The following is a 61945-nucleotide window of genomic DNA, read 5'->3' on the forward strand; positions in this document are numbered from 1 at the left end:
TCAGCGTTTAAAGTCTTTAATGCCTGTATCTCCTCTGTTGTTATATTAGGATGTACTTTAAGTTCACTAGCTGGGAGTGCATTTACTTCATGGGATACAGTCTGTAAGAACACTTTAATATTTACATTATTTGAAGCCGTATATATATATAGAAACGAGTTGCTGGAAAGCTGCACACCATAAGAACAAGATCATACCTGGGTGCTCGTGCAGGAGGTGTAAATACTCAGGGTAGGATTGACAGCACATGCAGGGTTTATATGAAAACCCTGCCTGTGCTGTCAATCCTACCCTGAGTATATATATATATATATATATATATATATATATTTTTTTTTTTTTTTTTGTGCCACAAACAAAAAAAACAGCATCTATAAACTGATACATAGACAGTCCCTGGATAAAAGTTTTATGTTAGCTATGTCTCATAATCCTTGTATTACATATTTTTTTAAATTAAAAAACTGCCATTAAAGGTTTCTAAAGTATCATCCAGTATGACTTATTCAGGAAGGAAAGTACACAATTTCACATACCTCATAAATTATATTTCAAAAGCCTGGCATTGCTTGTACAGCCAAGTTTATTATCTACACGGACTACAACATTCTTCCCTATTACTGATTTTTGTGCCATCAGCAAACATGGATACATTAGTTATAAGTAGTTAAATGTCTTGTCCACCTTTTATTTAACTTTAAAGCACATGTAAACCCCACACACAAAAAATGTAATGATAGAAAAGACTCTTTGAAATCTTTCAATACCTGCCACACCGTTTGAAAAGAGGTTTATAGTAAGGCTGCAACACTTAATCACTTATATTTCCCTCTCCTCCTGTAACCCACTTGGCCCCCTCTCTCAGGAATTTGCTTAGAATTCTTGATTGTGGGCATGCTCAGTTGTTCTAAGATCAGATTACTAAACACGCCCTCCAGTCTAGCAGCCAGTGAAGAGATGGCATTGCTGGTTCCCATAGAAACTCAAATCTAGCTGTCTGCTTTAATTTAAATAATTTCCTTTTTCTCTACAACTATTACATCCTAAAAAGATGTCATAATGTTTAATAAATTTTTTTATAGACTTTATGTAGGAGATCACAATTACAGAAATACCTCCTATCTTGAAAACCACAGGTCCTGAGCATTCTGGATATTGTGTCTTATACCTGTAGTCTAAATATCTTGTTATTTACAACTTTTTCATTATTTTTATTAGCGTTTGTCATCTCTTCATTTTGTATTTTCAACAAATTTTTTGTTTGCTAGTATACAACTGACCTTAGCAACCATATTACATGTTAAATTAAAGACTACTATATAGATATGAGATGAAGATAATATAAAAAAGGACAATTGTTCTAATCTACTGTAACTACACTGCTAAAAAAAATAAAGGGAACACCTAAACAACACACTTCTGTGAAATCAAACTGTCCACTTAGGTAGCAACACTGATCGACAATCAATTTCACATGCTGATGTGCAAATGGAATAGACAACAGGTGGAAATTATAGGGAATTAGCAAGACATCCCCAATAAAGGAGTGGTTTTGCAGACCACTTCTCAGTTCCTGTGCTTTCTGGCTCAGGTAGTGCAGCTCATCCAGGATGGAGCATCAATGTAAGCTGTGGCAAGAAGGTTTGCTGTGTCTGTCAGCGTAGTGTCCAGAGCATGGAGGCGCTACCACAGCTGTATAGAGCGGTGAGGGAAAGGAAGTGGGCATCCCTTTTCCAAGAAGGCGTCGCCTTCTGATGAGAAAGTATGCTGTAAGTAAAACTCTGTTATTTTTGCATTAGTCAAGTAAAAAAATAAAGTGTTTTTACTTAACAATAGTAGAACTATTGAAGGGTGTGCTTTATAGAATTTGACTTTCCTTCTCCTTTAAAGTGTACCCATACCTCCCAACATTTTGAAAATGGAAAGAGGGACAAAAATAAATGGTGCGAATTTTTTAGACCATGCCCATTTTTGCAACCATACCCCCTAAATACCACTCCCATTTGACTAAATTTGACAGGTTATTTAAAGTTTGAACACATTTCTAGGGGTTTTGGGGTCCTGTTTTATGTGTTATTACAGTTTTGTTGAAATTGCCCTTTAAAGGAGACATATACAATAATTTTTCACTTTATCTTAAAAAGCAGCTAACACAGTAAAATTGAATACAATAAAGTTTATTTTCTACCAACTCTTCAAGAAGGCTGTTAAATCCTTGCTGAACCGCTGAAGCCCCTCCCATCCACAGGGCTTCCGGCCAGAAGAAAGTGTCTGTCTTCAGCTAGGGCCGCCGGCCCTAGCTTCTTTCCCATTGAAACGCTGCAGCCACTGAGAGAGGAGTGGGCGTGAGACGTGGGCGGGGACTTTGGTGACGTCATTTCCCCGCCCACGTCAGTCACGCTGGGGTCCTGCTCTCTTGTGCTGCTCCCGGCCCGCCCAGCCCTCCTGACTAGAGCCGTTCAGTTAGCTGGCAGCGTCTGTGACTCATCCTGCTAAGTAAGCATCTTCAATCGCTTTATTGAAAAATAATATTTTGCCAAATAAAGAAAAAACGTTTTTCATACTAAAGGAGTCAAATCTGTTTATTCTATAGACTGTACCTAATGAAAAGAAATTTGGTTTTTTTTACATGCAACTCCCTGCAACTTGTACTTTGACACCTAAACTGGGTTTTTTTGGTATTTTCTCCTGCAACAACTCCCTGCAACTTGTACTTTGATACCTAATGTGAGGCGCTCTGCCGGACCGGCGCGTCCTCCTACCTTAGGTCGCGCCGGCCGGCAGACGCGCTCTATTAGGGGCCCGCACTTCCGGGTTCCGCAGGGACGGCACAGCGTTACTGCGCATGCGCGATGACGCGCGGACATGCGCAGTTGCGCGCCTTGAAGCATTAGGCGCCATCTTTGTGTAGGTTTTCTAGGTTTCCGGTTCCTTTGGTTTTTGGCGCCAAATTCGGCTATTTTAACCCCTTCCTTCACTGTTTTCATTGCCCAAGCTGGCTTCTGTTATCTACAGTACCTGCTCTTGCATTTTGTTTGTTGTTTCCGGATTTGACCTTTGCCTGTACCCTGACCACGATACTTGCCACCTGCCCTTGACCTTTTGCCTGTACCCCGATTACGAATATTGCTGCCAGCCCCGACTTGTGCCTGTACCCCGACTACGTTCTGCCTTTGCCTTGCCTGTACCTCGTATTTCGTCTGAACTCTGAAGGTTTGCAGGACCCCAGCTTGGATCGCAGCAGAAAGTCCGGGGCCCCAAAAGGGCGTCGGTGAACACCGGAAAGAGCTGGGAGTTCCTGTTATACTGTAGGAGTCAGATTTTGCATACAGCGGTCGCACACTGGTTCCACTCTAACTTGAACGTTACATCTAAACTGGCTTTTTTTGGTATTTTCTCCTGCAACAACTCCCTGCAACTTGTACTTTGATACCTAAACTGGCTTTTTTTGGTATTTTCTCCTGCAACAACTCCCTGCAACTTGTACTTTGATACCTAAACTGGCTTTTTTTGGTATTTTCTCCTGCAACAACTCCCTGCAACTTGTACTTTGATACCTAAACTGGCTTTTTTTGGTATTTTCTCCTGCAACAACTCCCTGCAACTTGTACTTTGATACCTAAACTGGCTTTTTTTTGGTATTTTCTCCTGCAACAAAGTTAAGAGGGGCAGTAGGGGACACAAGGGTAGGGGGGCTGGTTAACAGCTTGTACAAACCAACAGATTTGCCGCTTTAGGTGAAGATGCTGGGGAAGGCAGCTCTGAGCTGGCATGTATGGAGCAGGCTGACTCACAGAGCACCCTGGGAGCCGGCACCTCTAATACAGGTGGGGGGAGTAGTGCTAGGAAGGGAAGGCAGGCTATAGTTGTAGGGGATTCAGTTATTAGAAAGATGGATAGGGTAATTTGTCGCAAAGACCCTACATGCTGAACTGTGTGTTGCTTGTCTGGTGCTAGGGTTCGGCATGTGGTGGAACGAGTGGACAAATTGTTGGGAGGGGCTGGGGAAGACCCGGCAGTCTTGGTACACATAGGTACCAATGACAAAGTTAGAGGAGGGGGGGAAGTCCTCAAGAACAATTTTAAAAAGCTAGGTGCGAAGTTAAGGGCGAGGACTTCCAAGGTAATTTTCTCAGAGATATTACCTGTGCCACAAGCAACATTAAGAAGGCAGCGGGAGCTTAGGGAGATTAATGCGTGGCTGAGAGATTGGTGCAAGAAAGCAGTGGGATGGCTTATTGTGCTCACCCCTACGGGATGAAGCAGAGGGGGGGGATATGTGGTAGAATGGCCAAACAAATGAGAGAAAAGGTGAGTTTTCCCTTCAAGTTCTCCATAGTGGGAGATGTAATCTCTAAGGGAATGGATTATAAACCAAGAAGGGTTGCTCTGTTTAAAAGGTTGTGCTGTCTGGCCCTGGAAGCCATAGGATTCTGGATAGAACAAGCGGATCAGGCGATCCATTCCAGCAGTCCAGCTCGCCTATTGGAGCATACTTTCCACAGGAAGGCTGTCCTGTGGAAAAGGTATTTAATGCTATAGAAAGGTGTGACACAGTCTCTCAGAGCAGGGCACAGAGCAGGAAGGATACCTCTCTGTGTTAGGACTCCCAGAGGGGCTGGGGGTGCTTCCTGCCACTGCCAGAAGCAGAGGGAGCCCAGACTTGAGAAAGCTGCCAAGAGACTGAGGATCTAAGGAGCTGAAAGAAAAGCCAGGAGGCTGAGCTAATTCCCCAGAAGTGTTGTGAGTACAGGGGTGACCCCAACATTTGTGTTTTCCCACTGGTAGTCCACAAGGGGCCCAGGTTAGTGAGGGAACTAATCTAATGTGTGAAGGTAGCGCCCAGAGGGCAGGATTTATTTTTATGATTTGTTTTGTATGCTGAAATGGGCACCCCTGTATAAATAAACTGCCTTAAAGCCAAGAAAGTGTCTGTCCTGGATCCCGCTAGTTTACTATATATAATATAATATAATATAATATATATATATACACATATATACACACATACATATAAAAGCACAATTTGCTTTTTTAGGGGGAAAGAGTTAATTTAGGACTGGAGTAAGGGTGATAGGGATATTATTGATAACAGGTGGCAAAAAATTATTTAACTTCTGCTAGTTACATAGGGTTGAAAAAAGACCAGTGTCCATCAAGTTCAACCCATCCAAGTAAACCCAGCACACCTAACCCACACCTACCAATCTATACACTCACATACATAAACTATAAATACAACCACTAGTACTAACTGTAGATATTAGTATCACAATAGCCTTGGATATTCTGATTGTTCAAGAACTCATCTAGGCCCCTCTTAAAGGCATTAACAGAATCTGCCATTACCACATCACTAGGAAGGGCATTCCACAACCTCACTGCCCTCACCGTGAAAAACCACCTACGCTGCTTCAAATGGAAGCTCCGTTCCTCTAATCTAAAGGGGTGACCTCTGGTGCGTTGATTGTTTTTATGGGAAAAAAAGAACATCCCCCATCTGCCTATAATCCCCTCTAATGTACTTGTACAGAGTAATCATGTCCCCTCGCAAGCGCCTCTTTTCCAGAGAAAACAACCTCAACCTTGACAGTCTCACCTCATAGTTTAAATCTTCCATCCCCTTTACCAGTTTAGTTGCATGTCTCTGCACTCTCTCCAGCTCATTAATATCCTTCTTAAGGACTGGAGCCCAAAACTGCACTGCATACTCAAGGTGAGGCCTTACCAGGGACCTATAAAGGGGCAAAATTATGTTCTCATCCCTTGAGTCCATGCCCTTTTTTATACAAGACAGCATTTGCGCGAAATCGCGCCGCCGCGTCTGCCATCCCGCCGGCGACTTACATGTTCGCCGGTGGGATGGCAGGGGAAGGCAACTCGGGGAGATTAGTCGCCCGCGAACAGGGAGTTTTGCCGCGGGCGACTAATCTCCCCGTGTGCCAGAGCCCTAAGACAGGGCCTTAATTTGGGGTCAGGTTTCATGTCACACTATCTGATCTGACTGAATCCAGACCCCTGGACTATTTACAACCCACCCTAATAAACCTTAATTACTTTCACTATCTTCACAAGTTATCTCTACCTATCTGTAACTTCCTCATTTATTGCTTGTAAACACTTCTCTCTGATCTAACAGTATAAATGTTGTGCCATTTCAGTTCTCATTTGCATATTGCCTGATGAAGGGGCCTTAGAGCTCCGAAAGCTTGCAATGTATTTTTATTGTTAGCCAATATAGGTATCATTTCTACAATACTCTTGTATTTTTGTTTTGTTGTTTTTTTTTTTTAATTATTTTTGACACTGGCTAACACGGTACTACAGTTTTTGTTTTGTGATCAAAATTTGTGAAATTTCTTAAAAATCGCTACTACTGAACAGTTTGATGCCCTATATGCATAGATTTACCAAACTATGTGGGGTACAGAGGAAGCCAAATTGAAATACAGCAGACAAAATGTCCATGTGCAAAGACAAGTAACAAAGAACAATGTGAAATGCAGTAAAATTGCTAAAATCCCCCCAAAAAAACAAAAATCAATGTTTTTTTTCTAGTGATATCTGCAGTCAGAATCACAGTTTGAGTATTCTGGCTTGGGCAAATTAGTTTTACAGACAAAGTCAAGCGAAACTATGCATAACTGAAAATGCAATAAAATGGCTAAAAATGCAATAAAATGACAAACTGCACCAAAATCACAGAAAATGTAATAAAAACACAAAAATAATACACAAAAGGTATTGCACAGTGCGGTTAGTGAATATGCTATCCGCAATGGCAATGGTAGGAAGTACATACTGGCTTTAGCTACCCTTTTACCATGGGGCCCCTTGACGATCGCGCCCCAGGGGCCACTATTTACCCCCCTCTGCTCGTTCCCTAGGGGGTTCTTTACCCTGCGCTCGCTCTCTGCACTCGGATTAAGCAGGGAGTGCAGAGAACGAGCACAAGGTAAAGAAAACGTAGCTTCTATGTGCTTGGCATTTAACATCTTTTTATGCCAGCACGTAGAAGCTACGGGCTTGGCAGGGAAAGGGTTAAACGGCCTAAAAGTTACTGTATATACTCGAGTATAAGCCGATCCGAATATAAGCCAAGGTACCTAATTTTACCTAAGAAAACTGGAAAAACGTATTGACTCGAGTATAAGCCTAGGGTGGGAAATGTAGCCTCTACTGCTAAGTTTCAATAATCAAATAAATAATAAAAGGACACTCAGCGTGACCCCCTGTGAACTCTTCATAAATATATCATGCTGGCAGCTGCATATTAAGGAAAGGTGATTAGGGGAAGGTGGATGGAGGACCCTTTGACCCTGCTGCCTTGAAGAGTTACAGCACTGGGAAAGAAAACAGGTACAGGGAAAGAAAAATGGTACAGCAGCAGACAAAAGCAAGTTTGGGAAGGCTAAGCTGCCATACTAAGTGACAGGTACTTGCCATCCTGCTGTGTCCAGAAGGGTGGTCCACGACTGGCTGAACGAGGCCAGACTAACGCTAGAAAAGAGTTATAGACATCCTGTCTGTCGTGCGCTTGCACGCACGTCGACGGGGAGTGTTTGCACCCAACAAGCACATTGTATCTTCAAATCCATATACTCGAGTATAAGCCGAGGGTTACTTTTTCAGCACATTTTTGGTGCTGAAAAACTCGGCTTATACTCGAATATATACGGTACTCATTTTTGTGATCGTTTTGTGGGCTGCTTTTCCTCCAGAAAGCTGGTCCCAGCTACCTAACTCCTGGTAATATATAGTTTGATGCCTTGCTATGTACAATATTTCTAATGTATGTGGCATGCAGTGACCCCCAAATTAAAATAGGGCATATGAATTTTCAAAGCAGATGATGGGACTGAAATGTTCGATTTAATAAACAAAAACATTTTTTTTTTCTATAGCTAAATGTGTGTGCAAAATTTCTGTGAGTGCCGTCACTTGTCCAAAATACATTTCGATCCATGCACGAGCACCCAGGTATTAACTGTGGCTCATGGTGTGCTGCTTATTTGCAGTCTATATATATATATATATATATATATATATATAATATATATATATGATGAACAGAGTGCTGCTCACACAGGGACTTAAATGTGTTCTTCTTCAGAAGAACATATTTAGTGTTCGAAATGTTGAATTAATAAAGATTCTTTGTTCTTTTTTAAGCCCGTGTGTGTGTGGCACTCTGTTCTTCATTTACATAAACTTCTGGCCAGCACAAACCTGGGTGCTAGTACAAACAAAATGCACTGGAACAAGGACAGCACTCCTAGGATTTAAAAAATTGTGAGCAAAATGTAAATGCAAAAATAGAAAAAGAGGTTTATTACTCAACGTTTCAGTCTCACGCAGAAACCTTTATCTGGAGTGAAAAAAACACTGCACTCCCTCCCCCAACATCTATTTAAACACTCTAGAGGAGTGTGGCACCAAAACAAGTCACTAGGCAACCAAAGGCTGACTCCTACATGTAAACAAATACAGTGAATATAACATATGAAATCACCTAAGTAAGTCCAGGTTAAAATCCGGTAATGCCGAGACAGAGCAGTCCAGGCCAAAAATAATCAGTGCAACGGCAAAGCGAAAACAAAAGAATGAGAAAAAAGAAAAGGAAAAACAGCAGACTGAAAGAGGCAGAAGGAAACCATTTACTCACCATCTTTGTATAGATTGTGTCCCCTTCAGGTGGAACAATTTAACCGCTCATGGCACCAAACAATCCCTGTGGTTAGTCCTGTATTGGTGGATGTGCATGTGCACCCAGCATCTGTAAAGAGCCCAAGCTGCGTGCCATTGCTAAGCCCCTTATTATACTCAAGGCAAGAATTACTGCACAGTTATGGGAATTAGCTTGGGGCCTAAACTTGGACGACCTTCAGTGTTCCCAGGACACTCAGAGACTTTGTGTGGTCATACACATCTGGATGCACTCAATGGACCATGTTGCCTGGCTGCACTAAATAGGCAGATTATTGTAGATGATTGTTAGGCTCCAATGTCTGTCCTCCTCCTGCGCACCCAGCATCTGTAAAGAGCCCAAGCTGCATGCCATAGCTAGGCACCACGTGCATTGCAACCACTCGTGTTGCTGGTGGGAAACACCGCCAACCAATGCCCAATCATAGGGAAAAAGAGGCAAGCCTATCCTTTATTAGGCCCAGTGCACTGTGTAGGTGACCAAAAACTGGCATGTAAAATAGGGCCAAGCCCCTTATTATACTCAAGGCAAGAATTAGAAAAGAAACAGTTATGGGAGTTAGCTTGGGCCCAAACTTGGACCACCTTCAGTGTTCCCATGACACTCAAACAGAGACTTTGTGTGGTCATACATATCTGGATGCACTCAATGGACCATGTTGCCAGGCTGCACTAAATAGGCCAATTGTTTGCCAACGGGTACAAGGGCACTTACTTTTGCTGAAACCCACTTGCAGGAGAACCAAAATAGGGGCTCCTTCGCTCCCCGCTCATTCCACAGCCCCTAGGCAATGAGCACAAAGGGGGAACGAGTGACCCCTGCGGCACGATTGCCCAGGGGCCCCATATGAAAAGCCAGGCAATGCACGTGGCTTTCATTGCACTGCCTCTCCCTTCCTCCGCTCCCCCCTCTGCTCCTTCCTGCACCGCCCACTCACGGATTGACTGCAGCTGCTGTGCCTAATGTCTCTCCTGTCTTCCACTTATGATCTCCAGCTTCTTCTTCCCAGGTAAGTGCCAAATACACAAACAAACACACAATCACTCACTTATTACACTAATACACACTTATACTTACACTTACACACACATACATTTTTGGGGGGGTTTCACACATTCACAGCACTTACAGCACTCACACTTACTTGCACACACACACACAAACAAAAACATTTTACGTAGTGTGTGCACAGTGTACACACACACGTAATTTTTTTTTTTATTGCATCGTTTTTATTCTTACCTGAAAAAAATGTTTTATTGCCAGTGGATAGCGTATTCGCTAACCACACTGCGCAATAAATTTTGTGTATTATTTTGGTGTTTTTACTACATTTTCTGTGATTTTGGTGCATTTTTAGCTATTTTATTGCATTTTTAGCCATTTTATTGCATTTTCAGTTATGCATAGTTGTTGTTCGCTTGACTTTGTCTGTAAAACTTATTTGTACAAGCCAGAATACTCAAACTGTTATTCTGACTGCAGATATTACTAGGCAAAAAAACCCCATAGATTTTAGTGATTTTTAGCATTTCACTTTGTTCTTTGTTACTTGTCTTTGCACATGAACATTTTGTCTGCTGTATTTCAATTTGGCTTACTCTGTACCCCACATAGTTTGGTAAATCTATGCATATTGGGCATCAAACTGTTCAGTAGACCCCCCGGCGTGTTTTATGTTGATACGTTACTAAATCTGTGGTACATAATGGGGCAACATGCAAGGTTTGTGATGATTTTCAGAAATGTCACAAAAACCGTTCTGTTTAGAATAGCTTTGTAGTTTGGTAGTTTGCAGTAGAAAATTGTATTTACCCATTTTTGTCAGAATGTCTACTTTTGGAAAATATATGGTTTTCTATGGTCTCCGTACTGGTAGGGGGTTTTATGGCACATAATACACATACCGGGTGCAAAAACTGCACGAGCCAGAGCGTCATATGTGAGATATTTAGACATTTTTATTTGGGTGCCCCTGTACTCCGCATAGTTTGGTAAATCTATGCATATAGGGCATCAAACTGTTCAGTAAACCCCTGGCATTCATATTTAGAATGTTTTGTGTTGATACGGTACAAATTGTGGGGGTACATACGGTTAAATGCAAGCTTTCTGACGATTTTCAGAAACGTCATAAAAACCGTTCTGTTTAGCATAGCTTTGCAGTTTGGTAGTTTGCAGTAGAAAGTTGCATTTACCCATTTTTGTTTCTGAAAATGTATAGTTTTCTAGGGTCTCCGTACTGTTAGGGGATCTTATGGCACATAATGCACATGCCGGTAGCTTATATACTTTGTACGCATATGCACAATGGGCATCAAACTCTTTCAGTGGACCCCTGGCTTTCATATTTAGAATGTTTTATGTTGATACGGTACAAATTGTGGGGGTACATAATGAGGTGAAATGCAAGCTTTGTGACAATTTTCAGAAATGTCATAAAAACCGTTCTGTTTAGCATAGCTTTGTAGTTTGCAGTAGAAAGATGTATTTACCAATTTTTGTTTTGTCAGAATGTGTACTTTTGGAAAATATATGGTTTTCTAGGGTCTCCGTACTGTTAGGGGGTTTTATGGTACATAATACAAATACCGGGTGCAAAAATTGCATGAGCCAGAGCATCTTACTGTATGTGAAAAGTCATATGCACTATTTTTATTTGGATGCCCCTGTACGGCACGTAGTTTGGCCAATATATGCATATAGGGCATCAAACTGTTCAGTAGACTCCTGGCATTCATATTTAGAAAGTTTTATATGTTGATAAGTTACAAAATGTGAGGGTACATAATGAGGTTAAATGCAAGCTTTCTGACGATTTTCATAAAACCGTTCTGTTTAGCATAGCTTTGTAGTTTGGTAGTTTGCAGTAGAAAGATGTATTTACCCATTTTTGTTTTGTCAGAATGTGTACTTTCGGAAAATGTATAGTTATCTAGGGTCTTCGTACTGTTAGGGGGTCTTATGGCACATAATGCACATGCCGGTAGCTTATATTGCAGTGTATACACTTTGTACGCACCAACTTCCTTTTGGGGTCTCTAAATGCCAGATACATCGGTGATCCTATGCACAATGGGCATCAAACTGTTCAGTGGACCGTTGGCTTTGATATTTAGGATGTGTTTTCTTGGTACCTAATGGTTATGTGGGAGATAATGTGCTTGAAAATGGAAGGTTTGATGAGATTTTCAGGTATTTCATTAAAACCGGCAATTTTGGGAAAGCATTGCGACTCTGTAGTTTGGAGTAGAAAGACATGGGTGCCCATTTTGAATTCACCTGAATTTGTACTTTCCGAAAATATGTGGTTTTTTTGGGGGGGGGGGTCAATGTATTTTTTTGTGTTTTTACTCCACAAAAATGCAGTTAATTTGTTGAATTTTCAGTAGCTAAAGAGATCTCCAGGGCAATTTGCATGTACTAACTTCCTTTTGGGGTCTCTGAATTCCAGATACTTTAGTAATCCTATGGACAATGGGCATCAAACTGTTCAGTGAACCTTTGGCTTTCATACTGAGGATGTATTTTCTTGGTACCTAATGTTATGTGGGAAGCGATTTTTTAGAATTTTCATAATTTTTTATAGAAACTGCTAAATTCAGTAAAGCATTGCCGTTTGGTACTTAGGAGTTGGAAGAAATGGTTACCCATTTCGGATTTGGCAGAATGTGTACTTTTAAAAAAATGTATGGTTTACTGGGGTAAACCTAATGTTCCAGGATTTTTGGCTTTGGAATTTAAAGTATGCCGTATTCTGCTCTAATGCTTTGAAAATTTGGTAATTTACTGCTGGTAGTTTTTGATCTATAGAAGTCAGAGATCTCCATAAAACTATACCTATCAGGTATTGGCATGTTCGGGAGACATGAGGCTTTCCAAATCAGTTGAATTTTTGTCCATAAAATAAAATATGTTTCTGGTATAAATCCCTATATCATGAAAAATAGCATTTTCTTTTTTTTGTATTTGAAGCTCTAAATCTTGTCCCAGAAGATTTGGAAAGCTCAGGTTCTCCTGAAAAAAATAATATATAGTTTGCCTACCTAAACTTAAAGGAACAGTAACACCAAAAAATGAAAGTGTTTTAAAGTAATAAAACTGGTAAGTTTGCAACAGAAATGCTACTATAGTTTATATAAATGAGCTGCTATGTTAACACGGGGGCAGTCATTGAAGCTGGGAAAAAGGAGAAAAGGCACATAGCAGATAACAGATAAGCTTTGTAGAATATAATGGGGTTTTATCTGTTATCTGCTAAGTAACCTGTGCCTTTTCTCCTGTAAATGGCTGCCCCCATGGCTACACAGAAGCTTTATTATATAAACTATAGTAGTCTTTCTAAGGAAAACACACCAGTTGTACCAGTACAGGGCAGCATTACATTATATAGTAATTACTTTTATCCACTTTCATTTTTTGGTGTTACTGTCCCTTTAAATCCTAGGAGTGCCGTCCTTGTTCTTCCTCAAATTTTATTATATCAGTTCTAAAAGCATGCTTTTGAATTGACATTTTAGACAGTTTTCCTTATTTTTTCAAAGGTGTTTATTTATGCATTTATAACATAGAACAACATAAAACATCTTAAAACATTGACATTGGTTCTACAGACGCGTTCTTTACATGCCAGGATACAGTGTTACATTAGGTTAGATAATCAATGATGTCCTACTCGGAATAATGTTCAATCTCCTATTACAGGAGGGAAGGGTTGGGATTGCCGGTGGGGGTTCAGGTTTCCTAGGGTGACCCTGCGACATCATTCCATTGTTTCAGCCCATGTTCCCCATACCTTGTCATACTTTTGAGGGCATCCTCTTGCTATGTAGGTGAGTTGTATCAACGGCAGGAGGGTTTTTAGTAAATTGAGCCAGTGAGCAATTGTTGGGGGAGAGTGTGCCATCCATTGAGAGAGGATGGTTTTCCTGGCATAAAACAGCAGTGTTCTATAGAGGATGCGTGGTGCTATTGTGGGAATAGTGTCATCTACAATGCCAAGCAGGCAAACCTTGGGGTTGATTATTTTAGGTAGAGATGTTGTGTTTTGGATGTGGTCTAGGACCTGGTTCCAGAAGTGGTTTATTTGTGGGCATGACCACATTAGGTGAAAGTAATTGGCCTCTGGGGCATTACATTTGGGGCACTGAGACGAGTCACGGATTCCCATTCGATATAGTCGTAACGGGGTCAGATGGAGTTTATGTATAATTTTGAACTGGATTAATCTGTCTCTTGTGGAGATCAGATAGTCATAGGCCCTATCTGTCGCTTCCTCCCAATCTTCACTGTTTAGGTCCGGTATGTCTTGGTGCCAGGCTTTTTGGGCTGTATGGAAGGGAGACTGGAGGGTGGAGAGGAGCAGGGAATATAGTGTGGTGATCAGCTTTTTGGAGGAGGGATTTCGGAGGGTAGATTCAAGTCTAGTGAGCACGAAGGGGACTATAGTTCTTTGGAATTGGTGTCGGAAGGCCTGTTGGAATTGTAAATATGAGAACCAGGGTAGTAGCTCTCCTGTGTCTGTGTGTCTGATCTGGTTCCTAGGTAACAGGGCCCCAGCATTGGTCACATCTCCCAGTGTACGCATGCCCCAGTGTGGCCACACTCGGTATGGGGCAATTTGTTGGAAATTAGGCAGATAGGAGTTTCCCCACAATGGGAGACCCGGGGATAGGATTGGAGGCTTCAGTTTGTATAAGCTTAGAACCTTTTGCCATGCTCTGTAGGGTGTCACAATAACTGGGTGGTTAGTTTGGATATCTGATAATTTGCGAAATGGGATATATTTTAACGATTCCATTGAGCTAGCTAGGGTTGCCTGTAGTGGGACATTAGGGTTGATAAGATCGGGAGAGAACCACCATTGTACATAGTAAACCTGTGCGGCTAGAAAGTAAAATTGCCAGTGTGGGAGGCCTAGGCCGCCTTCTGCAATTGGTGCTCTAAGTTTGGCTCTGGAGAATCTGGGGGGTTTATTGGCCCACAGGAAAGCAGTCTGAGCTTTGTCTAGAGAGGTGAAAAATTTGGACGGAATGAAAATAGGTGAGTTATGGAAAATATAGAGAAATTTAGGAAGGAATATCATCTTTAGCAGATTGATCCTGCCCCAAATAGACAGGGGGAGGTTAGCCCATATCAGCAGTTTCTCCTTCATGGTTTTAAGAATGGGATCTAGATTGTTGGGAATAAAGTCGCTCAGTTCCTTTCGTATTTTGATACCCAGGTATTTAAGTGTGTCAACCCATTGCAAGGGGGTGGGAGGGAACATGTTGGGATTCATGTTAGGGTCTATAGGGAATATGCTAGATTTGTCCCAGTTGATTCTCAAACCGGAGAAGTGCCCAAAGTGTTCCACTATACCTAGAACTGTCTGTAGTGAGGCAGCCGGGGAGTCCAGATACAGTAAGACATCGTCAGCATACAGGGATATACGTTCCTCCACAGCCCCCAATTTAAGACCTGTTATGGCTGGAGAGTGTCGGATCAGAATAGCAAGGGGCTCTATTGCTAGGGCGAATAGGAGAGGTGACAGTGGGCAATCTTGTTGTGTACCTCTGGATAGGGAGAATTCTGGGGATAAGTGTCTATTTACATTGACTCTTGCTGTTGGTGCCTTGTACAACATTCCCACCCATTTAATGAACTGTGCGCCAAGGCCAAACTTTTGGAGGAGTTCCAGGAGATAAGGCCATTCGACTCAGTCGAAGGCTTTAGCTGCGTCCAGTGAGACTATTACTCGTGAACCTTTGTTAGTGTGGTTGGCATGAATATTGGTGAATAATCTGCGTATGTTTATATTAGTAGATTTATTTGGCATGAAGCCTGTTTGGTCAGGCTCAATTAGCTCCTCGATTACTAATTTCAGTCTGTTAGAAAGGATTTTTGCAAAGATTTTTGCATCCACATTGAGAAGGGAGATGGGTCTATAAGAGCTACACTCGAGTGGGTCCTTGCCCTCTTTAGGGATGACCACAATGAGGGCAGTGTTAAAGGAGCGAGGAAGTTTGTTCTTCTCCGTCGCGTCAAGCAGGGTTTTGTGTAGCCAGGGGGAGATGAGTTCTGTAGATGCCTTGTACCAGTCAGCGGGAAATCCATCTGGGCCTGGTGTTTTGTTGGGTTGGAGTGAGGTTATTGCCTCTTGTACCTCCCCTAGTGTGATAGGACTGTTGAGTTGGGCCCTAAGTAGAGGGGATAGTTGGGGGATGGGAATGCTGTCCAGATAGTTTGATAATTGCGGTGGAGTGTAGTCGGCTTTAGTGGTGTAAAGCTGTTGGTAGTACTGTGCAAAGATGTTGGTTATGTGGGCTGTTCCTGTAACTATGACCCCATTCATGGAGGTAATCTTAGTGATGGTGTTGGAGGGGGCTTGGGCTTTTGAGAGATAGGCAAGGATCTTACCGTTTTTTTCCCCTTGATCGAATGTTCTTTGTGTTGCATAGAGCAGCTTTTTCTGCGTTAGTTTAATCCTAGTTTCTTCTAGTGCAGTTTGTGCTGCCCTAAAAGTGCGTAGGGTATCTGGGTCTGTATGAGTGATGTATTTTTCCTCTGCTTCCATTAGCTTATTTTGTCTCTCCTCTAACTCCTCTTTTGCCTTTTTCCTGACCCCTGTAATTGCCGAGGTGAGAGCACCCCTAAGAGTGGCTTTCCCAGCCTCCCACACTATATCAGTAGGGGCAGTCCCAGGGTTTAACTCCCAAAATTCTTTTAGGGCACTATCATTGGCTTCCTTGACATTCTCATGTGTTAGCCACAAGGGGCTAAGTCGCCATAGTGCTTTTATTGGGTCCTGTAGGAGGTTTAGTTGTACCATAATTGGTGAGTGGTCAGAAATTGCCCTAGGTAAGTATTCCACCGAGGTCACCCTGGGAAGGAGGTCAGAGGAGGCAAATGCTATATCAATACGGGATAGGGTGTGGTATGTAGCTGAGAAGCAGGAGTATACCTTTTGGTCTGGGTACTTCCAGCGCCAAAGGTCGGTAAGGCTCATAGCTTGTGTCCATATCGGAAATTTGGGTGTAGGTTGGGGACCTGGAATCAGTTTGTCTAAGGCAGGGTCTAGAATAGCATTATAGTCTCCCATAAGGAGCATAGGGGCTGGCGGGAAGGCCATCAATTTTCTCATCATATTATCTAGCAAGTCTTGGTTGAATGGCGGAGGTATGTATACACTGGCCAAAGTAAGGGGTTGGTTAAACAGGACACATGAAATCAATATGAATCGCCAGTAGTGATCGATTATTAGGTCTAGTACCTCCATTGGGATACCCTTGCGAATTAAGATAGAAACACCTCTGGCATGGGAGGAAAAGGTAGCATGGTAGGCGTGAGCCACCCATGGCCTTTTAAGTGCCATCAACCTTTGGCCCACCAGGTGGGTTTCTTGTAGTAATAAAAGGTCGGGTACATATTTTTTAACATAATCAAACATCAATGCCCGCTTGAATTTGGAAATAGGCCCCTAATGTTCCAAGAAATTAGCTTAAGTGAACCCTTCATCTTGGAAGTTAGGTAGTATTAATGAAGAGTAGGGCAAACAGCTTATACTTGATATACCAATGTCATATGATATTACGTCAGTGAACCAAAACATACAACAATTATCAATGGAAAAGTAAGGAAACAAAACCCCAAAAAGACCCATCCCACCCAACCTGACCTGTAACTTGGCAGGTATTAATCCCTTAACCAAACTTGTGTGAGTTGTGCTCGTGGGGAGCGGATAGCTCACGATTGTGTAAAGCAAAGAAGTGACACAGGGTCCCGCTGTGCCATTGTTCTCAAGTCCAGGACAGTTTTTTACATAGCTTGCACCACTGAGTTTAGGGCATTCCGTTGTCTGTAGTCCGGAGAGAGTGCTCAGACAGTTGCCAAGGGAGGAGAGGGAGGGTAACCACCGGTTATGAAAGTTATAACTCCGAAGGATAAAGTTCCGTGTGTCCACCCTTAGTAAAGGTTAGTGGGGGTTGTCATGGCCCTCAGCATAGTAGTATTGTCTAGAATTGCGTTGGGGTCGAGATAGTGTCACTGGTGTCACACGCAGTGTTACGTGCTGTTTGGTGGCAATTGTGACATGAGCATTGTTAGAGTATTATCTCCCAGTGGTATTGGCTGGCAGATGCCCGTTATACATGTCCAGTATATGGAGGTGTCAGTGGTTTTAAGTTTAAGTGTGTGTCCCGATATATTAGAAGAAGGCAGTCTTACCTGTCGTTCTGGTAAGTTATCTTTGTTACCCTTGCGTAGCTGCTAATTTTGTCGATTGGGACTGGCTCTGGGTGGATGAGGTCCCTGAGTATCTAGCCAGTTGCTGGCCTCTTGTGGCGTCTGGAAGAAGAGGGTTCTATCTCCAGCTTGAACCCTCAATTTGGCCGGGTATAGCATGCCATATTTAAAGTTGGCTTCACGGAGTCGACGTTTGACTGCGGTGAAAGTTCCCCGTTGGCGCTGTAGCTCGGCCGAGAAGTCTGGGAACACTGAGACTTTCTTCCCGTCCACCATGATGTCTGGGCTTTGGCGGACCGCTTGGAGTATTGCATCCCGATCTCTAAAGTTGAGGAGTCGGATCAAGAAGGGCCTGGGGGGGCCACCCGGAGGGGGGCTCCTACCAGGAACTCGGTGGGCTCTTTCAACTGCATAGAATTGTGAAAGGGGAGCCGATGGAAAGGAGTTTTTGAGCCATCCTTCAGCAAAGGCCACCGGGTCTGCACCCTCCGTTCTTTCCGGGAGGCCCACGAGACGGACATTGTTACGCCTCTGTCTGTTCTCGTAGTCATCCAGTTTATCCATGCAGGATTTGAGTTTTGTGTCCATGCGGGTCAGTGCAGAGGGGAGTGGGTTGCAAGTTTCTTCCAGAGTGGATATTCTGTTCTCCGTTTCTTTAACCCGCTCCCGCATGTTTTGTAGGTCCGCCCGCAGTAGGGAGAGGTCTGTCTTTACCTCTTCTAATTTGGTGGACAGCGATGTTCGGCAGTCGGTTATAGCATCCAGGAGAAGTTGGGTTGCAGCCTCTGGTTGGGGTGGCAGAGGGGAAGGAGAGGTACTCGGCTCAGCATGGGCCCTTTTGGGATCAACGCCATTTTGAGGGGGATGTCTTGCAAATTGTTCAAGCTTAGAGGCCGTGTCTGACTTTGTTTTCTGTGTCTTACTACCACCCATTGTCAGATATGAGTATGGTGAACGCTAGGGTAAGTTCCAGTTAAGGTTTTAGAGACTGCCAGGTTCAGGATTGGGCACACGGGATTTGCATTCAGTGTAATTGTTTAATTTGCCATCCCTGCATCGTCACTATTCTTTGCAATATTAGCTTTGCTAGTGTTCATTCCCAGCACTTATGTTCCAGGGTTGCTGCAGATGGTCAGGTATTGTTTTGGGGTTTACCTTCAACCTTGAGTCTTAGCTTATCAATCTGTGTTCCTGCAGCTGTATATATATATATATATATATATATATATATATATATATATATATATATATATAGTATTGTGTATAGTTATCAGGATCTACAGTTTGTGGGCAATGACTCTTGTGTCAGCTTATGTCTTGCTCCCATGCAGGTAGTTGTTATTAGGTAAGATAGGGCTTTGTGTGTCTGCTTAATAGCAGGGTAGATTCCTGTGGCAGCCTGTAGTTACCTGCCTTGCAGATGTGGCAGGTTGTATTGAGAGGGGCCCTATATGGTAAAAGTGGGGCCTTGCTGGTAAGGCTTTCCAGCGGACTTTTGTGGGTTAGGAGTGGGTCCCCAGGGCTTGTCCTCCCTTCCTCTGTCCCCCTGCGTACCTCTCCTTTGTTGGCGCGTTGATTGCGCTGTGTCGCGCGGTACCGCGCTTCTGGGTAGGCCTTCGGCGGGGAGCGCGATCACACGAGTCCCCGGCTTCCGCGCCGACTAGGCCGCACTCACTTCCAGCTTCAATTTGGGTCCAGGGGCTCCGTTTTTGTTGGGAATGGATGGCGGGTTGTCCCTTGAGCTACTTGGGTGGGGATGGGAGTCTTAGGGCAGGTTGTGCCGGGTGGATGAAGGGAGATTGTAGTCTTTCTCTAAGAGCTCCCCAGGACACGTCCGTGCTGGTGCTAGGTTAGCCACGCCCCCCCAGTTTTCCTTATTTTTAATAATAAAGTGTAAAATTCTGCTTGATGTTGTATATGGTGAGAAATAAAACAATTATAAATTTATACATACAAAATGTAAATAAATTTCCATTACATCAGGGTTCATTATTTTCAGTTAATGCTTTTAATATGTTTCTATAAAAATATGATGAAAGACAAATGTTACAAAAAATGAAGCACAATAAGCATTATTCTACTTCCAATTCACTTCTAGCCTAAGCCAAAAAAATTGTGTTCTAATTGTTCCATTCTTTATTTCAAAGTGCAGTAACATGACGATCTTCATCCCCTCTTTCTTCATCTTCTTTATCTACCTCTTCTTCATCTTGGTTCTCTCTTTCAGTTATGCTCCCTTCTGTATCATGCCCAAAATGGCTTATCATTTCCTCTATCATATCCTGTGTCCGAACCCAAAGATCTTGAGGGTGATATTTTTGTCCCCCATTCATGTGAATAAGCTTCCTCCAGGCAATTACGAAAGCAAGGCAAATCATAATGAAGATTAATGACAGTAAAGTAACATGTAGATTGCTTGTTTTATCTTCGATTTTGAATTCTGCTTTGACAGCAGGCAGCATCAGCACAAGATGGTGAACCAAAAATATAAGAGAGAGCATCTGGAAAAACATGAATGAAAATGTTAAATTTTTTTGTATGAACTAGGAAAAAAAATGTCACTCTCCCCCGATATAAAATAAATATGCAGTAACCCATAGCAGCCAGTAAGATATTAGACCTGTAACAAACTTTGCATCTTTTATTATATAATCCCCTACTGTCTAAAGTGTTAAAACTGAAAGTTTTTAAAATATGGTGCCCTTCACAGGCCATGGATGACCAGCTCTTTGTTTATACAAATGATAAATACCCCACAGTTTCAAAGCAAAACTCTAGTAATCAGCATCATCATACTTTAGCCTTTGTCCATGTGAATTGTGACCTTATTTCCTGGATATTAATACTACTGTTAGTGTTATCTTTCATCTTTGGGCTTCTTGGTAGCTTCTTCCTTTCACCCTCAAGCTGACTGTCCCTACTCTATAGTAATATCTTCCTCTCTGCTCCATTCAACTACTGCTCTTATAATCTATATAACTTTTTGAAATATCTAGCACCTCCAACTACTACCTCGCAAAAGCACAGCAATTTCAAATTATTGGTCCCTGCCATATACCTATCTCCTATTGCCCATGCAATGCTTCATTTCTGGCACAACCCTCACAAACTACTCACCTGTCTAACCTAATTTAAATTTCAACTCTCTCCTCTTCTTATCTCCCATTCTCTTGTGCTCTTCTTAACATCCACTTTGTTACTAGCAAAGCTACTTTTAATTCATGATCTGTTCTTTTCACCTGTTTGCCCTAACAGAGACCTGGCTCTCTCAGAATTATAATGCTATTAAGGCAGCTCTCTCTCAAGGTTCTTTACTTGGTCCTTTGCTGTTCTCCCTGTACACTCTCTCTTTAGGAGACCTTATTTCTTCTTTTGGTCTTAAATATCACCTATATGCAGATGACATCTAGATATATTTAGACACCCCTGCACTAACCACTGATGTTCAAACCCAGATTGCCAACTGCCTCCTGGCTATCTCCTCCTGGATGAACCAACGCCACCTCAAACTTAACCTAGCTAAAACAGAGCTCATGCTCTGCCCAAACCTAGCCCTTCTCCTCCTTTCACCATTACTATTGATGACATTGACCATTAACCCTGTTAATTCAACCCTTGCCTTGAGGTTATCTTTGACCAGTTCCTCTCTTTCTCTAACCATATTAATAACACTGCCAAAACACTAATCCATGCCCTAATCCTTTCCTGCTTAAATTACTGCAATCTCCTACTAACCGGCCTCCCCGGCTCCCATCTCTCTCACCTGCAATTAATCTTGAACTCTCCTGTCAGCATCCTCCTGCTCTCTCCTATTATTATTATTATTATTATTAACATTTATTTAGAAAGCGCCAACATATTCCGCAGCGCTGTACAATAAGTGGGTTTCATACATTGGACATACATATAACATATAAAGCAATCAATAACTGATACAAGAGGTGAAGAGGGCCCTGCCCAAAAAAAGATCTTACAATCTACAAAACTAATTATTATGGAAAGGTGGGCATCTCTTGGATCAAAGTACAAGGAAGTGAATCAGGTTTCATTTCCTCCCTTTTCCTACTTCTGTGAGTTCATCAGGAAAATTGCAGACACTAAGAATGACCCAAGTTTCTTCTCTGGGGAATTCAACCCTCCCGGTCCACCTGCTCCAAAGCCCACAAGCACACGCATTACACACAGAGACCACAGGCATCCAGTGTCTGACTGAAGTTCTATCTGCATCTACCACAGTCCCTCAAAGGACTGATCAAGGCAACAAAATTGAGAACCCAAATAGTCAATGCCCCTTACATAACAAACCACACCTGCTCAGGAAATGTATTGGCTTCAGAAAAAACCCCTGCAAGACCACAAGGAAAATTTGGGGTCTGCTTCAAATGCTGTGCCCCAACAGAGCACCTTGCTAAAGACTGTAAAGCTACCATTAAGTGCATAGAATGCAACAGTAATGACCACGTACAAGCACTTCATCCACTTCAATGCAGTCCCTCTGTGTCCACAGATAACCCTTCTGCAGCAAAGCAAAGTGGGGAGGACCAAACGGCACCTCCTACCCCAGTATCATCTACATGTACTCTAGTCTGTGGAGAAGGACTCCATGACAAATCCTGTTCAAAAATATGCTTGGTTCGAGTGTACCCCAAGGGTCAACCTGAAAAGGCTGTAAGACGTTATACAATTCTGGATGATCAGAGTAACCGATCTCTTGCAAGATCAAAGCTGTTTTACCTGCTAAAAATGAAGGGAGATTCCCTACCCTACACACTGGGCACCTGTGCCGGAAATACAGAAGTCTCAGGTAGGAGGGCCAGTGGTCTTGTAGTAGCTCCTCTGAATGGCGGTATAGAAATACCATTACCTACTCTCATTGAGTGTAACCAAATTCCGACTAACAGGGAAGAGATCCCTACCCCTGCAGCTGCCTTTCATCACCCTCACTTGAGAGGTATAGCCAATCACGTACCTGCTCGACAGAAATGCTGACATTCTCCTGCTACTTGGCAGAGATATCCTAAGGGTGCACAAGGTCCGCCAACAAATCAGTGGACCACATGATGCCCCATACGCCCAACACCTGGATCTAGGCTGGGTAATCATAGTCAACGTCTGCCTGGGAAAGATTAGAAGGCCTACTATGGTTTCTTCCTTTAAGACATACGTTCTGCCAAATGGACGTGATATTTGTTTTGAACCATGTCCACACCACTACTGTGTAAAGGAAAGACTGTGTGATGCACTGTTGCGTACCTTCACAGCATAAAGTGATAACCTTGGCACCACAGTTTTCGATGTATCCTCTCAAGACAATGAGTTGGCAACCTCAATGGAGGACAAGGAGTTCCTGAAAACCATGAACAAGGAGTTTCACCAGGATGACTCCAACAGCTGGGTAGCACCCCTACTATTTCATGTCCCTAAAAGGAGACTACCAAATAATAGTCAGCTTGCAGAAGCACGGTTTATTTCTTTAGCGCGCACCCTAAACAGGAAACCTGAGATGAAACACTTTGTTGACTTTATGCAGAAGGTTTTCGAAAGGGATCACGCTGAGCCTGCACCACCACTAAAGAAAGGAGAGGAATGTTGGTACCTTCCATGTTTTGGTGTGTACCATCCTCGTAAACAAGACCAGATCAGGGTGGTCTTCGACTCAAGCGCAAGACATGAAGGTGTATCCCTCAACGACCTTCTTCTCACTGGACCTAATCTGAGCAACAACCTTGTAGGAGTTCTGCTTCGTTTCAGGCAAGAATCAGTTGCTGTGATGGCTGATGTCCAGCACATGTTTCACTGTTTCATGGTTTGTGAAGACAACTGAAACTTCCTCAGGTTCCGATGATACCGCAATAATGATGTCAAAAACGAAGTGATAGACTACCGGATGAAAGTACATGTGTTCAGTAACAGCCCTTCACCCGCAGTAGCAATTTATGGCTTGAGGAAAACCGCCCAAGTTGGTAAAAGAGAGTTTGGATCTGATGCACGTCAGTTTGTTGAAAGAAACTTTTATGTGGATAACTGGCTCAAATCCTTGCCTACAGGAGAAAAAGCAATTGATCTTCTCACCAGAAATCAGGAAATGCTTGTCACAGCCAACCTGAGACTTCACAAAATTATTTCCAACAGTGACAAGGTAATGAGAGCCTTTCACTCTGATGACTATGCCTTTAGTATAAAGGAATTTGAGCTAGGGTCAGACAAACCCCTCATGCAACGCAGCCTTGGATTGCTTTGGGATGTCAAGCAAGACATATTCACATTCCAAGTAGCAGCCTATGACAAGCCCTTCACGAAACGTGGCGTTTTGTCTGTAGTAAACAGCATTTATGATCCTCTGGGACCCACAGAACCCTTTACCATTCAGGGTAAGATATTGCTAAGTAAAAATACATCTGAAAACACAGATTGGGATAGTCTGCTACCCAAAGAGAAAAAACATAGATGGGAATCGTGGGAAAAGTCCCTGAAATCATTGGAACAACTTCAGATACCACGCTGCTATACGGTTGGATCCTTAACAAGTGCCGCCAGAAGAGAGATGCATGTTTTCTCTGATGCATCCATCGAAGCCATAGCTGCAGTGGCTTATTTAAAGCTTACAAATCCAAGTGGCAAAGTAAGTGTTGGGTTTATCCTGGGTAAGGCCAAGCTGACTCCAAAGCCTGCACATACTGTCCCAAGGCTCGAACTCTGTGCAGCCGTATTAGCTGTTGAAATTGCTGAGCTGATAAAACGTGAAATAGACTTTGAAATTCACTCATTTGACTTTTATACCGACAGCAAGATAGTGTTGGGATACATACACAACCAAACAAAACAGTTCTATATGTACGTTGGCAATAGAGTGGTGCGCATCAGAAAGTTTTCCACACCTGATCAGTGACACTACATACCTACTGACCTCAACCCTGCCGATCACGGAACCCGTGAAGTACCAGCTGCTGCATTTCAGGACATTTCATGGACATCTCCACCTGAATTCTTGAATGGTACATCAGTTTTAAGTCATGCAGATTCTACATTTGATCTAGTTAATCCAGAGTCTGATAAGGAAATCAGAGCTTTTGCCGTCACACTCAATACCTCTGTGAAGCCAAGCGTAAAAAGTTCTTACCGTTTTGAACGTTTTTCAAAGTGGTCTTCTGTTGTACGAGCTATCGCACGACTCATCCACATTGCTCATCACTTTGCAAACAGTACTGTGGAACATAAAGTGTGTCGCAAGTGGCATATCTGCAAGGGAGCAATCAGAAAATATCATCATACAATGTGTCCAACATGAAACGTATTCACAGGAGGTCGACGACATATCCAAGGGAATCAGCCTTTCTAAGGGTAGCCCACTGTACAAATTAAACCCACTGCTTGATCACCACAAGCTACTTCGAGGCGGTGGTCGCATAGGAAGGTCCAACCTATGCAGCAATGATCAAGTACTGAACCACCCTTTACTAATGTTGGCATAGATGTTTTTGGCCCCTGGTCTATAGTCACACGCAGAACTCGTGGTGGAGTCGCTAACAATAAACGCTGGGCTGTGCTATTTACCTGCTTGAGCATTGGTGCAGTGCACATTGAAGTTATAGAATCTATGGACTCTTCTTGCTTTATTAACGCCTTTCGAAGGTTTGTCTCTGTACGAGGACCTGTAAAGTTACTGAGATCTGATTGTGGGACTAATTTTACAGGAGAGCAAAGAGTGGAAAATTTCTTGAGCGACAATAAGTGCAGATGGGAATTCAACCCACCCCATTCGTCTCACATGGGAGGTTCCTGGTAACGCATGATTGGGATTGCAAGGAAAATCTTGGATTCTATGCTGCTTGACCACAAATCTTCTCAGCTTACCCATGAAGTCTTAATCACCCTACTTGCAGAGGTGTCCGCTATAATCAATGCCAGACCTCTGGTTCCCGTTTCCTCAGACCCAGAGTTCCCAGTGTTGCCGACTCCTGACACTCTCCTCACTAAAAAAATTGGAATTGCTGCTACTCCTCCTGGAGATTTGGATTGCCCCAATGTTCACAATTGACAATAGAAACAGGTACAACACCTTGCTGATGTGTTCTGGAGTCGTGGAACGTGGAAAAAGAATTACCTTTGCAACCTTCAAAGCCGTAGCAAATGGCAAACTAGAAAACCCAACCTACAAGTTGGTGACATTGTTTTGCTGAAAGATAAAGATGCTCACCGCAACCACTGGCCCATGGGTCTGATTACCAAGACTATACCAGGTAACGACGGAAAGGTGCGGAAGGCCAAAGTCAAAGTCATTAAAGAAGGCTCACCTAAGCTCTTCTTCAGGCCTATCAATGAACTGGTGCTTCTTCTACCCAAAGAGGAGGATACATCTCAAAAATAGACTCATGAACTTTCCTCTATTCTTGGCACCATCCGAGCCTCAGGACATGGCAACAAGTATTAATGTTGATGTTTGGATTATCTTCCTTGTTCTTCCCTTCCCTCTTGTTTTTCAGATGCTCCAGGACAGAGTGATCATCGCATACTTTAGGACTTGACTACTTAAAAGTTTGTTTATAATTGAAATCCAAAGATTTCAGACGGAGAGTGTCATGTTACACATGCATTGTTGTTTCATGCTTTGCCTTTCATTTCATTTGTTCCCATCTCTCTCCCTGTAGTTTCTCATTTTCTGTCTGTGTGGTTAACCCCACCCCCAGTAGTATCTCTAGACTCCATTTTATGCACACACATATTTGCTGGAGTGGATCATATTATGATCTTTTGACCTATCTTGAGTGTTCACTGATCTTCAGTTTGGAATAAATTTCTCAATGATCTACAAGGTGCCATTCGGATTGAGTCAACTGTCAGCAATAACTTACAACCTCAGTAGTGTTGGCACTCTCAAGACAACTTGATAACATAGTAACATAGTAAGTTGGGTTGAAAAAAGACATACGTCCATCACGTTTAACCATAATGCCTATATATAACCTGCCTAACTACTAGTTGATCCAGAGGAAGGCAAAAAACCCCATCTGAAGCCTCTCTAATTTGCCGCAGAGGGGAAAAAATTCCTTCCTGACTCCAAGATGGCAATCGGACCAGTCCCTGGATCAACTTGTACTAAGAGCTATCTCCCATAACCCTGTATTCCCTCACTTGCTAAGAATCCATCCATCCCCTTCTTAAAGCTATATAATTTATCAGCCAGTACAACTGATTCGGGGAGGGAATTCCACAACTTCACAGCTCTCAGTAAAAAATCCTTTCTGAATATTTACAGTGGAGGAAATAATTATTTGACCCCTCACTGATTTTGTAAGTTTGTCCAATGACAAAGAAATGAAAAGTCTCAGAACAGTATCATTTCAATGGTAGGTTTATTTTAACAGTGGCAGATAGCACATCAAAAGGAAAATCGAAAAAATTACTTTAAATAAAAGATAGCAACTGATTTGCATTTCATTGAGTGAAATAAGTTTTTGAACCCCTACCAACCATTAAGAGTTCTGGCTCCCACAGAGTGGTTAGACACTTCAACTCAATTAGTCAACCTCATTAAGGACACCTGTCTTAACTAGTCACCTGTATAAAAGACACCTGTCCACAGAATCAATCAATCAAGCAGACTCCAAACTCTCCAACATGGGAAAGAGCTGTCCAAGGATGTCAGAGACAAAATTTTAGACCTGCACAAGGCTGGAATGGGCTACAAAACCATTAGCAAGAAGCTGGGAGAGAAGGTGACAACTGTTGGTGCGATTGTTCGAAAATGGAAGGAGCACAAAATGACCATCAATCGACCTCGCTCTGGGGCTCCACGCAAGATCTCACCTCGTGGGGTGTCAATGATTCTGAGAAAGGTGAAAAAGCATCCTAGAACTACACGGGAGGAGTTAGTTAATGACCTCAAATTAGCAGGGACCACAGTCACCAAGAAAACCATTGGAAACACATTACACCGCAATGGATTAAAATCCTGCAGGGCTCGCAAGGTCCCCCTGCTCAAGAAGGCACATGTGCAGGCCCGTCTGAAGTTTGCCAATGAACACCTGAATGATTCTGTGAGTGACTGGGAGAAGGTGCTGTGGTCTGATGAGACCAAAATAGAGCTCTTTGGCATTAACTCAACTCGCTGTGTTTGGAGGAAGAAAAATGCTGCCTATGACCCCCAAAACACCGTCCCCACCGTCAAGCATGGGGGTGGAAACATTTTGCTTTGGGGGTGTTTTTCTGCTAAGGGCACAGGACAACTTATTCGCATTAACGGGAAAATGGACGGAGCCATGTATCGTGAAATCCTGAACGACAACCTCCTTCCCTCTGCCAGGAAACTGAAAATGGGTCGTGGATGGGTGTTCCAGCACGACAATGACCCAAAACATACAGCAAAGGCAACAAAGGAGTGGCTCAAGAAGAAGCACATTAAGGTCATGGAGTGGCCTAGTCAGTCTCCGGACCTTAATCCAATAGAAAACCTATGGAGGGAGCTCAAGCTCAGAGTTGCACAGAGACAGCCTCAAAACCTTAGGGATTTAGAGATGATCTACAAAGAGGAGTGGACCAACATTCCTCCTAAAATGTGCGCAAACTTGGTCATCAATTACAAGAAACGTTTGACCTCTGTGCTTGCAAACAAGGGTTTTTCCACTAAGTATTAAGTCTTTTTTTGTTAGAGGGTTCAAAAACTTATTTCACTCAATGAAATGCAAATCAGTTGCTATCTTTTATTTAAAGTTATTTTTTCGATTTTCCTTTTGATGTGCTATCTGCCACTGTTAAAATAAACCTACCATTGAAATGATACTGTTCTGAGACTTTTCATTTCTTTGTCATTGGACAAACTTACAAAATCAGTGAGGGGTCAAATAATTATTTCCTCCACTGTAAATGGAACCTCCCTTCTTCTAAACAGAGTGGGTGCCCTAATGTCCGTTGGAAGGACCTACTGGTAAATAAAACATTAGAAAGGTTATTATATGATCCCCTTATATATTTACACATAGTTATCATGTCACCTCTTAAGCGCCTCTTCTCCGGTATAAACAGACCCAACTTGGCCAGTCTTTCTTCATAACTGAGACTTTCCATACCCTTTACCAGCTTAGTTGCCCTTCTCTGGACCCTCTCTAACTCAATAATGTCCCGTTTGAGCACTGGAGACCAAAACTGAACAGCATATTCTAGATGGGGCCTTACCAGCGCTCTGTAAAGGGGAAGAATAACCCCCTCCTCCCATGAACCTATACCCCTTTTAATACAGCTCAAAACCTTGTTTGCCCTTGCAGCTGCTGCCTGGCATTGCTTCATGGACTCCAAGATCCTTCTCCATTATGGATTTGCCTAGTGCAGTCCCATTAAGGGTATACGGGGCTTGCATATTTTTACATCCCAGGTGCATGACCTTACATTTATCCACATTAAATCTCATCTGCCACTTAGCTGCCTAGATTGCCAGTTGGTCAAGATCCTGCTGCAGGGATGTCACATCCTGGATAGAATTGACTGGTCTGCAGAGTTTTGTGTCATCTGCTAACACTGATACATTACTCATAATACCCTCCCCTAAGTCATTTATGAACAAGTTAAACAAAAGTGGACCCAGTACAGAACCCTGAGGGACCCCACTGAGAACCTTATTCCAAGTAGAGAATGTACCATTAACAACCACCCTCTGTACCCGATCCTGTAGCCAGTTTTCAATCCATGTGCAAACGACTTCACTAAGACCAATAGACCTTAGTTTAGAAAGCAGTCTTTTGTGGGGAATGGTATCAAATGCTTTGGCAAAATCCAAATAGATATCTACTGCATCCCCACTGTCCAGCTTGGAGTCCTTGTAGATAATAAACTTGGCTGTAGCAAGCAATGCCAGGCAGCAGCTGCAAGGGCAAACAAGGTTTTGAGCTGTATTAAAAGGGGTATAGATTCACGGGAGGAGGGGGTTATTCTTCCCCTTTATAGAGCGCTGGTAAGGCCCCATCTAGAATAAAAAGCAATTCAATTGGTCTGACATGACCTGTCCTTCATAAAGCCATGCTGATTACTGCTCATAATGGCATTCTCCACTACATAATTTTGTATGTGATCCCTTAACAAGCTTTCAAATAACTTGCCCACCACAGATGTCAAACTTACAGGCCTGTAATTGCCAGGCTGAGATCTTACTCCCTTTTTAAATATATGAATGACATTCGCCTTCTTCCAATCCGTAGGTACCATACCTGATGAAAGTCTGAGAATATCAGAAACAAGGGCCACTGTAATTCTGCCCCTAGCTCTCTCAGTACCAGAGGGTGTATTCCATCTGGCCGAGGTGCCTTGTTTACATTTATTGTGTGTAACCCTTTAAGCACCATATCCTGTGCCAACCACTGTGTAGTTGGAGCTGAGGCAACAGTGCAGCTATTAGGTGGGACTTGGCCCACTGGCTCCTCAACTGTATACACAGAAGAAAAGAACTGGTTAAGCACATCTGCCTTTTCTGTATCCGCTGTAACCATATTGTTACTATAACTCAATGGGGCCACACATCTTTTTACTATTAATATACTTGAAAAACTTTTTGGGGTTAGTCTTGGCCTCGGCCGCGATGCGCTCCTCATTTTCTATCTTTGCCTTCCGGATTGCTGTTTTACAACACTTGTTGTAGTGTTTATAATCATTAAAAGCAGCTTCTGTCCCCTCTGACTTATATTTCTTAAAAGCTTTCCGTTATCTCCCTATTAAACTTCTTTACCTCAGAGTTAAGCCACATAGGGTGATTCTTAACACTTCTACTTTTTCTTATTAATGGAATGAATTGAGAACAGTAATGATTTAATATCATTTTAAATGACAACCATTTCTGCTCTGTGTTTTTATCAGAAAACATAATGCCCCAATCTATGCCCTGTAGCGCTGCCCTTAAGAAGCTAAAATTTGCCTTCCTAAAATTCATTGTCTTTGTTGCCCCCGTGTAAATTTGTTTCCTGCACCAAACATCAAATTAAATTCTTAGAATGGGGAGGCAGAACACCATTTTTGTTAGAACTAATAGTATATTTTAAGCTCTGATTGGAATAAATAATTTCTACAATTTTAATAGTAAAACATAAAATTGTGAGAACCCGTTATGTTTATTTTGCAGAAAATCAATTTGTTTTAAAATAAAACTTCCAATATTTTTTACCCAAGTCTGGATTCAGAACAGAAACTAGAGACTACCTGTCTCTTTCCTTTCTGAAAACAGGCTTAGGTAAAAAAATATCAGAAGTTTTTTAAAATAATTTACTCTAAAATAAATTGATTTTCTGCAAAATAAACTTAACAGGGGGCCAATATGGCCAAGCTTATGCAAATATCTTTATGACAAAATTTTAAAATGAGCATTTTTTAGACACTCGTGGTTGTGGTCTATAGATGACAGGTAATTAAGAAGAACTGATGACATTTATTGCATCTAAATTAGCAACACGATACTATAACATTTGCAAACAATATGTTGGCCAGCGCTATTAACTTTCTTAATGTGAGATTTTTTAAAGGTAGAGGCATGCTAACTGAAAAATTGCAGATAAAGCATACAGTATGATAAAAAAAAAAATACTGGAGCAATCTAGAAATAAACTAGAAGGCATCACTAGAGTGGAAAATATATATCAACAATAACCCTATGGTATGAGTACAGACACATAGTCTAAGTCTATCGAAGTATATATCTAAGAAAATATATATATTTTTTTAAAAATTGCATATGCTCGGTGAAGATCCTCCTTTTTCAGATAAACTGATTTTTGCATTTAAATTAGCAGGAAATCAGGGACAAAATGGTTATAGTGAAAAAGTGAGTAGGCAGCCTGCTTGCAACAGTAGCAAATTAAACTTTTCCAGTCAGAAACTGTACACAAAGTAATATCAATAAAAGAACCACTGTATGCAGGACTAGGATGGCAATTTGTCTTTCGGTTACTATACTCAAAGAATAAGTAAACCTTTTGTTTTTCTATGAGTAAAATTACTCTAAACAGCCCCCAGAATTACTTACCTTTGTCACAGCATTCTCTGACCTGTTTCCTCAGTCAGAAGGTATTCTTTATTGTTGCTTCCTTGTGCAGAGTGAAGCCCCGCCCCCACTTCCTGTTCATGTCTCCAAAAAAAAAAAAAAAAAAAAAGCTAATGCAGACTGGCTCCTGCTGCCTCCAGGCATGCGCAGAAGGCTCTCCACTCTGACCACCTTGTCGAATTGAAGAGAGAACTGAACAGGAAGTGGGGGCGGGGCTTCAATCTGCACAAGGAAGCAACCAAAATATAATACCTTCTGACTGAGGAAACAGGTCAGAGAGATTGCTGGGACAAAGGTAAGTAATTCTGGAGGCTGTTTAGAGTAATTTTACTCATAGAAAAAAAAAAAAAAAAAAAAAGGTTTATTTATTCTTTAAAGCCAATATGTGGGGTACTTCCTTATAGTGTTTTTTTGTGTCGACAAACAAATCATATCTAGTAAAGTAAAGATAATCAGTAGGCAAGACATGGTCACTACGCATATTAATTTTATTTTCAGTTATTTCAGAAGAAGAAGTGAGTATATTATTACAGTGTGTGGCTAGACTGGACATTTAAATTGACCAGAAATACCTAATAAGGAGGTAATTCCTCCATTATTATTTCAGAAGTCAAAGGTCTGTCACCAATCACCAAAACCCGCACGTGGGTAGACATGGGAAACAGGGAAATACCAAGTTGCTTGCCGAAGGCAGCGTCCATAAAATTCCCTGTAACTACACAATCAAGAAGGGCTTGTGAGTCAAGTTCCTGAAGCCAGCTGAAACTGCACAGGGAGCAGAAATCTAAGGGGAATTCTTTTGGGGAGAAGGTTTGATGTTGCCCAGATAAGACTCCCAAATCTCACCAACATGTTGGCATTTCCATTCTTCAGAGGGCAGATGTTGGCAAAGTGAGCCTTGCTACCACAATATAAGCACAGGCCAGCAGACCGCCTTTCTGGGACCTGCTTTCCGGGGGTAAAGCATCCCATGGCACAATCACAACTCATGAGAGTACAATCTTTTAGACAGTTTTTGTGAATGAAACAAATAACAAAATAAACAGTTCAAAATAAAATCCTCACAATATTACAAAAAATGGGGAGCACCTACCATTAACCAAAGGGAAACCCATAGAGGGTTTGCAAGGTCAAATCACTCAAATGAAAGGATAAAGAAAAAAAGTATGACCTAAAATATTGCACCTCCCCCTCTTGTGCCATATTGGAATGAATACAATTTCATGATTGAGACTTAACCTTTATTGACATCTACAGATAAAATAGGTACTGCGGAGAAATAAATACATTCAAATGTACAAAAAAATTGATATTGGTCAGGCAGGACCATCTAGCTGTATTATTGGGAAGTAAAAAAAAAAAAAAAAAAAAAAAAAAAGTGTACATATACTGTCAGTTTCCAAACTCTAATTGTTTGTCAAAATTAATCTATGCATGTGCACATAGCTAAAGCATTACAAACCATAGAATTGACAGATGATGCTAGACTGTTAAAATATAGGCTGTGGGTAATTGGATAGCCAGAATGTGGTTGGCTGTCTATAAATATATCTAAACAACAAGCTTTCGTAAATAGACCCAACTATGGCCATGTACCTCCATCTACATAGCCCAATATAAGCTGGTCAGCATGCCAAGCAAATGAAACTAAAGTCACTCAGAGACACTTATCGCCCACGACTACCCCAATAACCCCTCAATCAGCCCAACCAGTCAACTCTTCCCATGATAGCAATGTCCTGGATAACCAAACCAAAGAAAAGAAAGCAGTTTTGTTTTTTTCAGATAATGGTATTAGTCTTTTAAGTAATCTTTTGTAAGGTCAATAGTGGTTATATACTATGGGCATGGGGTATGCATCAAATTTAGAATAGCTGTGTAGAATGACGGACAGCAGCATGACCCTCAAAAAAAAAAACCTAAATCTTTATTTTCTCTGTTTAAAGGAATTAACAAGGCCAGAGCTAGGGATAGAGTTTTAGTCCAAAAAGTTCTTATCCTTGGTTTAGTTTTTTTCTACAGTCTCTCTGCCTTGCAATAATTACAAATGCAATAATTTAACAAGTAACCTGTCTTTGCATAGTGTGATACAGCCTGTATATAATTTGTTACCAACATGGCAAAAGGATTTTATTCCATTGAAGAGGCTGCTGCACAATGCATAGCCTGTAGCTCAGAGAAGATTAGCGACTTCAGTTCTGAGTATATGCCCCCTAGATCAGAAAGTGACTTGTCCACTGAGTAGTCATGGGGTATGAAGAATATTTCATCAGATTAAGGTCCTTTTTTCTTTTTAAATACATAGGTATTGTCAGGGGTTAGGTAGCTGGGACCAGCTTTCTGGGGGTAAAGCAGCCCTTGGCACAATTACAACACATGAGAGTGTATTCTTTTAGGCAGTTTATTTTCACTTGCATAAAAATTACAAAATTGTTCAAAATAAAATCCTTGCCACATAATGGGCTCTACCTAACACAGGTCAGTTGTCCTAACTAACCAGGAGCAGACCTACCGCCTGTCTCCCACACAGAGAAAAGAAAAACAAAGTTCAAACCTTGTAGTGCTTTCACACAGTCTTTCCCCCAGACTGCTGCCTTCTAATTAGCCAGCTGAGATGCCTCAGGTAGACCTACAACACCTGGGCTGGACTAGCAGTCCCGGAACCATTCTTTTAGGAACCTGGGACATATATAAGCTCCGTCCTGGACTTTCCCAGGTATCCTGACAGTGACCTTATCACAGTATATAGATATAGGAGCTGGTGCAAGTAATATGATTTAATTGGTATATACATATATTATGGTCTGATGTAATTTAGCTTTGGGTGTGTATGTTTTTATGAAGACTGGGGGTCTAGAGAGAGATCTACAAAACAAGAGAAATGTCAAAATTCTCTGAATAACTATTGGGTCAAAAAAAGGTTTTCGGACATGCGAGAAGGGTCATTTTAACCCTGAGAGTTAGGTCCAATAGAATATATTTAGATAATTTATGCATATTACAAAACAACAAGAACAAAGGGTGTACATATATTTTATCTTATACATTAATATATTAACATGTTATATACAGGAAACAAGATATTATAGGTTATTTGTGTTATGTAAACAAACACCTGCGCAGAATGTAGATTCTATGTTCTGCAGTACTTCTGGGTTTGGGAGCGGAAGAGCGGCTTTTAAAGTCACTCCTTTGCTCCCTGCGTGTTCCCCAGCCCCTAGGCAACAAGCAGAGGCACAGAACAAGCAGCCACTGAGGCGTGATCACCCAGGGGTCCGATAGGAACATGGTTACTGTGTGCCTGCCATTTCCCGGTCACCTGCCTCCTCCCCCAGCACAACCACTCACTGGATCAAGCAAAGAAGATGGCTCCTCCGGATCCTGGGTCCCTCCTGCCTCCTCCTCCAGATTTACAGCCTTGTCCCCCAGGTTAGTGTTACATACACACAATTATTACACTGATACACACCCATAAATTATGGGGGAGTTTCACACATTCACAGCACTCACTTTAATTGCACATGCATATACACACATACACACACTTTTGTGGAACTGTTCAAGAGACCCCTTACATTCATATTTAGAATGTTTTATGTAGATACATTGCAAAATGTGGGGTACATGTGTTTGCCCATTTTTGTTTTGTGTACCGTATATACACTCGAGTATAAGCAGAGTTTTTCAGCACCCAAAATGTGCTGAAAAATTAACCCTCAGCTTATACTCGAGTACTCCAGCTGCACCCTCTGCTACCTGATTCCTGCTGCCTCTACCGCTGCTCCCGCCTACCCCAGACCACTGATTTACTGGGCAACGGCGATGTGGTGACTGCTTGACTTCCGGTTTAAACCGGAAGCCAATTTGCAGCATTCTTTAGAGTCTTCGCAGTCCTTGTTCTAAGAACGGGCTTTACTGAGGCACGGGGAGAAACTTGATACATTTGTTACGAAGCCTCTGGGTACAATTGCAACACACGCCGTGTGGGTGAGAAACCTTAGGCAAAGAGATACTTTAGTTGCTAACCAAAAAGGATACATTTGTAACATTCGCTCGTCATACAGATGACAAGCTAGGGTTCTACTACTGCAGCACTTTGAATGTGAAACAAATTGACCCTTTTCTCTCCGCTGACTTTCCCCTTTCAGCTCCATGAACCAGCAGGTTTAGATTTCACCCTCTGTATTTCTTAACTATTTTTAATCTTAAGGGAAGAACTCAATAGTATTTTTTAGTAGTTTATTATTAAAAGTTAAGTTTTATTTTTATTCTTTGGTACTGATTTTCCTGTTATAATGGGGAGGGAATGGTGCACCTAACTGGAGTCTTTTGAGATCACCTTCATGGTGCTCTCTTTTTCGGTGTACATCTTGTTCTAAGTGATTTACAGGCTTTTATTGCGATGGCGTGGGGTGAGGGATGGGGACGGAGTGTTTACACTTTCCATCTAGGATTGCCTGACCATCGGAACAGATCACTGGCTTATCATGCATGGGGAGGAGGGTTGAGCTGCCTGGAAGCTTGCTACGAGAGTTAAATGAGATCTGCTACCTGAGCTCAATAAAGTAATGGTAAAGTCAATTTTCTAAAATTAACACTTATATTGCTGAACTTTCTGTGATACATTTACTGATAAAGGTATTTAGAAAAGATATTTCAAATGTTAAATGTTGTTACTGTTCCTTTAACTGAACCCGGTGCTAATAGAATCTTTTTGCGACAAGTGCACTCCTGAATTGTGGTGGTTTTGTGTGTAAATATAAATTAATTGTGTGTAAATAGAAATGAACTGGCTGTAAATTACTTACTATGAATTCAGACCCAAAGTGATCATTGATTTCTCAGATTCTTCTTGGGCCCTTTTTTAATGAGACAGTCTCTTTAAATTGATGGAATAAAGGTTATATTTTAACGCTAAAAACATCAAATTAATTTATTTTGTTTGGTATTCTTGATTATGGTGGTAAACACCATGTGTTTGGCGAAACCAAGGACTGTGCTAGTTTCTTGAACTCCCATTATGTATAGTAAACTTCAAACTGGCCTGCTATTTATTTCTTTGTGCGGAGAGCAGAGAGTGGGGAGAGCTGTTTGAAGCAGGCAGGCAAGCTATCTAGTTCAAAATGTCATGAAGAGGGAGGGAGGGGGGAGCTCCTTGAAGGAAACAGCAATCTGAATCCTGTTCAGTAAAATTAATAATTCCTAATTTTATTGGAATTTATTTTGATTAGTGAAACTTAGCAGAAGCTGCTGCATTTCCCACCCTAGGCTTATACTCGAGTCAATAGGTTTTTCCAGTTTTCTTAGGTAAAATTCGGTACCTCAGCTTATATTCGGATTGGCTTATACTCGAGTATATACAGTACTTTTGGAAATGTATGGTTTTCAAGGGTCTCCATACTTTTAGGGGTCTTATGGCACATAATACACATAGCAGAAGTTTATATTGCAGTGGTCAGAAATTCATATGCACTATTTTCATTTGGGTGCCTCTGTACGCCACATAGTTTGGTAAATCTATGCATATTGGGCATCAAACTGTTCAGTAGACCCCTGACATTCATATCTAGAATGTTGTATATTGATAAGTTATAAAATGTGGAGTACATAATGGGGAAATTGCAAGCTTTGTGACGATTCAGAAATTTCATAAAAACCATAATGTTTAGTATAGCTTTATAGGTTGGTAATTTCAGTAGAAAGATATATTTAGCCATTTTTGTTTAGTCAGAATGTGTACTTTTGAAAAATATATGGTTTTCTAGGGTCCCTCTGTTAGGGGTCTTATGGCACATAATACAGATACATGAAAATTCATATGAACTATTTTCATTTGGATGCCTCTATATGCCACATAGTTTGGTAAATCTATGCATATTTTCCATCAAACTGTTCAGTAGGCCTGTGGCATTCATATTTAGAATGTTTTATGTTGGTACATTAGGAACTGTAGGATATAAAATAGGCTAAAATGCAACCTGTGAGAGTTTTCAGACTATACATAAAAATCGCTACATTTAGCTTAGCTTTGCTGTTTGGTGCTTTGCCATACAAAGACATAGTCAGAAGATATGATGCTTGAAAATGGAAGCTTAGAGGGGATTTTTTTTTTTTTTTTTTTAGAATTTTCATAATTTTTTTATAGAAACTGCTAAATTCAGAAAAGCATTGCTCTTTTTAAAGACATGGTTACCAATCTCTGATTCAGCCGTATTCTGTTGTACTGCTTTGAAAATTTGGTAATTTACTGCTTCATCTATAGAAGTCAGAAATCTCCTTAAAACTATACATATCAGGTATTGGCACGTGAGGTGAGACATGAGGCTTTCTGAAATGGTTGAATTTGTGTCCATAAGATAAAAAATGTTTGTGGTATAAATCCCTGTATCATGAAAAATATAAAATTCTCTTTTTTGTATTTAGAGACCTTTTTTGATGCGAACGCACCCTTTTTTGACACGCGACAAAAAAGTTTTGCGAAACAATGCGCCAATGGCGAAATGTGGAAATTTGCTGCAAATCCATGCCTGGCGAAAAAATTCGCTCATCACTAAACAGCACAAGAATTTGTAGGAACCTACAAAATCTGATCTCCACAGGCTGTAATGTAAAGTTGGATAAGATAAGTGGTATGGTGTGTTTTGTTCCTGCATCTACAAAAAAAATGTGAAACCATCAGATTTTCTCTCATTCGATGAATATATAAAAATAGAAAAAAATTGTTCATATTAAGAAAACAATCTTTGCCATATAAGTGTTAACCACTTAAAATGTGCAGTTGGAGATATTCACCTCAGAATCATTCCTTTGCTGAACCTTTACTTCAACACTGACCCTATGCTGGAGGGGGTCACCGACTCCCATAAACATTACAGTAACTCTTTCACTTTCTTATTTGATGTCACATATACATAGTTACATTGGGTTTAAAAAAAAAAAAAAAAAAAAAAGTCCATCAAGTTCAACACATCCAAGGGAACCCAGCAGACACACAAACCTATACTGACCTATCTATACACTCACATAAACGATGTATACAAATGTAGGGACCCATAGGGTTAACCTGCCCTATGGCTTTAAACCCTACAACTTCCTTATTTCTGCTGTTACTGAGCAAAAACCCATGTATCTGTTTATAGTTATAAACTTGGTTATTATGGTTGTCCCCACCCCTTGCAGTCTCATAGTGTCTAGCAAGGAGGTGTGGCTTCCTCTGTATCTCAGGTGAAGGTCCACTGAGCAAGATAGATACTCTTGTAAGAGCACTCTCTAGGGAGAGTAAGGTAGAGAGGGATGGAAGCAAGGGCAGTATAAAGCCCCACCCAGGAAAGTAGCTCTGGAAGTACCCTTCCATCCGGCAATGTTGCCCCAGCATAGGGCCACGGAGTAGATATAGGAGACAGGTTAGAACAAACCCTGATCCCTAGTCACCTGGAGGACTCTCAAGCTAGGGGTTATCAACCTGAGGATTGAAGTATCTATTCAGACGGTTTCTAAAGGGGGTACCAAGCTGACCAGGTGCATTAACCCTGCCCAGACTCCCAAAAGAGGTGGGATAAACCGGTGTGCATCCTCTCGTTGTCCTCAGAGTGCTATCATATACTATCTGTATTGTAAGAATATTTGACTTAACCCTGCATCATCATTTGTCTCCAACAATAAACAGTACTATAGTTCAACTGCAAGAACCTTCTGGCGTCCATCTTTACTAAATCTGCAATACACAGCTACAGTGAGTTGTAGCTCCACATGGTCTCTTCCACCTAGCGAAGGCCCATCCTGTCTAAGAGTCGCATGTAACCATTTACACCAACATCAATACGAATTGTAGATTTTAGTACCCCAAAAGCCCCTTGGATTTTATGCTTGTTCAAGAAATCATCCTCTGAAAGGTATTAACAGAATCTGCCATCGCAACATCACTCGGAAGGGCATTCCAGAACCTCACTGTGAAAATCCACCTACGCTGCTTCAAATTAAAGTTTCATTCCTCTAATCTAAAGGGGTGGTCTCTGTTGCGCAGATTCTTTTTATGGCAAAAAGAACATTTCCTATCTGTCTATAATTCCCCCCCCCCCCCCCCCCCAACATATACAAGGCAACATAAACAAGGCAGTTCATGGAACTAACTCACATCTTTTCTCACTTCTACAGGTAATTCTCATCTGTGTATCCCTCTGCTGTACTCTGCTATATAAGCCACTATATTGCAGCCTCCTTATTAATGGTAATTCTCATCTGTATATCAGTTGTATCTGCTATGCCAATAACTTTTTCTGTTAGGCCTACCTTGATTTAGTACTTGTGATAGCTGTGTCAAACTCACATCTGTGTCCACTCCTCAGTGAGCAAGAGATATTTTTACAGCCCCAAAACTTGGTTCTGGTGCTTGTAAAGTCTCCCCCTCCTCACACAGCCTATTTACTTTGATCTCCGATTGATTGATTATTTGATTAATTAGTCAGTCAAATTCTGGCTTTCCCCAATCAGCTGCATATAAATTCAGATGCAGCCATAAGGATGGCACTAGTGTAGGAAGAAGGAAAATGGCAGTTAAACAAGGCATTTGGACTCTGGCATTGACAAGGCTCCGAACTATCTCCAATCAACACTAAACATCATGGAATCGCAAGAAAACAACTTTGCTTGTTCCTGGTAGTTTGTTATTTCCTACCCCAAAAGGTTTTATCCTGCTTTCCTCCTCTTCGCACTCTCATGTTTCTTAAAACATCTCCAGCCACACCCTCCATCTAGTCAGAAAGGTATAACAATCACTACCTCTCTACTCACCTCTCCTTCCCTCTCAGCACATGAGATCTGGCTTTCCTCTACTGACACTGCCTCACCTGCTGGCCCTGTCCTTTGGGGGGTTTCATCTTACTCACACTCCTAGACCTGGAAACCGGGCAGGGGGTGGGGTAGGACTCCTTCTCTCCCCCCGCTATTCATTTAAAGTCCTTTCACCTCCTCCTCATTTGAGGTTCACTATTAGGCTCTTCTCCCCTGTTTCGCTTCGCATTGTGGTCATATACCGACCTCCTGGACCGACCTCACAATTCTTTGACAACTTTTCTGCCTGGCTTCCTTACTTCCTTTCCTCTGACTCCCCATCTATTGTACTAGGTGACTTTAACATACCTGTTAACAATCCTAATGCCCCTGCTGCCTCTAAACTCCTTTGGGTTCTCTGTGCTCTGACTCCCCCTCTCACTCCAATGGAAACTCCCTGGATCTTATATTTACAAAATGTTGTTCTACCTCCAACTTCACTAACTCCCCTTTCCCCCTCTCTGATCACAATCTGCTCACATTTCAACTCTCGCTAACTCCCTCTACACCCTCTGTTGTCCCCCAAACATGCACATACCGAGACCTGCAATCCCTAAACACGTCACATCTCTTCCTTTAACTCTCTTCATTCTAACATCCTCTCTCTTGTCCTAATCAGGCTACCTCTGTCTACTACAGGACACTCGCCACTGCCCTTAATGAGCTAGCTCCTGCCAAGACAAAACGCATGAGGCCCAAACCACTCCAATCCTGGCACACTGCTCATACCAAATCCCTCCAAAAACAGTCACGTACACTTAAGCACTGCTGGCGCAAATCAAGGTCAGAATCAGATTTCTGCAGCTACAAATTTGCTCTGCTCTCCACAATGCCACCCTCTGCCAAGCTAAACAAACCTACTTTACTGCACTTATTAACTCCCTCTTTAAAAAACCTGCACAACTCTTCTCTACCTTTAACCCTCTGTTATCCCCTTCTCCGCCCCCTCCGTGTGCTTCAGTCACTGCTCAAGCTATTGCCGAGCACTTTAAAAATAAATTTGACACCATCCGAAGTGACATTGCACAACTTAATCCCCATAACCATTTCTCTCCCTCCCTACATGCTACCCAGTCTCTTCTTGGCTCCTTCTCCCCAGTGACTGAAGAGGAAGTCTCAACTTTTGGCTTCCTCTCACCTTACTACCTGCCCACTTGATCCCATTCCTACCAAACTTCTACGCAATGCCAACCCTTATCTTATCAAAGCATTAACTCATCTATTCAATCTCTCGCTCTCTACTGGAATCTTTCCCTCCCAACTGAAACATGCCCTTGTAACCCCTATTCTGAAAAAACCCTCCCTTGACCCCTCCAATCCTACTAACCTCCGACCTATCTCTCTGCTCCCATTCATCTCCAAACTGCTCGAGCGCCTAGTCTACAACAGACTGACGCTATTCCTCTGACAATAACCTCCTGGACCCCCTACAATCTGGTTTTAGACAACACTCCACCGAAACTGCTCTAACCCGACTAACAAATGACCTCCTTTCGGCTAAAGCCAAAAAACACTACTCGCTAGTAATACTTTTCGATCTCTCTGCTGCTTTTGACACTGTGGATCACCCTCTTCTCCTCCAGACTCTCCGCTCTCTTAACCTTTGTGACACTGCCTTATCCTGGTTTTCATCTTCTCTTATCGATCCTTCAGTGTCTCTTACAATGGTGAATCGTCTTCTCCCTTGCCTCTTTCTGTCGGGGTTCCTCAAGGCTCTGTCCTGGGCCCCTTACTATTTTCCCTCTATACCTCCTCACTTGGCAAATTAATCAATTCTTTTGGCTTTCAGTACCACATCTATGCTGACGATACTCAAATCTCTCTTTCATCTCCTGATCTCAACCCAGAGCTTCTAACTCGCGTCTCTTCCTGCCTGTCCGCTATCTCCACTTGGATGTCCCAACGTTATTTTAAGTTAAACCTCTCTAGGACTGAATTGGTTCTCTTTCCCCCATCCAACGCTTTATAAATGGATAATAATTATATTTTTATTATTATTATTATTATTATTATTATTAATAATACTGCCGGCAGCATTGGCTTCAAGAGTTAAAACGCATGTGCAGTAATTTCCACAGATTAACTGAATGGCTGTAGCTCCAGTCAGTATCTGCCTCTGATCCCCTTATCTGTGCTGCTGCTTTAACATGTTTACAGTAGAACGTAACAGTAAGTTGTAAATATTAATCAGTGAGATATAGTTAACTTTAGGGTAGCAGGAGGGTGCTAGAATGTGAGGATAAGTTTAGTGGAAAGGTATGTAACTTTTGTGAGGTGGTCTGCCAGTATGCACGGTCTGTTATTCGGAGGAGCTAACAGGGTGCAAGAAGAAAGCCATCTGTCATTTTTGGACAGCAGAGAAAGGGGGGGTGTGGGTGAATGGCCTTGTGCATGAAGGAGGTCTGTTACTTTTGGGTCTGTTGGTGGTGTCTGCCCCCAACCGCTACCACCACCCGCTCATACATAATCTTCAGTGAGCTGGCGGGAAATTTAAAGGTCTGTCAAAATCTTCCACCTAGTCCCCAGTGACGCTCCGGCCATCGGGCAGCATGCTGCTCCCAGATTTCTGCCACCCTAGGCGCAGGTCTTTGTGGCCTACCCACAAATCTGGGCCTGCATACTAGGGATGCACCGAATCCAGGATTCGGCCAGGATTTGGCCTTTTTCAGCAGGGTTCGGGTTCAAACGAATCCACAGCCCTGGCTGAACTGAATCCAAATCCTCACTTAACCATTATAAATCATACTTAGCATATACTATTATATACTAACTATTACTAATTACCAAAATGTTAGGCACCCCCCAAATGATTTTAATCGCTTACCTTGTACCCCAGGCTCGTTGCCCAGGGGGCTGTCTTTGCTAAAAACTCTCTGCAGAAGAGGCAGAATCTTTAACTGCCAAACGTACGAGACACGTCGTTGGCAGTTAAAGCCTTTTTCTGCCACAATGTATCCCATATGCTGTTGGCAGAAAAACAGTTAAATGTACCTGTACTAACAAAGCCGCTTTTATTCATGATCTGTTTTGCTCCAAGTCTTTTCACCTTTTTGCCATAACAGAGACCTGGCTCTCTCAGAATGATAATGCTATTGAGGCGGCTCTCTTATGGCGGCCTTTCATTCTCTCACACTCCCCGCATTACTGGCCGTGGGGGAGGGGTAGGGGTTCTGCTCTCCCCTCATTGCCGGTTTAAACGAATCCCTATACCCCCTACTTTCAGGTTTCCTTCTTTCGAGGTGCATACGGTTCAGCTGTTCCACCCTCTCTCTGTGCGGGTGGCAGTTGTTTACAGACCTCCTTCAAAATCCTTGGCTACTTTTCTCTCTGACTTTGAATCCTGGCTCTCTTTTTTTCTATGCTCTGACACCCCTGCAATCATTTTAGGCGACTTCAATTGCCATATAGATGACCCCTCTCAGTCCTGGCCATCTCGATTTCTCCATCCAGCCTCCTTTGATCTCCGGCAATGGACTAATACAGCTACCCATAAGGATGGTCATTTTCTAGATCTGGTCTTTTCTAAAAATCTAGATCTATCTACATTTAAGTGTGAGCCTTTTCCTCTTTCAGATCATCATCTTATCTCCTTTTCTATCTCGCACGTGTCTCATTCTCCCTCTAACTCTCAGCCTAAAACCCTGATTCGCAACACGCGAATGGTTGATATAACTGCTCTCGCTAACTCTTAGTTCTAGCCTCTCCTTCTCCTGTGCTTCCTCTGATCCCGAGTTACTGGTAAATACCTACAACTCAATTTTATCATCTGCAATTAACACCCATGCCCCCCTGCAGCCCCAACGCAGTCGTGCCCTCAATCCCCGTCCCTGGCTTAACCCTCAGATGCGATTTCTGCGCTCCTGTGCACAATCTGCTGAGCGCATTTGGAGGAAATCACGCGTTAAAGCTGACTTCCTCCACTATAAATTTTTTATGGTGTGCCTCAATACTGCCCTATCCCAGGCCAAGCAAGCATACTATAACACACTTATAAATAATAATAAATCAAACCCGCGGTGCTTATTCTCCATATTTAACGCGCTACTTCATCCCTCACCTAATGAATCAATCATATCTGAACACACCCCCCAGGACTTTGCTGACTTCTTTAAAAGCAAAGTCGATTCTATCCGCAAGCAATTTTCCCAACCCTCAGATACCGGTAATCTCAACCTTCCTAAATCTCCTCTCTCCGTATTCAGCTCCTTCAGTCTCGTAACAGAGTCTGGAGTTTCTCAGCTTCTCCGATCCTCTCCGCCTACTACCTGCTCACTGGATCCTATGCCCTCGTCCCTACTAAAACAGTGTGCCCCTGCCCTTACTCCAGCTCTTACCCACATTCAATTCCTCTCTGGTTTCTGGTACTTTTCCCTCTCTCTTCAAACAAGCATGTGTCAAACCCATTCTTAAAAAGGCTACACTGGACCCATCCTGCCTTTCTAACTACCGTCCTGTCTCTCTCTCCTGGCCCTAGCCTCTAAACTCCTGGAACGCCTCGTCTTTTCTCGTGTAACTAACTTCCTCTGCACCCATAATCTGCTGGACCCTACGCAGTCTGGTTTTCGGCCTGCGCACTCCACTGAGACGGCCTTATGTAGAGTGGCAAATGATCTCCAAACTGCCAAGGCCAAAGGACGCTACTCGATCCTCATTCTCCTAGACCTTTCCTCTGCTTTTGATACTGTCGACCATTCTATTCTTATGCAAATTCTCCATTCTCTGGGTATCAGGGATCAAGCAGCATCCGGGTTCTCTTCCTACCTCTCTAACCGCTCCTTCTCTGTCACTCTTACTAACAAATCCTCTACCCCGGTTCCGCTTAGTGTGGGGGTGCCTCAGGGTTCTGTGCTTGGTCCCCTGCTGTTCTCCCTGTACACTCTCTCTAGGAGACCTTATTTCTTCTTTTGGTCTTAAATACCACTTATATGCAGATGACATCCAGATATATTTAGACACCCCTGCACTAACCACTGATGTTCAAACCCAGATTGGTGACTGCCTCCTGGCTATCTCCTCCTGGATGAACAGATGCCAGCTCAAACTTAGCTAAAACAGAGCTCATGGTCTTCCCGCCCAAACCTGGCCCTCCTCCTCCTTTCACCATTATTATTGATGGCATGACCATCAACCCTGTAAATTCTGCACGCTACCTTGGGGTTATCTTTGACCAGTCTCTCTCCTTCTCTAACCATATTAATAACACTGCCAAAACCTGCCGCTTTTTCCTCCGCAATATTGCCAAGATACGCCCCTTTCTTTCACAAGCAACAGCTAAAACACTAATCTATGCCCTTATCCTTTCCCGCTTAGATTACTGCAATCTCCTACTAACCGGCCTCCCAGACTCCCACCTCTCTCCCCTGCAATCAATCTTAAACTCTGCTGCCAGGATCCTCCTGCTCTCTCCTAAGAGGGATCCTGCTCAGCCTCAATTAAGCTCACTAGCATGGCTGCCTGTCAAGCAAAGGATAGCTTACAAAATCCTTCTGCTGACATTCAAAGCCCTTCACTCCTCTGCTCCTCACTACATTTCTTCACTGGTCTCCCTACATGTTCCTGGTAGTCTCCTCCGCTCCTCTCAGAGCCTCCGTCTCTTTACACCATCCACACCCACTGCGCTCTCTCGTCTTAATCCTTTCTATCTCGCTGCTCCTTACCTCTGGAACTCTATCCCTGAATCCCTCCGTAGGGAACACTCACTAACTCTCTTTAAGAAAAAACTCAGCTGTTACCTTCTGGAGCACTAAGACATTAATTTTGCCCAGTCCTGCGCTTATGGGCAAATGCCCATACCTGAGGCACTCTTACCTTCCAGTTTGTGCCTGTATGTTACCCAACCACTCAGATTGTAAGCTCTACGGGGCAGGGACCTCCTTCCTACTGTGTCTCTTACCACATGGCACATATATATACACATATAATAAATAAATACAATACATACATATATCACTTGTCCTCCGTGTGTAATTTTGTATTCTGTAAGACTGTACAGCGCTGCGTACCCTTGTGGCACTTTATAAATAAAGTTATACATACATACGGTTTACCTCAAGAAATATAAAAATATACATTGTGTAATTAAATCAGTAGGGCTTGTGCGTAAGTATTTTCAGCACAAGTGCCATTAGCTGCTTGCTTACATTTAATATGGGTATCAGCTTGTAATTTATTGTGCCAATCCTATATTTTAAGGCTCAGATCCTTTGTCCATTTTATTATCAAGGGTAATCCCATGCACCTTTTCTTCTGCTTTGTTGAATCATAATGTATTGTATTTTGAGGTAGGCCACAGAAATGCTTTTTTATGGGAATCCAAAATTGGTAAACCTGTTTTGTACTACAAATATACATTTGTTGTTTAAAATAAGCATATTGACACTTATCTAGCTTGCTAGTTCTAAACATTATACACTTAACATATATATGCAAAACAGACTATGATACCAGACTTTAGAACTTCTATACATCAACTGTACATCTTACCACTTTAAAACTTTTCTTCATAAGCTGCTCTGAAAGCCTCTTTTATTCTTTTTATACCTGCAATAAAAAAAAGGATTATCTGTTAAATAGGATGATAAGCTGGAGATCTGTTAATCTTTGATGCATGTTTTCACAGGGTATTATGTTTGCAGTAAAAATTGTCTACCATTCTATAGAACAGAACAATGCAACTGTTCATTTGGAATATAAGATGAGAAAGTTAAATTGTGTTGGTGGAGTTTCAGCTCCACAGTGGTTGACACAGGATATGGTGCTTAAAGGGTTACACAAGATAAATGTAAAACAAGGCCAGATGGAATACACCCTCGGGTACTGAGAGAGCTAGGGTCAGATTTACAGAGGCCCTTGTTTCTGATATTCTCAGACTCGCTTTCATCAGGTATGGTACCTACGGATTGGAAGAAGGCGAATGCCATTCCTATATTTAAAAAGGGAGTAAGATCTCAGCCTGGCAATTATAGGCCTGTAAGTTTGACATCCGTGGTGGGCAAGTTATTTGAAGGCTTGTTAAGGGATCACATTCAAAATTATGTACTGGAGAATGCCATTATGAGCAGCAATCAGCATGGCTTTATGAAGGACAGGTCATGTCAGACCAATTTAATTGCTTTTTATGATGAGGTAAGTAAGAAGCTGGACAGTGGGGATGCAGTAGATATAATCTATTTGGATTTTGCCAAAGCATTTGATACCGTTCCCCACAAACGACTGCTTTCTAAACTAAGGTCTACTGGTCTTAGTGAAGTCGTTTGCACATGGATAGAAAACTGGCTACAGGATCGGGTGCAGAAGGTGGTTGTTAATGGTACATGCTCTACTTGGAATAAGGTTCTCAGTGGGGTCCCTCAGGGTTCTGTACTGGATCCACTTTTGTTTAATTTGTTCATAAATAACTTGGGGGAGGGTATTATAAGTAATGTATCAGTGTTTGCAGATGACACAACTCTGCAGACCAGTCAATTCTATCCAGGATGTGGCATCCTTGCAGCAGGATCTTGACCAACTGGCAATCTGGGCGGCTAAGTGGCAGATGAGATTTAATGTGGATAAATGTAAGGTCATGCACCTGGGATGTAAAAATATGCAAGCCCCGTATACCCTTAATGGGACTGCACTAGGCAAATCCATAATGGAGAAGGACCTTGGAGTCCTTGTAGATAATAAACTTGGCTGTAGCAAGCAATGCCAGGCAGCAGCTGCAAGGGCAAACAAGGTTTTGAGCTGTATTAAAAGGGGTATAGATTCACGGGGGGAGGCATTATGGTTGAACGTGATTTTTCAACCCAACTTACTATGTTACTGTCTATGAAGATTTTCATTCATCCAGGTCATGGTATATCTAGTATAAATAAATTTAAAGCAACTGGACTTGTTTAGTAATCATTGAAGACGTTTCACTACTCATCCGAGCAGCTTCTTCAGTTCAACTGAATGAATGAATGAATATGTGAAGAGTTCTGAAACTGCCGGGGTACAGATGTTAGAACAGCATTGTATGTAGCAGACAGATGGTGTCGAAGTCCCCCGCCTCTGTTAAGGGATGGTTTCTCCACTTTGACATGAATGGCCTCTTTTACACCTCTTTCAAACCAGCGGTCTTCTTTGTCCAAAATTTGGACGTTGCTGTTTTCAAAGGAGTGTTCCTTCGACTTAGAACAGCATTGTATGTAGCAGACAGATGGTGTCTAACATCTGTACCCCGGCAGTTTCAGAACTCTTCACATATTCATTCATGCAACTCCAAAAAGTAACACCTGTTTGAAGAGTTGCATGATACTTTGGTAATCCTTTCAAAGTAACTCCACAGCATTCACACCTGAGTTTCAGATGTCACCTTTCTGAAGAGTTACAAAGTGCCATTGTGATTGGATTAGTGGAAGAGTATATATGCTGAGGACTTCCCATACCAGTCAGTTGAACTGAAGAAGCTGCTCGGATGAGTAGTGAAACGTCTTCAATGATTACTAAACAAGTCCAGTTGCTTTAAATTTATTTATACTAGATTTACTATGTTACTATTATCCCATATAGTCAGGGTTTTAGCAATATATAAACAATTTATATCCATTATATTGTTGTGTAATTTCATATAATTTACAGTTGCTTGTGGTTATATGTTTGTTTACCACTGGTTGGGTAGACCAGGGATTCCATTTCTTTAAAAGTTTAGCATGAGCATCTGTGGAAAAATTGGTAAGTTTCTAATTTTTCATACTTCAATTAATGTTTGTCTTTCAGAGTAGAAATACACATATCTGGTTTTAGGACAAAAGTTGGCTATTTAGTGCCAAGAAAAATTAACTGGATTAATTTCTTCATAGTCGGAGGGTGACTTTGTTTGGGGAGGCTAAAGATGGGCCATACGAATACTGACCTAAAGCTAATGTGAGACTTGAATGAATTCGCTGCTGGTGTAAAAAACTAACCTCCCAACTCAGTTGCAGTTCCAACTGACTTCCAGGGATACAGTGCAAAAGTGCCGGTGGAAGTGCTTTTTTCCCCTGAAATGCTTAGGATGTAAAATTATCCATATGTGCACTTCTGTGAGGGATCCTCCACCCATTTGTGTTTGGGATCAGTTAGCTTAAAGGGGTAGTTCACCTTTAAATTAACTTTTAATATAATTTAGACATTGATATTCTGAGACAATTTGCAATTGGTCCTCTTACTTTTAATGGTTTTTCAGTTATTTAGCTTTTTGTCCAACAGCTCTCCATTTGGTATTTCAGCAGCTATCTGGTTGCTAGGGTCTTTATTTACCCTAGCAACCAGGTAGCAGTTTAAACAAGAGATGGGAATATAAATAGTTAAGGGGCCTGCATGGAAAAATAAGTAATAAAGAATTACAATAAAATTGTAGCCTTGCAGAGCAATACTTTTTGGCTGCCGGGGTCAGTGGCCCCTATTTGAAAGCTGGAAAGAAGCAGAAGAGAATGGCAAGTTACTCAAGAACTATAAAAAAAAATTAGGAAGACCAATTGCAAAGTTGTTAGGAATAGGCAATTTTATAACATACTAAAAGTTAACTTAAAAGTGAACCACCCCTTTACATGTGTTTGTTAGTTTTATAGAGAGGGTACCGACATCCCAGGCACATTATATACAGTCTGTATATACAAAACCAGCACATTATATGCAGTGAGATGCAGTCTGTATTTACAAAACCAGCACAGTATATGCAGCGAGTACTGATGGCAGATATTCAGGCCCTGGCACTTTAACACTGGCACAGATACACAACATTGGTTCCACTGTAACTATTTAGAAATGAACAAAACAAAAAAAAATAGTAAGTGCAAATAATATATAAAAGCACAATGAGCTTTTTCAGGGGCAAAGAGTTAACTTACCCATCTGTTAGGATAGGAGATAGGGATATTATGTCAGGTGACAAAAAAACATTTAATTTCATCTAGTGATTCCGCCTTTAGAACTGTATAGTACCTGTGGGAGTAGAATGAAATCAGTAGCAAAAGTTCAGAGTTGGTTCTCAAAGTAAAGTTAGTCTGCAGATTCTTCTTTTCTTCATTCTTCATTTCTGCACTGACTTCAGTTTGTAATATCTCCTGAGCCCTGTTTGCATCTGTGCCTTGATTGGTTAGTTTTACTGTCTGTCAAGAAAGCTGTGCTCTGATTAGAGAATCCACAAGAAGAAAGATTGAGCATAGCTGATTACATACTAAATAGCAGGAACCTCGCACTACAGTATTTATGTTTGGGTGCACAGTGTAAAGATATACTGATATGATATATCGTGTTATAGACACAAGGAAAGGACACTGGCACACCTATAGTATAATTAAAATTTAATTATTTTTATTAAACTTTCTTAAAAAATTGGATTAAAATCACATACAGGGAAAGATAGGGAAGGTTAAGATCAAAGTGACTCTGAGCTTGTTAGACTTATAGTTACAATATCAATAACCTATTTAGATTTGATACAGTTACAAATTCCAGTAACGGCAACGGGTTCACATATTACAGGGACCGGAACAGAGTGGCGATTTATTGTGTCTGAACTTAGCCAGTATGTAAGCTATTCTAAAGCCAATTTCACATATTACAGGGACCGAAACAAAGTAGCGATTTATTGTATCTGGACTTAGCTACTATGCAAGCTGCTCTAAAATCCCGCGCTTACATATGTTTCTCCACAAGGGGTCAGGCTTAATACACTAAATCCCCTATTGATAGCTGCATCTGATACGTACTGCCGAGGAGAAATCGCCCAAATTATGAATCGGGTACGGTTAGTATCAATTAGCGTAGGCTTTTCCTACTAGGTATACTGAAGGTGAATATTACAGACACAAAATATAATAACAATCAGTCTTATCAAATGAAGTTCGTATAGTCTTAGCCGCTGATCAGGCTGATTACATTAGAGGCGCCGATCATGCCGATTATATCGGAGGCAAGTCTATTAACCCTTACTCCTACCACTAGGGCTTCGTATAAGGAAAATAAGGAAAATAGCGAGCCCACATCAGTTTCTAGTCAAGTGAACTCGTAGATTGACCAAATTGTATATCGGCACTCAAACTCTCCAACCGCAGAAGTACTCTCCGCGCCTGCCCTTACCGGGGTTAATTTTCAAGTACCATGCGCTTGCGTTAGACGTCTCTGCTCTTACAGAGTATTTTACACATATACCCCCGCCGGGGTCGATTCACAAGCAATGCCAGCAGTTACATAAAACAGCGTATTTACCTATTGGAAAACAAACGCACAAGGGGGCAGGAAAATAATTTTACTTCATATCAGACGCTATAGGAGAGCCTTATTCAATTTAGCGGAGATATATTGAAATACCAATCTCCCCGCGATTTCACCAACTCCAAAGTAACTGCGGGTCCTCAAATTACCCTTTGGCAATGTGGCTTACTGTAACCCCCACCTTCAAATCGATGTAACAAAATAGGGCTAAATCCAGCGCATACCTGTTTGCATACCAATGCTCAACATTGAGAGAATTAGTCGAACGATAGTGCCTTATCTGTCCCTAGCAACCATAAATTGGTGCTTTCAACATTAAGTGTCCCTGACCACTCTCGTGCCTACAACCTTATCAGTTTTACCTCGGCACAAGATTCTAACAAACACAAGGTCAAAACGCCGACGCGCGTTTCGCAAAGAGCTTTATCAAGGCGAAATTTCGGTCATTTCCGTAGGGGTGGTTTTAAACCCCTTGCAACCAATCAGATTACTCGTACTTTTTTTAAAACCCATTGATTTGTATTAGGACAGCCCCCTTTAGTTTGCTTTCTTTATTTTAACTGCATTACCTCATCGTTGAACAAATTCATTAAATACATTCTTTGTGTACCTAATTTTTGATATTGTAGGAATCCTATAACATTCAATAAACATCGATAATTGTTAGTCATATTTTTGTTTTGTGTTACTTAATCATATATTCTTATTTCTTATATAATGATATTCATTTTATGAAAATGTGATGTTAATTCTTATTGTTCTCAGAGCCAAAATTGTGGCAATATTATGTTTATATGTGTGGATGATCTTAAATATTAATTAACTCATACTAAAAATAAAGTTGGATATCATTCTCCTTTTATCTCTACTCATAATGGGGGTTTGATTAGTAATTTACCTCATATATGATTACTTAATTCTACAATCTAATTGTGAATAAACCAAGTGTACTCATAAAAATGAAAAGATTTGGTGAATATAAGTGATTAATAGTGAACTGCCTAAAGCATTTATTTTAATCCGATCGAGATCAGAATTACAGTCTGAGGGTGTATGAGAAAATAATAAAAACTGTGAATTACATGATACTGAGCGAGAATAGTGATCTCGGAAGATCAATACTGCTGATCAAAAGTGCTGTTAGTGACAGTGATGGAAAAAAGTGAAATGATACGTGATGTGCTGCTTGTGCACTGTTAGGATAGAAATTAATTATTTAGTGTGAGTTACACCGACAGTGGGTAATATAATGTACTGCAGCATTCATTGTGTTGTGGATGTTAATAGTGCTTAGATGCTAAATAACTTATTAGGTTCGTAGAAATGTACTGAAATCAATATTCTCATTTAAACCTTCCGGAGAAAGAGAGTTCAAAAGATAAATCCATTTACTTTCTTTTTTGATTACAGCAGAAATGGAGCTGCAGCAACAGGAGAAGATTTCCAGGACAGTGAAGAAAGGGAGTGAGTTTTTTTGTTTTTCTTTTTTTAAGGTGCCAAGCAGGTTTGGGGAGTCCCAGCCTCCTCTAGCCTTACTGAAAATCCGCCTATGTATTTCTTAATATATTTATTCCAGTGGCAGATTCTGGACAAACATTTTATTGCCACCATTGTGCAACTTACAGGGTTAGTTGGTTAGTCTTGGTCACCTAATGCACTCTTATAGGCAATAATAATCTGGCATCCAAACATTACTCAGCAGGGTATTCCTCAACCTTACTGTCATCACCATGAAGAATTATGCTGGTTTCAATTCCTCAAGAATAAAGAAATAGAATAGTTTCAAATAGTTTGCTGCCCCCAACCATGCTGCTATTACTGAAATGGGAAGTGTTCATACACCAGGGCCAGAAGTTGTACAAAGGCAGCTTTTTAAATCTAGCTTGCTTGAACCCTTGCATGTGTCAGTTTTTCCCCATCAACAGGATCATAGGCTAGGTCTACTTAACTTTGGTGGGGGTGAGTTTGGAGGTGATACTGTAAGTGCCTTTTAATAAAACTACATATATTGATGCATGTTTGTTCATTAATTCATTGTAAATTACTTTGTGTTTTGACAACTGAAACAATACAGTAAATGTTTAAAATTGAGAATGAAATAATAAAGTAGTAGGGTTCACCTGAAATGATTTTAGCACCATGCACCTGTGATTCTGTGGTCTAATCTAACATTTAGTGTTTTCTAACTACCTAACTGCAAACACATATCAAAATATATTTGCATTAAATATATTTTGCATTAAAGTTCTTATTCACTTTTAAAATCTAAAAAATACATTCTTTTCAATAAAATATGATAAGATTGACGTGTGTGTGTGAGAGAACAACGTTTGCCACAAACACACATTGACGAATATTTCTATTTTGACTATTTTGTAAACCACTTCCTCTCGGTACAAGTAACAAAAATAAGCTTAGCTTCCTGTTAGAGTACTTGAACTAAAGCCTGGATAAAAAGCAGTAAAAGAAATGAAATCTATTTTCTTTGTATGTTTTCACCACCATTATACGCTTCTGCCCTGTAAACAGTATGGTGAAAACAGTCTATACTTAATATTTCCAGCCAGTATGACTATCCTGATCTTTTATCTAATCCATGAGTCAAAAGAGTCAATTAAATGTTTCCCTGTTGTAAAATATATATGGATATTCGAGTTTCATGACCTGTATAAAGAACTGAACTTTTTGTAGTTATGAAACTCCTTGGTGATTTGTAATTTCCTCAAATATGTATTTGTAATAAAGGCACAATAAATTGCACACAGAAATCACCTCAGTGCCTAGTTGCATAAACAGATATATTTCATTCACAATGCCAAACATCCAACAATTGTGCATAAAAAGAAAATGTAATTAGAAATCAATTAATTTATTAATATGAAGACATAATATGTCTTCAAGGCGCCAACAGTTGAAACATTGTTTTCTAATTAAATTTTTTTATTTTTTTTGTGCTGGATGTTTTGCATTATGAATTAACAACATTTTTAATTACTAATCAGAGAAATACTGGATGTTTAGATAATTGATACATTACCTATGTTACATCTATATGAGCCCCCGTTAGTTGTATGGGTCAAAATGTTTTAATTTAGCAAATTTAATAAGTTATGTTATAGACTTATACTTTTCTTATTTTAATTCCCTCAATCATGTTACATAGAGCAGCAACTATTTACAGACTTTGGGAGAATCACTGTCTTCTACAGGTACCTGTAATTTCTACTATGTGGGAAAGCTGCCTCAAATATGCAGTTTAGTGGGGCATAAAAATAGTAAGAAAGAAGGAATAAAATATTAGGTGTTTACAGGTTTAAGAACTTTTTATTGTTTAAGAACTTAGATCATATTGGACTACAACTACAAAACAAAGAAACCTCTGTTATTAATAATAAGTATCTATGCATAAAAATATTTAAACACTCAAATTAGAAGTTTGGATTGAACATTCCTATAAGAGCATATGCTAAGCTGGAAACATGAGAACTCAGAGTAGACTGCTTCCATTTCCTAAATTGAGACATCTTTCAGAACTTTCCTTTAGGTTAAAAAAGTCCAAACTATTATTTTGTACAATTGCATTTCTCACCAAAAGAAACAGGCCATAAAAGAAAAATGGAAATGTTTCAACATTTTTTAAAGAAATCATCAGCAGAGCTGCCTAAAAAAAATAAAATCAGTACAATGAAAAGCAAAAACTATGTAAAATAAAAGGGCAAAGAGTGGGTGATATGTTTTATGCAGTACAATAAAAAAAAATGCAAGAAATACAGATATATAAACTAGAAGTAACAACAACTGTCAACAGTGCAAGTTAGAGAATATTAATTACACCTACCAATAAGTTTGCAGATGTTTTAGCTATTAATGTCTTCGTCTGTTCCTTTCTTCTTAGTGAATGTCTTTTTCCCTTCTACTTGCATATGTTTATTGACTTCCTGTGGTTTTATTAAAAACCACATCCGAGTGGGCTGAATATAAGCAAAGCATAATAAGAAACAGAAGAAAGATGAAGGTAGAGATTCAAAATGATTCTTGATGTACCTCTTATCGCTGAGCTTGTATGCTGTCAATTTTTAAATTGACAGCATACAAGCTCAGCGATGAGAGGTGCATCAAGAGTCCTACAGTATTAACTGATAATGTCAAAGTATTAATATTGCAGGCAGCATATAAAATTTTATGCAAGATATAAAAAAAAAAAAAGTATATTTTTTTAGTGTGGCCTTTTTTTCAGCTGCAGTACTTAAAAATGTCACTTCTACCTTACTATCTTAAACAAAAAGACTTTAAATAAGACCCAGAATTGCCATGCATAAGCTTCAACAATTGAAAATCAATGGGGGCATCAATTTTCCAAACTCCACAGTGGCCTAATGACTAATATCTTTTCAAAATGGAAACAAGAAGGTCTTCACTGTATTAGAGACATACTTAACAGAAAACTCTCTCATGACAGACAAATTCCCTTTTCACCAAACCCAGCACCTTTACTTTATGCAAGCCACACACTATGCGAGAAAAGAGAAAATTGTATCATACTTACCGTGATTTTCTTTTCCTGGTCACTCCATGTCAACACTCTCTGGGATAGGCCCTCCCCTCTGCTCCCATCAGAAGGACCCTCCCCAAAGCTTTAAAAGCCCAACCCCACCTCCACTCTGGCATCTAGTAATAAGCTTCTAGAAACTACCAAGAAAGGGTGGGAATCTTGACATGGAGTGGCCAGGAAAGGAAAATAACGGTAAGTATGATGCAATTTTCCCTTTTCCCTGGCCACTCCATGTCAACACTCTTCGGGACATAGCAAGCTAATATCCCTAATTGGGAGGGTAAAAGTTCCACAAAGGAAGAAAATCTGGATCTCAGAAAATGAATCTATTCCAGATACATCCCAAACCAAGAGAAAACCCCACCGAGGGGTGTAGAAACAAATACTTGGTATAGACCTGTGAACTCTATCTGCCCAGGAATCTGGACTGAAATAAATGAGGAATGAGCTGTGTGAATAGCCAGAGAAAGGACTAGAACTCTATAAAGGCAAAGCCCACACCAAGTAATGATACAGAGTGTGCAATCCACATCTGTTGAAAAAGGACTAAATATTTTACCATTAAGGAAGTGGATAGCAACAGACCAGAAGGCCTTCCCACTTCCACTACTTACCAGCACACCTGTAATAACATGCTCTCCCAGCAATCACTACTGGAACAGCTCTTTAGATGTTTAGTAAACACCTGAGGAAGAGGAGACATAGCAGGGGAAGAAAACAGTCAACATTCTACATGTACCAGACCAGGAAAAGCTATTGCAGGTAGCCCTCTTGTATTCCCCTGCAAAACATATGAATCTTGTAGATAATATTACTCTCCCCCTGATGTCTATAGAGTACATAAGGGCTTGCACATATCCTAGACCCCAAAAACCCTGAACAGTGCCAGAAGTCATGTGGGGAAGAGTCTAGCTAAGCATGATAGACCCAGGGAGAATGACTCGGCAAGTCCAACCAGCCATGAGCCTTGCAGGCTAAGATGGCACCCTACACAAAAGCCTACCAGGTGGCCAGTTTGGAACCTACCACATGTTATTAACGGTTTGCAGACACTAACCCCCAGAGACTACATGCCACCACTGGAAGTGAACAGTACCTGCCTCTGTGAGGAAGCAGCCTAGAGCAAGTTTCAGACAAGGCTAAAACTGATCCTTATCCTATACCCCCCCCCGATATCCTGCTCAAGCATAATATGGATGGAACTACGGGATCTGCATGCCATAGCATGGAGGGCCAACTGTATTACATGCCCACCAGACTAACATTTGCAGAAATACAGTCTTACCTATGTGGATACACCCTGAAAAGGATAATAGATTTCATCATGTAGATTGGAACTATAACCCATGGCACATTTGCATGTTCTAAAATAAGGGCACCAATCAGGAAGTGATAGTAAAAGGATTAAATCTAGTTAAGGGGAGATAAAGTAATCCACCTATTGATTTAAAAGGAAACTGACCCCTACTAACCGTATCAGAGTGCTTAAGCCCATAGGAAACTGCTGATGGTCCAAGCACCCTACTAGGATTATAAATGTGACCGTTGTTAATAAGTGGCCTTTGAGCCTAAACTCAGTCAGCTAACTGGCCCCCCGTATGTACCTGACCAAGGATACTGGACAAGCCTATCCTACTGTCTAACAGCAGGGCCTGAAAATGATGCACCAGTCATGCCCATAGTTGCCTATACAGACTACTATATCTGTAGTCACATATACAAAAAGTTCTTTAAACCAATGCACCCACTGAATACTGGACTAAGAAATGGTGTCCAGAGCCAGAGAATGTTAATCATTATCGACTATACAGAGCCCTATTGTTCAGACTTCTAGTATAATGCCCTGCCATATGGATAACCATGGCAACCTACCAGGCATTGTGAGCCACATTCCGCTGAGCCACTGCTTGTTCCTAGATGTATCTGCCAGATCAGAAACCCTGGCAATTTAAAAAGTGATAAACATTTATATCACTTACCCCAGAAGCCCAACAGTAGTGGGAATCCACCTACAGGCAGTCTTGAGAAAAACCGGCACAAATTAGGTCTGAAAAACCCATAAACAATCTGGAAGACCACACATCGCTGACTACTGTGTCTACAGTAAGGCTATAGCACAGAGCTTAAGGCACATTAACACATACACATAAATTAGACAGCCATTGCATACCTAGGGTGCGATACCTGTCTGCACCTTGAGTGTTGCCCTTAGCATCTACATAGTATAGCAGTGCATATAAGACCAAGATGGCTGCTGGTTACAGACCAGTGTATCCTACGTAAACACGGTCTGGCTGTTTGTATTGGTCTCTGTATAAAAAGAAGAGAAAAATATACTATGTTGCTGCCACCTTCAGAATTTACCTATATACAACCACAATTCTGCTTGGTTGTACCCTTAAGACAGTTGGCCACACCTTAAATACAAATAAAGTACTGCATAGAAAAAGCATTAGCATGCAAAATACATTATCCAGCTTGGCTGTTGCTTCTACACAAGCTATAGTTGCTGGGTGAACAATACTCAAACAGCCCATTTCATTAGAGGCTTTTAACAGATTTTAATATTTAAAAAAACATGATACAGGGTTACTATCAGTAATGTTACCCATACTTACCTGGAGGCTGCATAAGCAAATGTGACCCAAAACTGAATAATCATAATACAGTATGGACATTCCCTTAGCCTCCAACAGTACTGCTAAAAAGCTCCAGCATATACATTAAAACTTGGTTATCTTAGCCAGCCGGCCATTGATGTGTTTTTACATGCATATCAGTTTAAATGGTATATTACCCAGCATGAGGACCTCTCAAATGTTTTAGCATATACATTCAGCATAGATGGTATATTATCCATGGGAAGAACTAAAAGTTTTTAACATATACATTCAATATAGATGGTATATTACATAAAAAGACAGCATAGCATTAGCATAGATGGTATATTATCCATGGGAAGAACTGAAAGGTTTTAACATATACATTCAGGATAGATTGTATATTACCACTCAGAACTACTGAGATGTTTTTACATATACATTCAGTATAGTTCTAATAATCTGGCCCCTGAAGATTCTGCTACAGAGCCAAGTGCTATGCTGCCCATTCCAGGCTAGCACATATCCCAATGTACACACTGGCTGAACCAGGTTACATATACATATTGCAGACACCAGTTCCTTAGCCTAAAAAGACTATACGAGAAGCAGTATGGAAGGAAATAACAGCAACTTGAGGCACCAGAACATAAGTGTAACACAGAGAACCTTACCTCATGCTGCTGGGGCTTCCTCCTAACAGCAAAGAATGAGAGAGGGAAGGGAGGAAAGGGGGAGGGGACCTACCTACCCCATTACCTACCCCATTACCTACAGCTGAATACTGCCTTGCCCAGTAATTACCTAATTACCTGCAACTGGTGTCTGCTCCAACTAGCATTGCATTTGCACAGCTCACAGAATAGACAAACTTGCTAACTTTCCAATTTGCTTCATGTGTTGAGATTCTGGAAATCAAGCTTGCATCCTGAGCATTACCTCTGTGTACTGGCTTGAAAGGCACACACAGGCAGCCTACAGTGACACAATGCTGGCACTGCTCATACAGTCTGCACAATAACTATATATTAAAAAACGTTTTAATTGCAGTACCACCTCAGTATATGTTCTTTTTGTAGTATGCAGGGTTTATTTGTGGGTTTCTACTGCTCCTGAGGTGTGAACAGGGGAACAATATGGGTGATTACAGCCTGAGCCTGAGGTGTGAACACTGCAGGGGGTGAACAATGCAGAGATTAAAAGGTGTGAACAACACAGGGGATTAAATGTTTAAACAATACAGAGGGATTACAGCCTGAATCTGAGGTGAGAACCATGCAGGGGGGGCAGTTAATCTCAGTACTGATACCATTTAAAGATTACACAAGAGTAAGCCATCAAAGCAGCCGCCAGTTGGACAGCACTGATCTAGAGGAAGGCAAAAAACCCCATCTGGAGCCTCTCTAATTTGCTGCAGAGGGGGAAAAAATCCTTCCTGATTCCGATGGCAATCGGACCAGCCCTTGGATCAACTTGTACTAAGAGCTGTCTCCCATAACCCTGTATCACTTGCTAAAAAGCCATCCAACCCCTTCTTGAAGCTAACTAATGTATCAGCCAGTACAACTGGTTCAGGGAGGGAGTTCCACAACTTCACAGCTCTCACAGTAAAAAATCCTTTCCGAATATTTAAAGGAACCTCCCTTCTTCTAAACCGAGTGGGTGCCTTTGTGTCAGTTGGAAGGACCTACTGGTAAATAAAGCATTAGAGAGGTTATTATATGATCCCCTTATATATTTATACATAGTTATCATAGAAAGCAAACCCACTTTACCAGCTTAGTTGCCCTTCTATGGACCCTTTCTAATACAATAATGTCCTGTTTGAGCACCGGAGACCAAAACTGGACAGCATATTCTAGATGGGGCCTTACCAGCCCTCTGTAAAGGGGAAGAATAACACCCTCCTCCCATGAATCTATGCCCCTTTTAATACAGCTCAAAACCTTGTTTGCCCTAGCAGCTGCTGCCTGGCATTGCTTGCTACAGCCAAGTTTATTATACAAGGACTTCAAGGTTGTTCTTCATTATGGATTTGCCTAGTGAAGTCCCATTAAGTGTATAATTAGCTTGCATATTTTTACAGCCCAGGTGCATGACCTTACATTTATCCACATTAAATCTCATCTGCCACTTAGCCGCCCAGATTGCCAGTTGGTCAAGATCCTGCTGCAAGGATGCCACATCCTGGATAGAATTGACTGGTCTGCAGAGTTTTGTGTCACCTGCAAACATTGATACATAACTTATAATACCCTCCCCTAAGTTATTTATGAACAAATTAAACAAAAGTGGACCCAGTACAGAACCCTGAGGGACCCCACTGAGAACAACCCAAACACACAGATTGTTTGACATATGGGGGCAGATTTACTAATGCACGAATGGACCGAAAGCGTCCGAACGCGGTTTTTCGTAATGATCAGTATTTTTGCAACTTTTTCGTCGCCGTCGCGACTTTTTCGTATGTCCCGGGATTTTTTCGTCGCCGTTACGACTTTATTGTATATTTTCCATGACTTTTTCGTTGCCGTCGCGCAAAAATCGTATTGGTTTTTCTGCCGTTTACAATTGCTCAATACGAAAAAATCGTGGCGGTGGCGGCGAAAAAGTCGTGCAAAATACGATGAAGTTGTGACGGCGACGAAAAAATCACTCAAAATATGAAAAAAATGCGACGGCAACGAAAAAGTCGCAAAATTTTTGTTTCCAATCCGATTTTTTCCCATTCGGGATTCGACTTCGTGGATTAGTACATGTGCCCCTAGGTCTACCTATATTTAGAATCTCCCCCC

General features: G+C 41.3%; 1 long non-coding RNA gene across 3 annotated transcripts; it reads right to left on the reverse strand.

Moving 5' to 3' along the window:
- Positions 1-19914: 19914 nt before the first annotated feature.
- On the reverse strand, positions 19915-59930 carry LOC100486241. Of its 3 annotated transcripts, XR_004223641.1 has the most exons (6): positions 59825-59897; positions 57165-57235; positions 55837-55969; positions 50724-50890; positions 47259-47315; positions 19915-20430 (listed from the first exon to the last, which is right to left on the reverse strand). It is a non-coding gene; the product is annotated as an uncharacterized LOC100486241 (long non-coding RNA). The 3 variants fall into 3 exon arrangements; XR_001924936.2 differs by lacking the exon at positions 57165-57235 and having other exon boundaries at positions 59825-59930; XR_004223642.1 differs by lacking the exon at positions 57165-57235 and having other exon boundaries at positions 50724-50902; positions 59825-59930.
- Positions 59931-61945: the final 2015 nt, after the last annotated feature.

Source organism: Xenopus tropicalis, chromosome 7 (genome assembly GCF_000004195.4).
Source record: "Xenopus tropicalis strain Nigerian chromosome 7, UCB_Xtro_10.0, whole genome shotgun sequence".
NCBI classification, from domain to species: Eukaryota; Metazoa; Chordata; class Amphibia; order Anura; family Pipidae; genus Xenopus; species Xenopus tropicalis.